General features: G+C 33.8%; 6 protein-coding genes and 2 long non-coding RNA genes across 12 annotated transcripts in view; 5 read left to right on the top strand and 3 right to left on the bottom strand.

The window, feature by feature from the left end:
• LOC135832317 (synaptosomal-associated protein 29-like) overlaps window positions 1-12,861 on the top strand; it is a 14,067-nt gene extending 1,206 nt beyond the window's left edge. Inside the window, exons 5-6 of one of the 3 annotated variants that reach the window (XR_010556294.1) lie at window positions 69-289; window positions 7,721-12,861. Coding sequence is in view for 1 of the 3 variants with exons in the window: in XM_065345488.1 (XP_065201560.1) it covers window positions 69-202 (134 nt within the window). In the remaining 2 variants the exon portion in view is untranslated. Of the gene's footprint in view, window positions 1-68; window positions 503-7,720 lie in introns of those variants that run through there. The other 2 variants (XR_010556295.1, XM_065345488.1) reach the window with 2 other exon arrangements.
• A 25,979-nt stretch (window positions 12,862-38,840) lies between these two features.
• Miox (Myo-inositol oxygenase) lies at window positions 38,841-41,161 on the top strand. Its single transcript, XM_065345487.1, has 5 exons — window positions 38,841-39,000; window positions 39,568-39,972; window positions 40,110-40,246; window positions 40,328-40,558; window positions 40,639-41,161. The coding sequence occupies exons 1-5, from the start codon at window positions 38,980-38,982 to the stop codon at window positions 40,745-40,747; spliced, it is 903 nt and encodes a 300-aa protein (XP_065201559.1). The 5' UTR covers window positions 38,841-38,979; the 3' UTR covers window positions 40,748-41,161.
• A 268-nt stretch (window positions 41,162-41,429) lies between these two features.
• On the bottom strand, window positions 41,430-42,715 carry LOC135832320 (uncharacterized). Its single transcript, XR_010556298.1, has 2 exons — window positions 42,089-42,715; window positions 41,430-41,972 (listed from the first exon to the last, which is right to left on the bottom strand). It is a non-coding gene; the product is annotated as an uncharacterized LOC135832320 (long non-coding RNA).
• Window positions 42,716-43,266: 551 nt separating this feature from the next.
• LOC135832312 (ESF1 homolog) lies at window positions 43,267-46,201 on the top strand. Its single transcript, XM_065345480.1, has 10 exons — window positions 43,267-43,854; window positions 43,924-44,105; window positions 44,182-44,295; window positions 44,366-44,566; window positions 44,659-44,872; window positions 44,943-45,310; window positions 45,390-45,482; window positions 45,578-45,727; window positions 45,811-45,963; window positions 46,040-46,201. Exons 1-10 carry the CDS (start codon window positions 43,395-43,397, stop codon window positions 46,175-46,177), a joined length of 2,073 nt encoding a protein of 690 aa, XP_065201552.1. The 5' UTR covers window positions 43,267-43,394; the 3' UTR covers window positions 46,178-46,201.
• A 381-nt stretch (window positions 46,202-46,582) lies between these two features.
• LOC135832315 (uncharacterized) lies at window positions 46,583-49,256 on the top strand. 3 transcript variants are annotated; one of them, XM_065345484.1, is made up of 10 exons: window positions 46,590-47,000; window positions 47,079-47,189; window positions 47,259-47,367; window positions 47,436-47,534; window positions 47,608-47,691; window positions 47,774-48,135; window positions 48,214-48,276; window positions 48,342-48,429; window positions 48,530-48,773; window positions 48,845-49,256. In XM_065345484.1, exons 1-10 carry the CDS (start codon window positions 46,752-46,754, stop codon window positions 49,020-49,022), a joined length of 1,587 nt encoding a protein of 528 aa, XP_065201556.1. In that variant the 5' UTR covers window positions 46,590-46,751; the 3' UTR covers window positions 49,023-49,256. The 3 variants fall into 3 exon arrangements, with proteins under 3 accessions (XP_065201557.1, XP_065201558.1, XP_065201556.1); XM_065345485.1 differs by lacking the exon at window positions 48,214-48,276 and having other exon boundaries at window positions 46,583-47,000; XM_065345486.1 differs by lacking the exon at window positions 47,608-47,691 and having other exon boundaries at window positions 46,586-47,000.
• A 305-nt stretch (window positions 49,257-49,561) lies between these two features.
• PIG-T (phosphatidylinositol glycan anchor biosynthesis class T) lies at window positions 49,562-52,968 on the bottom strand. The gene is made up of 2 exons (XM_065345483.1): window positions 52,616-52,968; window positions 49,562-52,523 (listed from the first exon to the last, which is right to left on the bottom strand). Exon 2 carries the CDS (start codon window positions 52,515-52,517, stop codon window positions 50,766-50,768), a length of 1,752 nt encoding a protein of 583 aa, XP_065201555.1. The 5' UTR covers window positions 52,518-52,523; window positions 52,616-52,968; the 3' UTR covers window positions 49,562-50,765.
• A 2,535-nt stretch (window positions 52,969-55,503) lies between these two features.
• LOC135832313 (longitudinals lacking protein-like) lies at window positions 55,504-64,580 on the bottom strand. The gene is made up of 4 exons (XM_065345482.1): window positions 63,528-64,580; window positions 60,387-60,476; window positions 59,694-59,754; window positions 55,504-58,527 (listed from the first exon to the last, which is right to left on the bottom strand). The coding sequence occupies exons 1-4, from the start codon at window positions 64,578-64,580 to the stop codon at window positions 57,710-57,712; spliced, it is 2,022 nt and encodes a 673-aa protein (XP_065201554.1). The 3' UTR covers window positions 55,504-57,709.
• Window positions 57,426-65,847, top strand: LOC135832319 (uncharacterized). The gene is made up of 3 exons (XR_010556297.1): window positions 57,426-57,555; window positions 57,738-57,873; window positions 58,076-65,847. It is a non-coding gene; the product is annotated as an uncharacterized LOC135832319 (long non-coding RNA).
• Window positions 65,848-71,481: the final 5,634 nt, after the last annotated feature.

The following is a 71,481-nucleotide window of genomic DNA, read 5'->3' as shown; positions in this document are numbered from 1 at the left end:
ATGATTTTTTGTAAAATTATAGTTTACTCTGATATGCGATATTGATTTCATAATTTGTTTTGGCAAAGGTCTCGCCGAAGGCTTAGGTCAGGAATTGGATTCGCAGAATCATCTGTTGGAGGACGTTATCAGTAAAACTGAAAAGGCTGATATCAATATAGAAAGGCAAAACAAAGACATTAAACGTCTATTGAAAAAATAATACATACTTACCGGAGATTACTACTGCACACAACTTTAATTAATTTTATCGCTTTGGTGTCCCAGTCCTTTGTTATGCGCATCAAAGGTAAATTTTCATGTTTTTTACCATGTTGTTTAAGTTATTATGAAGATTCTTCCTCACATAATTCTATATTTCGTTATCTGCTGAAGTTGAAAACTTCAATATTAGCGTAGTTAATGTATTTTCTGGTTGCTTGTTTTTAAAAAACAATTAGTTTTATTACGTTTTTTGCGTTTGTGTGTAGTAAATACAAGCTTATGTGCTGTTGGTCCATCAGTTGCCTCGCTCATTACCATTTTATTTTTGTTCAAGCTTGTCAACTTGTTGAGTGTTTACTTGACAGTTGACTTGAGTATGTTACTGCAATAATAATATTTTCTAGTTAATTATTGAGTAAAAATAATTACTGGTAGTAGGTAAGTATGCTGTTGAAATGCAAAGATATCTTATTTCGATTGAATGAAACTATCGGTAATTTTATTTTATCTGATGATTTAAGCGTATTTCTCTAGAAAAATAGTAAATTCAAGTATGCCTCGTTCAGTTTATTGAATTAGTTTTTTATTTTATTTATGAGCTCTCACATCTGTTATAAAATCACTAGACTGTATTTTTTTGCTTTAATTTTTTAGATATTCATTTTTTTTTGTTACAAAAAATTAGCATAATTCATATTGTAGACTGTTAATAAAATGAATTATTCCCAAGTCGCGAGGAAAATTCCATTGAGTACATTTTTCTCTCAAAATTTCATAATTCATCGTTGAAAAAGTTGATAAATTTGCTTTGTTGGAAGGGTTAGATTTTTCTACCGGTAATTCGTCATGTTTCGAGTGCAAAACCAAATGAAAAAAATTGAAATAAAACTCCCTGCGGAGTTTGATAAACGAAAACTACAAGGATGCAATTCTTATATACTGAAACTTTCGATCGTTTGAGAAGTAGTCTAATCGCAATTTCAAGGCGAACAGAATTACTGCTACTTGTGAAAATATGTAGACATAATGAAAAAATCTCTTTAGAATTTAAAATTATTAACGAATAAAATGAGCCTCTTGTGATTCTAATTTTATTAATTTTCCATTATTTTCGGTAGTTGTTCGATTATTTTTAATTTGATTCGTACAGAAATACCTTTGTGACATTTTTCAAATGTTTCGTTGAAAAATCAATAAAGCATCGTGCACAACAAATTTATTTCCCTTATATTTCTCCTGAAACAAGTATTGACGTCTTCGCTAACTTTGCTTATACGCACGGTACCTACCTACCTATCTAATTTGTTTTCCTGTATTTCATCTCGATAAATCAAATGTTTTCGCTTTTTATAGTTTTATCATATTTTTAGAATTTCGAACCATTTCCTTTTCACCCTGGAAAAAATTTAACGCATTCTATCAGCATTTTTTTTTTTTTTTTAGTATAAAAACCCGATTATTCTTTATTAATTAATTTTTCACTTCGACGTTGTCTTTACGTAAAGAACGTGGGAATTGAAAACTTCAATCGGTGTCATTTCTAGATGAGAAAGGGAGCGCGGTAATTTGTTTGATTTCAAATTAAATTTCTAAAGCAACCTGTAATGAATTTTTCGCTGATTGAAGAAGAGTAAATACGAATAACGATTTATTTAGACGTGTACAATATTGAAGCTATGAGCTCAATTATTCACGGTGTTATGGAACAAGGTCTTCGATTTTTCCATCCAAACGAAGTTAATAAATGGAACGAGAGAAACACCAAGAAACATTTGGGAAATTTCTGTTCGAGAGTTCAATTACGTCGTTGGATTTCTTCAATTTTCATTGATTTTGCAAATATTTACACTTTATTACAAATTTATTGGTTTCTAAACGATTCATTCTGTAAAATTACCTCATCTTTTACCTCTATATAAATGTTTACATCTGCTGAACCGTTTTTTCGCGCACGTAAACATCGTACTAGTACCTTTTTTACGAGTAGTATTTATTTTTTTTCTCTCATAACACGCGATAAATTTAAAGGCATGCATAGAATGAAAAATTTAGAAAATTACCAACATCTCGATGTTTCAAATTCGCAATTTTGTTAGGTAGATAGGTAAGTGTACGCTTCGTTCTGAATGTACATAGTAAGCAATAAGCATTTAAAAAGGGATTTACGAGTAAAAAGTCTAATGGAAAAAATAAAATGTTTTCTGCAGAACCTATCAAATTGTTTCTTGCTTTTATTTTTCATTATGTCCCTCAATTTCTCGTCTTCTATTCGTCGCGGGATTATATTCAGCTCGTGTCTTGTAATATTTTATTTATCTGACCATCAAATCATACTCTATTAGTGATATGGGATTTCTTTGAACGTTTTCGAAACTATCCCGACGTTTTTTGGAATCTTCAGTAATACTTATTTCTCAATGTGTGATGTGTGATTATCACTCAGAAATATCTTTCAAAGTTATCAGGTAACAATGAACGTCGCTTTTTGACAAAAACATTAGTAGCCTATTCGTAATTAATTACATGGAAATTCCCCCAACTACATTATTAAATTTATGATTGGAACGTTAACGTATACCTTGGAACTCTTGAAAATTTGCCTGCCTTGTGGAATGCTGAACTGCTCCTTGTTCTTCGGCGTAATTGGCAACACCTATAAATCTTATTTATTTTCCTTCATGGATGATATGAAATCACGAGAGTATTTTTATTTTTAAAAAAAATCGATATCACTCATTATTATAATTGCGCAAGAATTTCGCGAGCTGTACTTTCAATATTATTTCATTTTAATAGTACGAATTACGAGTAATTGTAAAAACACTTCTAAAATTATCACTGCTGTTGAAACACACATTTACAATTCATACAGATGATAGCACTTTGCGAAAACTTTTCATTTCCTTTGTCTATACTGGCACTTCGTCGAACGATCGTCCATTTTTCATAATTGTTACCTAGGTACTTATTTATATTCGCGGATTTCCGAAACGTCTCGTATGTCTTCATCTGGAATAGATGCTTACATTTTGCAGTAAATTCAAGTCTTTTTCGTAATCAATCTAGATATTTTTCGTACGCTAATGATATTTTTCTCTGATTTCGTGGCTACCCAGAAAAATGTGGCAAGGTATATGAAATCCTACCTTGATTCTACGTTGATCACCGATTAATGAGCTCTTACAATGGAAAAATACTTGGTTGAATATTGTTTGTTTTTATCATTTATCGACGAGAGACTTGTTAAATTCCATCTTGCTTTCCACAATTAATTACATTTAATGCAATATGTTTCAAAGAACCGATTGGTGTAACTATCACGTGTCGAAAATCAAACGTGTTCGTATAAAATCATCGTAAATGCCACGAATTACATTTTGTGATCAGAAGTGGAAATGTACCTTGTGTTATGCAATAATTAGTTTTGAAAAATCGACGAGAAATAAGAGGTTAAATGGGCTTGACAAGTGAACAAAATCTAGTCTAGTAACTACGTATAATCTTTGTTCGTTAGATAAATTCAAGTTACGTATACGTTAAATAGATTATTTGCGAAGCACATTATACATAGAATTATCAAGTGAAAACGTACCTGTGCAAGGTACAGCTTGAAGTTCATGTTTAACTAGAATTTTATTTCCGTTAAATTTTATTCGCTAGACGTAGGATTTTTCTTCAGAATACCTCTTGCTTTATGAGAGAAATTATATTGAGGAAGGGAATAGGGTACTGGTATGAATGAGAAATTTCCAAAAACTTGATCTGAAAAATTAAATTTTGATTTTGGAATAGGTGGGTAATTGAAGCAAATTTGGTTAGGGCCCGGTGGTGTCACGTATTCTGATTTTTTTGGTAAGACATGAAGTCTGAACCTTTTTCAAGTTCTTCCACTCCGAAAATGAAATGTCGCATGATATTTTAGGGCACGCAGTTGTCTTTTCCCATCCTATATGAGACGAAATTGACTCTAAATGAAGGGCTAATTGTGAAAGTCGCCTTAGTCAGCAGTGATTTTTGTACAAATCAATGAAAACGTTGTTGTCCTGCTTCAGTGATAATGTAAAAACAAAAACTTCATGGTCAAGTATTAAAAAAACATCTTCAACTATCCCGGAATGCATTACAATACTCATTTTTCCCTTTAAAATTGTTTAAATATGAAAAAAAAAATGTTTAAAGTTGTGTGAACAAAAAAATGACTAAGGCGACTTTTACAATTAGCCCTTCAAATATATCCTCCACTGCATGAAAAATTGCTAGTTATCATTTATTATCATTTTCTTCATCGTTAGCTGTTTTTTCGTGATTCTTCAAATAATTAAAAGCTGATTATCTCAAATCTGCTCTGTACTTACTCGTATTAAACGATTGCGATTCCTTGCGGTAAGAGTAAGAGCTGCATCAAGAATCATTTCATCCTTTATTTATTACATTTTTTGTGGATATTTCTGAATGTTTTTTTTTCTGTTGAATTTTTTACTTTCGTGTACCAAAAAAATATCTCAAAACACTCCCCTCCCCCTCCTCACCGCATTGATACCTAATGACCAGTTTCGCCTTTTCTCCCTCTTTCATCGATTTCTTTTGTGATCGATTTTTTTTTTGTTAATTTATCTTTTATCGAGCAAAGTCGAGGGAAAAAATCCATCATTTCATCCTTGTTTTTGAATTTCGGAGAAATCGTTTTTTTTTTTTAAGAAAAAAAAATCTTGCGAGTCCAAAAAAATGGTCACCATTTCACCCTTGTTTTAAAGTTAGGAGAAATTGCTCTTTTTAAAAAGATCTCTGAATCACACTCATGTCAAACAATGTAAAGGAATTTCTCCATTATATGCTGTCTATTTACTTTTTTTGCGAATGATTTGCGGAGTTTTTGCCTTTCTTCAATGAATAAAGGAATAGGCACGATTTTAGATCTTTTTCTGTCATACCTAGAATCTTTTATGTTCGCTTGGTTTATAAACTAACCTAAATACCACGCAATGCCTAATGGTAATCATGTATAACCCCTCGCTATATCATTGTTAATTTATACCCTTAACTTACTGTATCCACTACATACAAAGCACAACCGACTTAAAAAAAAAAAAAAAAAAAAAAAAAAAAAAAAAAAGCGTTTTTGCGAATGAAACGCTATGATACAAAAGATACTATAATCAGCCCAGACCGTGTGCGATGGTGAGCCGTATGTTTAAACGTTTATAGGTAGGTAAAGGTATTGGTATTAGGTAAGGTACTTAGATAGTAGGTATGCACAAGTGGAAAAAATACCACAAAACAAACGTCAACTTTTTTCAGACCAGTAAAATCGCACCGCCGTTATAAATTTTTGTTAACACATTTCAAAGATTTCCTCGTTTTTTGTTGAAATTAACCATGGACCTATAAAAAAACACTTCCGTTTTATTCCACATTTACCTACCTTCACGTTTTATACGTTATCCAATACCCAACTGTGCCTTCATTTTGGCAAATGGTATGCAACATTTTCGCTTTATTTGTGTATAACGGATTTCAAAACGGATAGAATTTTTTGCTTGATTGAATCACCTATACATATACTCGTAGTACATATATATGTGTTCGCTTAAATCGCCCGTTTTTCAGTTCCTTTTGATTTTTTCATTATTTTTTACCGCGTATTTTTATGAGTTTTCCCTGCTGCTCGAATTTCAAATAGCGAAATAACCCATACATAATTATGTTGAATGAATTTATAGCTACCTACCTTTCTACCTACCCACGTTCGTTGTCAGGTTTAAAAAAAACTTCCTTTATTATAAACTCGCGATTGTTTTTTTGTTATTTCCATATTTCGTTCATTTCGAATCATGAAAACGTGAATAGGTCACCTGCATGAAAATAACGATTAAAGGCTGTCCTTTCACCTAAATATCAAGAATAATACCTGCTTGTCTGGTTTCCAATTTTTAATAGGTAGACATTTTTGAGTAATGTTTTTTGATAACATTAACCGGCTTTTTGATTAGCGGATTCTACTGCACATACATAGGCACTTTCATTAAAAGTAAGCTCTAAAAAATGTTCATAATTTACATTTACTTTACTTACATAGATTTTTCATATTTTGGAGAAATCCTCTTTCGCGTGTTTTTCCATTTTAATTAAATTTTTCATAAAAATTCTTTAATTTTATTAGGTATAACTGTTGAAAGTTCAATTATTTTTCTCCAATTTCTCAAAAAAAAAAAGAGGAGAGAGAGAGAGAGAGAAGTTAGTATTATGCTCAAAAATCGAAGCAGTAGGTATATTTTGGTTTGGTAGGGAGGTATTGCACAATGTACATATAAGCAAACCTTTTTTCCTGAGCTTTGAAATTTCTGGAAAAAAAATAAAAATTGAATTCTTTCTTGTTCTTAAAGAAAAAAATTGATGTTAAAAAAAATTGAAAAAGAACCTTAACATTTGGCAAAATAATAATAATCTTTTAATAGGTAGGTATTCATTAAAATGCCAAAAAATTGAATTATTTTTTCATTTGAAAAAAATAAAAAAAATAATCATAATTGAAAATAAAAGTAAACAGATAAGCTCTAAAGTACCTACCTATATTTTTCTCAGTTTTGAAATTTCAACAAAAAAATCCCAACTATTCATGCCTATTTTAAAAGAAAAAATGAATTTTCTAGAATATTGAAAAAGTAATCATTTGACAAACTACTCGTCACTAATTATCTTTTGATTTTTCACTGAAATACCAAAGAATTAAATCATTTTTCTATTTTGAAAAAGAAATTAAAAAATTAAAAACAAAAAATTTGTAAATTTGAGACAATTTTAGTTACAATGTAATCCACTTAAGAATGAAAATAAGTATTTTGATTATGTTGTCAAAATGACAGGAAATAGCTCGTACGTAGCCGGTAGGTACCTTTTTCTCTGATACCTATTAAAAAATAAAATATTAATCATTTTTTTCAACACCGAAAAACTAACAAAAAATTGAAACATTGAGAAAAAGGCCCTAAAACAACAAGTTGTTTGACGAATGCAGTTATGTTAAAAATTAGTTGGTAGGTAGAGGTACTCAATTTTAATTGTCATTATGAATGCAATGACGAATTGAAACAACATGTTTTCGTTTTTGGCAGAAAAAAATGCTTCACCTCTCGCTTTATCAAGCATAACATCTGCATCGGATCTAGCTGAAAGGTCTCGCAACAATAATTTTTCAAGTGAAATTAAATTCCCGAATTTTAATTTCCGCTTAATCTTCATCTGCTACCCAAAGCTTTCATTTAATTTTGGAAGTAGGTAAATCTTGATTGATTTAATAGTTTTCGCAGAATCCTAATAATTGTTCGCGTTAATGAAAAACAATAAATATCAATATCCATCTTTAATTTGATGGAAAATTGTGAAGGGAAGGGAATTTTATGAAGAACCCTGCGTTCGTCATGTAGGCAGTATCCTGATATCTGATTTATTCTAAAGTAGTTACCTACCCATTCAACGAAGAAATTGTAGAAATTACTTTTATTTATTTTTTTTACAGGTGTGTATTTTTGCTTCGTATCACGCGTATTTGTAGTAAAATTTAGATATGTATGTATGTTTCCGGTGGTCTTCAGAAGCAGATGTACCTACCTACCTACATAATCGTAAGTAGAATTCCTATTAGTCCATGTCAAAGTTAGCGATTGTCATGAGAATAACCAACATTTCTTGCTATATGTGTTTGATAATTTTATGTAATTACGAGTAGATATCCTTCTTTCTTCTGCTAGGTAGTAAGATATTTATAAAAATTGATTGTGAGAACAATAACTGAAAAGAATTCCTTTATTGTGCATTTTATCACAGATATTTGTATGAATTATGTCTTCCGATATAGGTAATATTATTACTATATATACTTAGTTTTAATACATTTAGGATATAAGCTTGATATCATTCGAGAATATCGTAGTTAATTGAAACAAGGTAGCTAGTACACCAAACTTCGAAAAAAAATCACAAAAACATAAAAAATTATTAAAGATACCTACACATACTGTGCATTAATTACAAACGCGTCTCGTCTAGAGCGATTATTTATACATCATTTACATAGGGTTGTTATCTTATTGATCCCGATGAAGACTTCAAATTTTCACAAAATGACTGGTAACTGATTAGAAATAACTAGGTAGCATAACAAATGAATCCAGCTTTGAAATTTTATAGCTGCTGATAAGCTCACGACTTGTTTTGATGAATTATACAGTAGACTTCCAATTAATCGAGGTTATCGACACAGGGAACTCGGATAGGTACCCCGCAAAATATAAAATCAAGCGTGTATTTTTACACGAAAAAAACTGGAAAAAGTGCGTCATGTAGAAAACGAGCAGTAATTTTGGCAGAGAAAAATAAGAATGATCAATGATTTCAGCTATAAAAATGTATTTTTTTCAAAATAAGAAATGTTTTCAACTAGAAGTTGATTGAAAGATTACTGTAAACCTGCATCTTTTACAAATTGATGCTCACTAGCTTTTCAAAAGTAGGTACCTATGTATTTTTTTAAAAATATTTTGTAGAAAGTGAAGTCGAAATTTTGGTTCCTATAATAATTTTTAAATGAACTTTGCTTTCCAAGACTCAAATTTGATTACCACGCGTAATTTTTGTAATTTTTCCAAAAAAATTGCACAGAGAATAGAAATTTACTGAGCAAGTGACAATAAAATAATTCGATGTTACCGATTTTTGTTTTTATTGTATTATTTTTGAGAGATTGAATAAATTTGATTAATATAATTAGAAGTACCTACATTCATAGACACATTTCCTAATTATTTATAATTGTTTGTTCAATATTAATCGCCTAAGTTTTGTGTGTATTTCTTCTTTTTTTTTTGGAAAAAAAAATCTCGTGACTTGACAGTTGGATTGAGTAGATATCTCTACCTAATAAATATTGAGACAGAATCATTCGGAAAATTTTCACACTAATTTTCAGTCAGCCATTTCGACTTATTTTTCTGTACCTTCCAATCCAACACATGCGGCTAAAATGCCAACTTGACAATAATTGAACTCAAAACAATGTTAGAGTAAACCTTACTTATAATCGACTCTCTTTCCATTCATTATAACCTGTCACGGCTGTCACTGGGCTATCGATATCGATACGCAGTAGGTATTGTTGTTTCATTTGGAATGAAAATACTTGTACAAGTATGTCTAACGTAGGTAGGTCTCTGTGTATAATCTTGAAAAAATACTCTAAACATTACTAAATTTCAAACTCACGTTTGCAATTGTTCTTCTGCGTTGAAGAGCTCTTCACAAAGATTTCTTTTGAAACTAACTATAGGTATCGATTTCGTTTGGCAACAAATTCACTGAAAATACATACGATGAAGATTGGTAGATATTAGATATTTTGTACATCTCCAACAGTCAAGTTCGAGGAATTATTATCATAATTAAGTGTGCCTATTTACCTTTTTGCCTTTATGTTTTCTAGCTTATCGGAATGTCAATTTTTACCGGTCCTTCCGTAATTCTATTTGTCTTGCGTTTACTCGTATTTTTCACTGGTCTAACGTTATTATTATATCGCAGAGCATTGGTAGTTGGTTGTACTGTACTGATTTCACCGGTGTCTTCTTGAATATCTTTTTTATTGCGTACGAAGATTTCTTCATCTTCGTTGATTGAATTAGTCTTCAAATTTAGTCTTGCTAGGATGAAATCGTATTGGTTATTTAGGCTGATACGAATAATTTGCAGACATCTTCTGTCATAGTTCATCAAGTAACCAGGTGGGCACCCGAATGTAGGCGCGATAAAAACTGATTTGGGTACCATTTTGCGAGACGTTGGGTCGTCTTCGAAGTCGGTTGCGATTCTAGATTTACGAATGCTGGCAGTGTGCCTTGGTTGCCATAATGTTGAGAATATCATTAAACTTATTGTGAGGTAGACGATGCAAGAATCCATGAGTGTGCTGAAAAAGAAAAAAATTGAATTGATTAAAATTCAAAATCCTGTTTCACAAAACTAAAAAATAATAATAATAAAAAAAAAACAAGAACTTTTTTTTTGAAAAGTAGCCACGTAAACATATTGAATATTCTATACCTTTCAAAAATATTTTTACATTTTTTAACCAACAGAAATTCATTTTTTAAAATAAAGTCTTCCGATCATCACTTCAGTAGGCTTTAAAATCAAAACATTCAATTAGGTACAAGTGTCTAAGTAAGTATGTACTTGAAAAAACAAAGAAACTGAAGTTGACTTTTTGCTCTATTTTTTCAGAAACTGAAACGTATAACAACGCTGAATCCTATTCATTATCATTAACGACGTGTTTAAAATAACTTAACTCATCTCCTCGCATAAAATTTTAGTAGCTAGATATTTATTTTTTTTTTAATGGATAGGAACGTTTCAAAATGGACATACCTACTTTGCCTTTTTTTGGATAACTGAGTAAGTACAAATTATCTCTCAGGTAGTGCTATTTTTTCATTTTTACCATTTTATAAACTGGGTCTTGTTATGGTGAAAAAATTAAGAAACAAATTTACGAGTACCTACCTATGCTAGCAGTGTGTTCGATTTGGCTTGATTCAGTCACCTACATATGTATTTTAAACGGGCAAGTTCGCTACCTGATCACCCCTTTAGTAATGCTCAAGAAACGACATTATGTAGGGACTATTAATTTTCAGCAAAGTAAAGATACTTTAAGAAACCTTAACAGGGTATCTGTAGTGGTGAAAAATCACCTTCATTAAAAACTCAAATGTTTAGAATACTTGGTTTCATTTTTTCCGTTGAATTTCCAATCAATTTTTGACCCTACCTCAAACACAAAACATAATGAATGGAGAAATTGTTTTTATATTATTTAAAATACCAAAAGAGACCTACAAGTATTTGATTTATTACGCTCATTCTCTAGAGAAAAAAAAAATCAAAATTTGTTTAGAATATTTTGAGCTTAGATAAGTATAGTAAGTACCTATTTCATTAAAGTGCTTAAGAAAAAAGTGAAATGACTCATTGATGTACCAAGAAAATAAATTTCATTACCTTTGAGGAGATTTCTAAGAATTTTTGTAGTTGATTTTAAATTTTATCTTTTTTTAAAATTTTGCCGTAATAAAAAATAAAAATAATTTCCGAAGCTACATAAGTAGGTACAATAAAAAAGTCAGAAACAAAAATTAGGTATAATTTTAAACAAAATTTGGGTACCTTGGTAATGATTAATGAAAAATGAATTTTGAAGAAACTTGTTATCTTTTGAATATCCTTTGCATCTCAGGGACTCAGGGTCATCATTTCACTTTGGAACTCCCATCAAAATTCCTCTTATCACATCAACTTCATCAATTTTTATTTAGAAATTCAACTGATTTTTTTATTCGTTAATTCGTCATCGCACGTATTAATTTGGGAATCATTTTATCGACACGATCACACTGTACAGAAAAATTTACCTGTATCAAATCGATATTCCACAAAAAGTAATGAGTACAACTTAGGTATTTCAATCTTTTCATGAAAGATTCACTACAACTCGCGTTAGGTATCTTATTTTTAAAACACTTGAAAAAAAAAATCGCCGCGATTTCGAGGTGTTCACATTTTCAATACTTGTTGACAACTGAGCTGAAAAACTAGTTTAACCTTGTCGCCGTCTATCATAGTGTTAAGGGGTGGGTTTACTTTGCAGTTACCTAGGAGTAACATATTTTGTAACAGCACAAAGGTTGAGTCATAATAGAACCTGTTCAAATGAAGGGAGGGTTAGAAACGAAAGAATTAAGTAAACAATTATCTACTGATAGTTTGTCGCTAAAGCAAACTAAGACGAGTATAATGATAGGTCATTTGAAAATTTAACTTGATGTAAACTCTCGAGGCATTTCGATTTTATCGCTGTCAAATTACACATACTGTATATTTCGATGATTTCCAATCAATTACATGGGAGATGAATGAAAATTAGTCAGCAATAATGTACCTATGATTTGTGTTTAAATTCAAAAATACCTGAAGACGGGGAGGGTATAAATTGTTTGATTAAATAGGTACGTTCTTAATTTGTACGCTTTGAACCGTGCAGAAATGGATAACTGGTAAGGGCACGTGGTTTAGTGCTATTTTTACAGACTCACGTGCCATCGATTCTGAATAATCTCAGCGTAGTTATATAATTTGTTATCTTTTGAATTGAGAATTTATGGTATTTTATCGTTGACTTTTCTAAATAGGTACGTTGATAAAAAAGCACCTCCACCTATTTAGACGGTTCATTTCTATTCAATACGATTTTCACCAGTATACCTACACCTATACCTACTTATTTACTGCTATACCGAAGTACGTAGGTACAAAAATAAGGTATATAATTATACCATCGCTGTATGAATATCATAGACCAATTTTTTTCTCGCTTTTTCTCGCTTCTGTGATTTTATTTATTTTTTTCTTTTTATACTATTTTCTTCTATTTTATGTAGGTAATGAAACCCTTTCCTTTCAATGGTCAATTCTTCATTCCATGTCAATTCTATTTTATGTTTATCTGTGTGACTGTTTTAAAACATTTATTTGCTGATTAATTAATTTTAAGCTGTGTTTTTCTGTACAATCATTTTTATGTTACCTTCAATAAATGTGTGTCAATTATCACGTTTTTGGTTCTTTAGACTGATGATATCTCCTATGATTTAGTCCTAGAAAATTTTCCGTATTTCATTCAAAAGTATCGTGAACCCCTAAAAAAATTTTCTGCCAAATATTTTGGTTGGTCACAGTGAATGATAATAATGATAGCATATGATTGGTTGTCGTTGTTGGACTGAGATGATCACTTTCCATCAAGCATATGAGGAGCGGTATTCCAAACACTTCATCCACCAGATACCGCTAAAAAAAAATTCAATAAAAATGGACAAAATGCGTTTTGGAAGACTTTTTTTTTTAAACGCAATTCGAAAAAAATGGATCAAGGGCATTTTGGAATATCGCTCCTCATATGCATCTATTTTACGTTGGCAACTCGTATTTTTAATGAAAAACATTCTCTGGGGTTCACGATATTTCTGTCCACCCGGTACATCAGTACCTACCTAAGCAAATTATTCGGAAGTACTAGGTACCTGTAATATATTCTATCAAAGGAAGAAATGAATTCAACTAGGTGGTGATCGAGGCTATGATTTCGCATGAGTTTAAAGTTCAATAGGAAGCTAAAAGGTGGAAATTATTTGAACTTTGGTGTTAACAGAGGAACGATAACGTAGGTCAATTTTTTATTATCAACCATCTCTTATTTAGCTGTGTGGTCTGACTCTGTGAACAAAAATGTAACGTGTGTGTATTGAAAATGATAGAATACTTACCTACCTATGTGTCGGTTATCAAATTTCATGAACCACGAAGAAACATTTATATAATCTACGTTTTATTCCAATGATAATGATTTCGAAGTAATCGATTCCTCGAATTATCGAATAAACAATAAATTTTTTAATGGAATTTCCCGAAATATACCTAATTGTGAGAAAATGAAGTATCGGAGGTTATTTTTTTTTTGATAATATTTCGTTCAAATACTGGCGCCGAGCTTTATACAAATTTTTAAGTAGGTAGGTAGATAGGTAGGTATTTCAAAAATGAAGGTACATATTTGCGGAGATGTTTCACTTATTATAAAGAGAAAATGTAGGTTACGTTTCGATTATAAATTTAGATCGCTTATGCAATTGTATCAGAAATTGACGTGATAGATAGGTACGTATTACGCAATAAAAGCGAAAGAAATAAAATCACATGTACCTATTTTTCATAATTTGTTTACGCACTACATGTACATTGGCTTAGATTCTGCTGCTTATTGTTCTACGTTAGGTAGGTGTACCTAAATAATCCAAAATAGTACAAAAAAATTAATCGAGAGTTCATCGAACCTATCTTTTGAATGTTCTATCTTCGATTTAATTGGTATAGGTAATCTAATTACAGAAAATAGGAAGGGAAGGAAACATCAGCCAAAATTAAAGGTTTAAAAAAGGCTGTAAGTAGGAAAAGTAGCTAACCTAGTTTGTTTCAGCCAACCTGCAAAAATAGCCACTGTTGTGTCGCCACTGCGCCTAGACCTATACTTGTGGTTGTACAATCAGATCTTGTTGAAACGTGAAAATTTAAACAGCAGGTTTAGCCAAAAATCAAAAACCTACAACGATCAACAGAGGAGGATAGAATAATACTTAGGTACTTCTGAATTGCTTTATGCATGGCTGTTCGTTTCGTGGCGTGCGAGACATTTGAAATTAATGGATACGAGTCTGTATATTTGTGGTTTACTGATAGGTATATGTAGGTACCTAACCTTACTACCTGCTAGTGCATTGCTAAAAAAAAAAAAAATTGAAAATGAACAGTTTCTATTTGCGTTGGTATCCTTTTTTTATAATGCCGTAGCTAACGTAATAAGTAAATAGGTAGATATTTCCGTGTATCATGATACGAGTACTTAGCAATCTAGCTATGAATGAGTGTGAAGAACTTCTCCAAATTTCATAACTCATCACTTCAAGTTCATTAATTTACTTAGGTAATTAATAGTATGATCCGAGTCCGACGTTCTTGATGAGAATGCCTGTGAAAGTGACATTTCTGACCAACTTTCTTGATTTTTGAATACATAATTGAACAAAATTTTATCTCAGCGCCACATTGGGTTGAAATTGAAAATTGCTCGTCAAAAGAAAAAAAGTTCATACATTGTAAAGACTGTTTTGAACTTTTACTTGCACCTGCGGTGCTAATGTCTTACATGGTCTAACTTCACCCTTACGACCTAATTAGACCTATACCTAGTGCCAAGCACAGGTAGGCACTGGCGATTTACCGCCTCGTATACCTACTCTTCGGAAATGATATGAAATATAAAATTATGCATATAGAGAAATATGAATATAATGAATACTCGGTCGACTATAACGTTACATTAGCTTTATTGTTAATTAAGCACTGTATTGTACATAGTCTGATTATATTACGTAAATAGAATTACGATTTGAATAAAGGAAGCGAGTACAAGTAGTCGCAAATGTGTGTTGAAAACACCACCCAGGGGAGAAGGGCATTTATGCCGGATAGGGCAGGTCTGACATAAATGACTCTAAGAAGAGAATTTAGAGATGCTGCAGTTCATCTCTTGAGTAACCACGATCCGATCCGATGGTCCATTACGTAAAAGATATTCCATATCCCAGTAATTATAAGGTGGAAAGTACGTGCTCCATACGTCGAACGTACTGATAGGGCTCCGCACCTCGACCTATCTATCGAATGGAAACTAAGCTCTCGCTTAGTGAGTCCGTGATTGACTGAAGTTGTGATCGGATAACGTGAAACACTTCACTGACGCGAACTAAACCGCTAGATAGCGTGGTTACGTAAGAGAGCTGAGCGAAAGGTAGAAGGAGAACAATTTTCCCTCACCTAAGCGACGGAAAATGGCGCAATTCCTCCCTTTACATTGCCCCGAGTGATTACTTATAGAAATATGTAACCACTCTATCAACTAAAAAGGGAGAATGACCTAAGTGCCCTATCCTTTGCCCCGGGTGTTTACATGTTGCTATTGAAATAAATAAAATAAACAAAATAATAAAATAAACATCTTCTTATCAACTAGTGATACAGTAAAAAGCAGTAATAATAAAAAAAATGTAGAAGAAGAAGTGAAAAAAAAATGTATCCAACTTCTGGAAAAATTAAAGATTATAAATGTAAAATAAAGTGAAGTAATATCTAAACAGTATATCTGTATAAAATAAAGAAAAGTCACATTATATCGTATGAATCAAAGTACCGAAGGAAAATCAAAAGTGCTTAATGGACATACATTAGTGATGAAAACTATTGACTATTACAGTATGTATAAATTTTGTACGTTATTACGTTATTCTATTCTATGGTTAACATGAATTTATTTATTGTTTCAGGTTCCATGTGATGAGCTGTAGTTCGAGTTCATGTTGCAATGTCTGTTTCATTTCGGGAAGTATGAATTACGTAAGATTGGTAAGGTTCTAGATTTTCGATACTTTGTAACGTGATTTCGTATTTACAGATGTTTACTCAGCAAGAAGAGGTAGTAAACCCAAGACAGCCTCCAGAATGATGCGGTGATCAAGGAAAGGACATTTATCGACTATCTTTTCCGGTAACGTTCGGTCTAGTATGCTTTCAAGCTGTTTTATATAGTTTGTATTATGTGTGTCTTTCTTCGAAATGCTGATAGCTTCTAGCCAATTTCTAAATTTCTTCGTCTTGTCACTATGTACCGTGTGTTTTATAGGTGGTATGACATAGATTTTCTTTACGCCCGAAGTACTCAACGTCTTGATCAGCGCATTAAAATCGTCTCTCAATTTTTCTTCGTTGGCGTTTTCATGAAGATCTTTATGACCTATCGATATCAGCACCTTTTTAGGTAATTTTGTTACGTTTTTTGAAATTGATCTATTTAGATCTGTTGTTGATATAAAACCATTTACGTAATCGTTATATTCTAATTTTTCGGTATAAGCTTGATCACCGTCTATCGCAAAATGGACCATTTGATGTATCAGGCCATCGCCCAGCATCCAGTACTGTTGCAAAAAGAAGATAGTCTCCGTTCCTTTATTTCGTAACGTAAGTGTAGCTCCGGTTGTGTACAGGTTATATCGGAACTTCCTACACGTCGAACCGAATTCATCAGGTATGGATGTTTTTAGTGTCATCCTTCTGATTTCCTCTTGGAAAATCTTTCTGGTTACCGGTAAATGAACGACTTGTTCTTTTTTGTCATAGGTCGAGATTGTTAGTCGATTTCGGTAATTTTTTACGTCACGAATCGCTCCAAAATGTCCTGGCTTGAGAGGGCTACGAGTTTGGTTGTTATCTATAATGGACTCGAACTTATTTTGTTCATATTTCGTTCTATATCGATTGATAGCATTTCGTCGGTGAGTATTACGTAAAGGCGTTCTTGGTACATATCGTGAACCTGATGGCTTAAGTATTACTTTTAGATTTTTTGTATTAATCGGTTTTCTTTCAGGAGACTTGCGGCGTATTTGAATCATAGTTTTGCTGGTTTTGGTTGGCGATGATAGTTTTTTCGGTGGTGGTTTCTTCGGTGAAGATTTAGCAGGTAATGTTGCTGTTTTCGTAATAGTTGATTTAACCAGCGGAATTTTGAATTCACCTGTTTTTTCTTTTTGTAGGTGTTCGTGTTTCCAATTCGTATCCTCGTCCGATGTGTCTTCGTATTTCGGTTCGAATTGCGATTCATCGATTTCTTTTTCGTTAGATGTTGATTCTGCCGGGTTCTGTTCTTCATCGCTTAAAGGTTGTATAAATTCATCGATCGGATTGTCATACTTGTGTTCCGGTGTTACGTTATCGATTGGTTCACATTTTTTCAGGTATATGATTTTTTCTACTGATGCTTTTACTCGATCATTTAGATGTTCTACGTCAGAGTTTAATTTAGCGACTTCGTTCATATAATCGTTATTTTCTATTTTCAGCTCTTGGTTCTCTTTGCGTAACTTCCATAGTTGTTCTACTAAAGTCGCCGGTGACGTTGAATCATCTTTTACGGTCGTAATTTGGATGTTATTTGCTTGTATCTCGACGTCAGATGCAAGAATCAGTGATGTATTGCAGTTAGAGAATACGCATTTTTCAGTCCCGGGTGCGTAAGCCATATACAGATTGGTTAGACATTTTTCGTGATAGATATGTCTACACGAAGTTAGCTTTAATTTCGTATTTGTCCGGTCTTGGTCTGGGCCTTGCCCAAGTGATTTGTTGCAGCTTGAACAAGTAATGATGTTTACTCGTATTGCTTCCATTTTCTTCCTAGTTGGTTCAGAATACGGCTTTTCTTCCATGAATTACGTTACGAAAATGAAATCTGGAGCCCAGGATTGAACGGAACTGGATACGCTTGGAAATAATCGAATTCGGATTACGTAAGATGAAGGTTTTTCTTTGGCCAAGCACGACGATTTGCCACATGTGTCAGAGAATCTGTTGGACGTTTTATATTGTAATCCATTGTACTTTATACGTATTATGCTTGTGTATTATTTTGTACTTACGTGTAACTGCTATCTGGTTGGATAATTTTCAATGTAATTGTTTTTAACACTTCTTGACAACGTTAAGTTTTTTAATCTTACCACAATGTTATATCTTTACGCAATGAGATATGATTTCCTGCTTTAAATGTCGAATGTAAAACCATTACCTGTGATTTTGTTTTTCACGTTATTTCTTGTTTAACGACTGTATCTTTACTCGAATACTTTGTACCTTTTCTCTGTGTGTTGCTTGAATTGTACTAACGGATGAGATTGCTCTTTTTTAATAAATGAAATCTGCTCTTACGGTGATAGAATTTATTTTATTCCTTATGAAATAGGTAACGAGTAAAAATAAAAAAAAAATCATTCGATATATACTTAGGACATTAGTAAGGAACATCGTTAAAACTTCCACGACTGCTGGAGTTATTAGATGCGTTACGTTATTTTGATAATTACTATATTAGTAGTACACATACCAAATATTTAATATGAAACATCGCATAGTTTTCTCCACAACTGCTAGAAATGCTTAGCTGTTACGTTATTTGATACGTCGATCATGAACACATTATCGTATGGGTTTACACGATATATTCTCATTTTGGATATAATTTATTACGTTAGTTATGCATTACGTAATGTCTCGATACCGATGCGTTCTTCGTATTCTCTGTATCTTTCTTCTGTTATCGTATCAGGTTGTTCGGGTACTTGAGTCAGGAATAATTCGCTTTCATCGTGTATATCTGTTGCTATCAAAGAAACCATTTCATAGTTCGCCGTGTATGTTGGGAAGATATTTTCTTGACGATCTATAAAATATGGGATCGGGTGCTTCTGGTATAATTCTTCGAACTGCTCCATATAAATAAGATCTGCGCCTTTTATCTTCACCGCCTCTTCCTTTAACCATTTATTAAACTGCTCTGCTTTTAGCGCATATTTCTCCATGGCCGCATAGGAATAGATCATGGGTATCAGTAGAATCCTCTTGGCACCTTTGCTGATCATTAGGTGTAGTAGTTGCTTCGTGTTTTTTATTACGTTACGATAAATTTCTTTTCTGACGTCGTGGTTTCCGATGGAGACTGCTAACATGGGAGGCAATTGTCTAATAGCATGTATGAGATGGTTTTTTAGTTTCTTCGGGGATAGCGTGCCTGTCAGTAATAACGAATTCATCATAGTTGTGCGTAGAGGCTTGTTTTCGTATAGGCCTTCCCAAGCCATGGCACAGAGTGCCCCGTCGCCGACCATCATATAATTTCCCATGAAATAGCATTTAACGTTATATCCGCGAGGGTGTTTGTACGTATATTGGGTGATAAAATCGGTTTGAATTTTATCGGTAAATCGCTCAGAATATCGTGTTGTTACGTCACTGTTGAAATAAAATCCTTTCTTGAAGCATTCTCTTCGTAATTCGTTGATGTTATATTCGATCGGTATGTCGTAGGTTTTTCTGTTGTGCATTACCATCGGTCTTATTTCAATCGGATCTTTGAACGTTACGTAATAAAAATTGTTGTTGTTCTTTAGGTTTTTCCAATGTTGATATGGTTCGATAGAGATGGGTTCGATGTCGTTTTCAATTGTTATTACGTTATTTGGGTGCAAAATAGGCTGATGCAAGCGTTCCGAAGTTGATTGCGTTACGTTATTTAATCCTGACGCTGATGGTTGAGGGTTTTCCAATGTTGTAGTCATAATTTCGGTTTTCATCACGTCTCGTAGGTGAGGATTTTGTCCGAATTGATTTTCTTCGAATTTCAACTCATCTCCTAGCTTGACTCCATCTTCTTTTTTCATTTCTTCGTAAACGCGTTTCATTTCCTTATCGAACAAAAGCTTTCTAAATCCTTCTAAATCTTCTTCCATGTTTCGTATCCGAAAATCTCTCTGGTCTAAATCATTGCCTTGGGTGTTAATCGTCTGCTGTAGGTCCTCAACTGTTTGTTCTAATTCATTAAGTTGGAGTTTCAGGTTACGATTGTAATTTACATATCGAGCAATGACGCTTGCCATATCGTTGGTTGCTATCCTAATTGCACGAGTTTTCTCCACTTCGAAGATTTCTTTGCATTTAGGGATCTGGCATCTCCCTGGATTTTCTTTTTCCTCACAGCTGATGATTACACAGGTCATCAGGTTAACGCATCGTTGATGTGCAATGTGTCGACACCGATCGAGGACTGTTATGCCTTTTGAATATTCATCGTCCAGTATCAGTAGTAAGCATATTGCACATATCGGCATTTTGACGCTCGCTTCATATTCGGTTAGGTCTAACGAATCGTCTATCATTTTGCTCGCCATTCTAATCAACAAATATATATATCGTTGTAAATACTTGATTGGTTTATCATATGTATTGTCATATTGAATTGAGTTACCTTATTCCGTAGATTGGAAAATTATGTCGTGTTTGTATCGAATTAAATTCTTGGATTATCAGCTCTTTTCTTCGGTCACACTTCTGTCGTTCTTCTTTGTTGTTGTTGTTAGATAGCATTAAAATTTCACGTTAAATTAATTAAATATCATCACAAAGCACATTATGTCTTACTTATTTTCTTTACGGTTGATTACACAATGTGTTTCAATATTTTGTTTATTATCTATTTCATCTAGAGAGGTGATGTTGTGGCGAGTATCTCATTTGCCTATGTTTGGTGGGTGAGGTGCCGATGAAATAATTTGAATTTTGTTGATCTTCTTGATTATTTTATGTTTGGTAAATAAATGGCTAAATGATTCACAAACAAAATAAATTCTAACGTAATGACAATAATACATCTCCGGTTTGACAAGAAATGAACGACTGTGGTAACAAATTCTTATAACTAAATCATATGTAGCAAACATTACATGAAATGCCTCTTCTTTGGCTAAAAAATATTTATTTTACAATCGACTTCTGTAAGTAGAATATCTGAATTTCTTCGAGTAATGATTTTTCTTGATGAAGTGATTTTTTGTAACGTAAAATTTGATTCTCCCATTAGTACAAAGATAACCTAACGTAATTGGACGTCCGATTGAGCGATTGATAAACTTAGGTCGTATGTTGAATTTTGGTTTAACGAACCATTTGGATGTATTCATCGTATAGTAAACTTCGACCCTTTTTATTACGTTAGTTACATATGAATCTTTGGTGCGAGGTATTTTACAGCTTCGAAATACGCCTGCGGCATAATAAACACGTTTCGGCGAGAGTCTATGAAAGTCGGTCTTGGATATTTGATGTTAAGTTCTTCTACTATTTCAAGATATTCAATTTTTACATCCGGATATTCTTTTCCAATATTTCTCCACCAGTCTTTGAACCACGTAATTTTTTGCTGCATTTCTTCATCTTGAAATGGTTCGATTGGCGGGAATGCAATGATTTCTTTCGCTCCCATTTTGATAATTAGGTCCAATGTTTGTCGAGTGTTATTCAATGCATTTTGGTAAATTTCAGTGTCGATGTCGTGTAGGCCGAATGATATCATCACCTTGCTTGTAATATAACGTAAGTTTTCTGCTAATTGTCTTTTAATTTGTCCTGGAGACAAAGTTCCTCCTCCTAGTTCGCTCCCGACGTAAATTGATTGCATAACTTTGTTCTTGTGTAAACCTTGACGTACTGTGGCATACAAAAAACTGTCGCCAATTGTGAGGTAGTTGTTGATGTAAAATAAACGTATGATGTTTCCTTTTGGACCTTTGTGAAGATACGTAGATACGTAATCCCATTGACATTCGAAATGGAAGTCTTTTACTTCGTTACGTAATAATGACTGATTAAACTGGAAACCTCGCTTTTTGCAGTCCTTCATTAAAGAAAATACGTCGATTTCGATAGGCATCTGCGTCTTCACTTTACTGCCATGGAAAAGTATTCCTTCGTAGTACATCACTGGGTTGTAGTTAATATAACGTAATCGTGGCTTTTCTCGATTTTCTTCGCTTTTGCGTTTATGGTTTTCACGGCTTGATTCTTCGTCGCTATGTGTCTTTCTTTTCCTACTGAATTCATGATGCTGTTTCGATGATGACGTGATTTCTTGTGAGTACTTTTCTCGATTTGCATTACGTGATTTTGTATGCTCATCGTTGAATTTTTGTCTTAATTGATTACATTCGCGTTCGGTTTCTTCCAACTTTGATTCTAGGTATGCAATTCGGTTTTCCAGTTTGATTTTTTCCCCTTCTTCATAACGTAAACGTTCATCTTTGTCTTTTAGCTTCTTCTCCAATTGTTGACGGTAGTTCTCTTGGAATATTTTTTCTTTTCGGAAATCATCAGTTAAAATCTTGTACCTTTTTTCTGTATTACGTAGCTCTTGATCGTTTAGATGGAATCGTTTTTCCATGCGGGTTAGGTCTTTTTCCAATGTCGCGATTTTATCATTCTTCATTGCAATTGATTTCTCTAGTTCGATATTTCTTCTACCATATTCGGTCATTAGGTTTTGAATTGGTTCGGCTGCTGACATTAATTCGCGGTATACTTTCGGCTTTACGTCTGTTGAACATTTTCACATGTTTAATGTTGGTTTATTGATCATTTGTTTTGGTATCTTAGTGATTGTTGAAGCTTACCTTCTCGATCCATTTCTTTGTCTCTGTTCATTTCGACACGATATTAAAATCGCCACTAAAAACGATGTTACCGGTTAGAATACTCCAGCTATGGTTTAACACAGTGTTTTAATAATTTTTTTAATTTACTTTGGTGAAACAGCAATTACTCAAATTCGGACAAAACACATTCAACTAGTTGTTTACTTTTGAAATGTGTTAGAAGACATTTCTGATTGGTTTACGGAAAAGATCCCCACCACTGCCTTTCATGTGTTTTGGAAAATGGTTTCTCAGCTGATAACTACTTTGAATATTTTTGTATGTTGCAATTTTTGTTTTACGAGTGATTGTTGAAATTTGCAGTGATGAATTAAAATTTACTTCTCCTTAATTTGAGTATGATATTCGACTTTTGTCATCTTTACTCAGGTTATAAGTTGAACACGTATGTTATCAGAATAATTCGACACAGGTAAGGAAAATGATAATTTTATTCTTCTTCTTGATATAGATTATAACTAATAACTAAAATTGATATATTTCTTCTTATTACAGATTTATCTTACGTAATGTGAATCGATAGTTTTCTGGTGTCTTCTTATCATCCATTTTACAAAGTAAATAAAACGTAGAGTAAACAGTTGGTAATTATAACGTAATGAATAATGATATTTCTATTTCTAGATCGATTATTGAACTAAATTTATTACGTAAAAGTGATGGGAGTTTTCTTTAGTCTGCGTGTGCAACAAATCGTTCGATTAAGAATAAAGCTATCTGTAGATGTGTCTCTGGTGACAATACTAGAGATTGGGAACCGATAACGTAATCTGGAACTTGCTCGTCAATGATTTCTTCTAGCCCTCGTAGGTAGTGTACGATAACACCATCTGCTTGATTTTGTAGAAATGCCCTGTAGCAATTTCTTGCACGGTGATTAATTGATCCAACTCTTCTGTTCGGTATAGGTGCTAGGAATATTTGATTAACGCCGCGGTAGATAAGATGTTTTATTATCGCCTTGATGTCGTCGTATGTTTCATGCTTTCTTGCCGCATCGTCGATCTGCGCTTCACCGAAAGAAATTAGAATCGATCGCGGTATTCTGATCAGATATTTGTCGATGTTTTCGATTAATGTTTTTCTTGTGATTCCGGCTCTGGATAATGAGTTAGTCCTCCATCTTTTTCTTCTTTCTTGATTATTGGTAATCGCTAAATCCACTAAGTCGTGTACTAGACCATCGCCCATACACATGACGCCGTTTAGGAAGTAAGTCGTAGTGCTGCCAGATGGCGAATTTGCTAAGTATCTCGTAACGTAAGCGTAATCGTGATCTCGTTCGAATGAGTTGGAATCCAATAACGTCTGAGGTATTTTTGTACAGATATGTAAATCTAGTTCCCGGATTACTTCCATTACATTACGTAAAGTTCTTGGTAAGAAATGATGGCATTCGGCAAGTACGTTACAATTGTCACAGGGTCTGTTTTCGTTACGTTGTGTTCTTGGTGCTTCTATTGATAATTGCTCAATCTGTAGTCGCAATTCGTTAATCGTATCAGCTTCTCTACGTTCAGTAAGTAAGTTTCGATGATTAGCTTCGTGAAGCTCTATCATTAGTTGACTTCTCTCTCTGCGGATGTTTGTATGCTCAACATGTAGTTCAGACAGCTGTCGCTCGAGATCTATCATCCTTTCTAGGTATTCCGATTCGTCGATCAATAGAGGAAACCGTTGCACCGTAAAAGTCACTGGATAAATGGTTCGATCATCCAACTGCCCAGTGCACATAGGCACCATACAAGGCGTAGGAATGCGGAATTCAGGTCCGAAATCATAGATTATTTCCTTACGGCAACGTTCATGAAGCACATGAGAACATGATGAAGTCCTCACGAGTGCTTGAGTTGGCAGGAGGGCAAACTTACAAATGCCACATGTTGGAAGCGAGATGGAATAATCATTCGTCGAGTTGTCAGCCATCTGTGGATTTACACATGCGGTCAAACTTCCATAACGTAATTGTGACGATGATAATTATATGTATATGAGATTACGTTACCTTGATATTGCTGGAACAATTTACGCAAATAATAACGAACTGGAAACTGGAAGAATTTTACGCAAGCGAAATTCAACACGTTCAATCGGTATCACGTAAGTGAACACCAAAACAAAATCAATCTTGAAAAATTCACTCAGGTTTTCGCACAGATGAATATAACTTGATGAAATTAGTACGTTGAGTGTCAGAGAGGATTTTCACAATGAGATAATTGATAGCTAGAAACCGCTTTCTGTATTGTTTGGTTGAAACATGCGCAATACTCTCATCATAATTTAGTTTTTTATTCCGTTTTCGTAGGTTGTATCTTTGGTTAGCAGTGGACTTGATCAAGTTTCGTTCTGTGTCGTTTTTGACAACTTCTTTCAGGATTGAGTCAAATTCAGATTGCTTATCAGTCGACAGATTATTACGTAAGCTTCGTTTTATCATTTTGAATTCATCGTTGTTATCTTTGGCTTGTTTGGTTGAAGATTTAGCAACAAATTCTTCTAGTAATTCCTTTTGGTTCGTGAATTCCAGCATTTTTTGCTCCAGCGTTCTGTTGTTGAACTTCGAACGGAGTTTAGGCTCTTTACGCAGCATTTCCTGTTGGTGTAATGTCAGGTATGATATAATTTGTCTAACGCTTATCAGTTTTTTATCTTCACTAAATTTGATATGCACTAATTCATAACAATTCTTTCCAGCTCGTACGACTATAAGGTATGGACCGGAACGTTTCGTGTATAACTTTTCAGTTGTTCCTTTATCCGAAGAAGATTGCTTGTGATTCGTGATCATTACAAGTTCACCAGGTTGGTGTAATCGTAAATCTCCTCGTTTATCATTGAACTTTTGTTCTTCTTGTTGTCGTTTTAATTTACGTTTTTCTGCGTTTAGATTGATTAGTGCTTGATGATCTGTCATCTCATCAATCCTTGAATCGTCAAAATCATCTGTATATACAGCTTTACGAGCCAACTGATCAGCTATGCAATTTCCGTAGTCGGTTTGTCTTGCATACGTGTGGTGGAGTTGGAAATGTTCAAATTGTATCTTTAATGCTACGATTTCTTCAAATAATTCTTTATGATACACAGGTTTGTTTGACGAATTTTTCCATTGATTAGCTTTCCATTTATTGTATTCTGTGTTGATTGCAGTAGTAAGGTATTGCGAATCCGAAAATATCAATAATTTGGTGACTTTATTACGTAACATTATTTCCATAGCATTTTTCAGTGCTATTAATTCGGCTAAGTTATTCGTATTGATGTATTTTTCGTGATTGATTCTTTCAGATACGTTTTTAGTACCTTCTGGATGCCAGCAGATTCCGATGCCGGCTACTGCGTCTTCGCTTCCGTTATCAGCGCAGGCTCCATCTACAAAAATCCACACATATCCATCGCTGGCAGTGTATACATCATTTAGCATATCTAATGGTGTTTCCATAAGCTCAGCACTGGTTACCGAAGGTAAAATCTTTTCCTTAATTTTACGTCTGGTAGCTTTTAATTCAAATTTGGCATTGATAGGTACATAATTTACAGGTAGACCGGTTTCAAATCCTGGTAATTGCCACAATTCATCTGGGATTATTTCAACTTCATTTGGACGATGATTAATTTCGTTTTCGATGGTTTTGATATGCTGATGCCAACCATGGTGAGTGTAAGCTCCATCACTATCAAGGTTGATTTTTACTCGAAGATGTTCTCCAATTAACCTCATCGTTCTTTCTACAATATTCGATTGAGGATTGTATGGGGTTGATTTTCCATTTTGTATACGATGACGCTTTAATAATTTCTTCCAGATGTTGTTTTTGAACTGTACTGCATTATCAGTATTTACTTTTCGTATCTTATGTCCTAACGTTGCTATTTCTTTAATGACTTCTTCCATTGTATCTGCTACCGCTTTTTGTTTGATACTAATTAGTAAACGTAACCATATTTTTCCAGAGAAAACATCTTTAGCTACAAATACGTATTTTGGTTCGTCAGACTCGTTCGCAATAGGACCCAATAAATCAACTGATAAGACGTCAGCTAGTCGATATGCGTTAACGTAAGCAAATTCAATTGGTTTCTTCATACCATAATTTTTATTCGCTTTACAATATAAGCATGCACTAGTGAGATAACGTACGTAATGTTTTGAATTCGCAGAATAATACATCCGTCGGAAAAGAGTATCCAGTTTGTTCGCACCTACGTGTCCAAATACCTCATGTAAGTGGGTCATCGTATCAGTAAAAAGTTCATCTGGTAAGACTGGAACCACCGTTTCATCTTTATTATTAAACATCAAGATTTCTTTACCATTTTGAGTATGTATTGAGAATCGCAGAGCTAATCTCTTCTTAGCTTCTAAATCGCGCTGGTTTAATCTTTCATTAGGGACTTTTAATCGATATGTTATTCCTTTGCAGGTTTTATCTTTCTTTTGGAATTGATCAATTTTACGTAAACTTGATATGAGACGTTCTCTGATTTTGTCTCCAACATTCTGTTCGATGGATACCAAATTGGCGAAGTTACAGTAATTTAACGTAATCTCAGGAGCTTGAATTCCAAACCAGCGCTTGTGTTTCTTACGTAAGTCATAGATTAAGTTGTAACAATTCAGTTGCGTAATCCAGATGGCTGCTTTTCGGTGTATTTCGGCTATTACTTCGAAGTTAGCTACAATTGATTTTAGGTCGCTTCTTACGTGGATTGTTCTTCCGTGAAGCCACAATTGGAGTTTGCGGATTGTTTTCGTCAAGTTATACATCTCACGTTCGATTAACGTATACGATTTTTGGTGTTCCTTAAAGCTAAAGCTAGTAAACATAACTATTTCATCTTGACCTTCGACAGTTTGGTATAAGACGGCGTTCATGGCATCAGATGACGTGTAAGTGTCCAAATATAAATCGTATCCTTTTCTTGGTGAAATTAGTACAAAGTCTTTGATGTATTCGGCTCTTAATCTTTCAAAAGCTTCTTCTTGATCAGATCCCCATACGAAAACTTCTCCTTTTTCAGTTAGTTTATATAGGTTACGTAAGATCTGTTGATAACAGGGAATAAAACGTCTGTACAATCCCGTTAAACCAATCAATTCCAGTACTTCGTTGGCATTTTTCAGCTCAAATTTACCGGTCTTCTTATTAGTATGTTTTTCAACATACTCTAAAAATTTCTGTATTTTCTTGGATTGTTTCTTGATAATGCCGGGCTCCAAATCAAATCCTAAATGATCCGTAGTTCTTCTGAAAAATCTGGATTTGGTGGCGTTCAATTTGAGTCCATTCTTACGTAAGATTTCAAATACCTCTACCAGTAATTCTAGCATTTCTTCAAAAGTATCTGCACGAAGCAAGATATCGTCGACATACTTGGTTATACCCTTTCTGTCTGGAATGATGTCATTTACGAGATTTACGAACAATGCTGAAGATATCTTTAGCCCGTATGGGAGTCTTATAAATTGATATACTCTACCATCGATTTGGAATGCGCAGTATTTACGAAAACGTTCCTCAAGTACGATTTGCCAAAATCCAGCGACAAAATCCAATGTGCTGAAAAATTTGGCTTCGGCGTATTCTGTTATAATACGATCCAAAAGACCTGCTTCATTATAATTTTCGTTTAAGATTGGATTAAGATCCACTGGATTCAAACAAATTCTCATTTCACCGTTCTTTTTTATATTGATTACAATAGGATTGATATATCTTGAATTGGAGGGTTCTATTACGTCAATTGCTAGCATAATTTGTATCTCACGCTTAACAGCTTCCATCATTTTTTTAGAAGGGTTGTATTTTCCACACTTGTAAATGATTTCTTTTTCAGGTATGTTGAATTCCAATTTCTCCTTTTTTCCTTTGAAACGGCCTGGAAATTTGCTGAAAATGTCTTTAAATGGAGCCAAAATATTGTACGCATGATCCGCTTGTTGAGGAGTAATTCTATTCTCAGATACAGCTTCATCTAAGTCAGCTCGTAATCGATTAAGATAAATTTCTGGACCTGTATCAGTAACACCCTCAGGCAGTTTGTAATATTTTCGTAACGTATTGGCTCGATTCAATAGCATGTAAGTATCTGGAAGATATGACTGTTGGATTGATACATGATTTAATTTCAATTTCGTAACATATTCTTCTGGTTTTAGAAAAGGTATTGAATCAATATCGTGTTTTGGTGTAGGCTGGCAATAAGCTACTCCTTCGTGTATTCTAGGATCAATCCCGAGTTGAATCATCGTTTGCATTCCAATCAAGAATACTTGGTTACAATTTTTCATCACGTAAAAGGGAATTTTCAAGGTGTGTTTGCCAAATCGTAAGGTTGGTACCAATGCGTAATGAGCAGTTTCTACGATTTGTTCATTAGCTAATACGCAACTCACTGGTTCAGATAATGGAATGTAATCCATATCTTCGGAGTGATTTTCCATCAAATACTTAGCTGTTTCTTCAGATATTACGTTAGGGGTTGCCCCAGTGTCGAGTTGTGCGGGATAACTACCTTTTCCAATGCCTACACTGACTACTGTTGTTTTGATCTCTACTTCAGTTCAGTCCAGTTGAGATAACACGGATTGATCATTTTGAGCACCTTTTTGGGTAATGTTTAGAATATAATTGATGTTCGAAGTGCGGTAATCTAACGTGTGTTCATTATGATTTTTCCATGGAATTTCCCCATCACCTTTTCTAACGCTGCGATAGTCGTGAATTGTAAAGTTACTTGTTCGTTGAATAAATGATGATAACAGATCTTTAGAATCAACGGTATGATAATCCAATTTTTTACGATGTCTGCTTAGCGCTACTATTACGTGGGATAAACTTTCATAAACGGGATTGCGTTGTTTATTGAGGCGTACGATAATAACGTGATCATTTTGTTTACCTTGATACTCATGTATCGTGTTGACTTTGAACTTTCTGTTCTCCAGGATAGCTTTCTCAAGTTGCGTAAAAACAAGATATTGTGCCCCAGAGATCCGTGGAATAGTATCAATTGAATAATAATCGAATATTTCCATCTCAGAGTGAACTATGGAAGTTGAGAACATGCCATCTTCGTATAAATCGTTGAGTAATTTAGCCGTGGTAAGCGTACATCGATAGGAGGTTGATAAATGTTCTTTTTCATCAATTAATTGATCAGGTATTAATTGGTATTGTGTTTTTCTTAAAGGTGAACGGTTGATATATTTAATTTGACGATCATCTCCAATTAACACCGCGCGTTTAGCTCGTGACTTCATCATAGCGAATAAAACTGCACCGTAGTGAACTAATAAAGCTTCATCAATGAATATACGTTCGTAGTGGTAATCGTTTCCGTGCATTAGATATGAATCAATCGTTCGATAGTTACGTAAAAGTTCAATATCATCACTTGACATTCCTAATTTCTTAGCTAAACGTGTACGGAAGTCGATAGCCGCTTCTTTTGTTGGAAAGAGTACTAAATCTGATCCATTGTGCCGAATATTGTTTAAGATGTACGTTGTTTTGCCACAACCTGCTACTCCTTGAACCAGTTTAGTGTAAGGTAATTCAAAATCGTTGATATTGATGTTTTTACACTTAAGATACAGGTCAAAATCACTTAAAACTCTTGATTCCTTCGTTATGATTAATGTTTCAGAAGCTGGTATTCGTTTGTTATCTTCAAGATCTTTCGATTTAATTAAACGCTTCCCGTCGTGCTTGTATTTGTGGTCAATTACGTTAGACGATGGTACGTGTTTGAAGAAACCGTCGGAGTTATCGTAGATACCAATTTCCAGATCGTCAATGTCGACTAATTTTTCGATATTATCTTCATCAGTGTTTATGATCTTGTTATGGATGCGTTTTGCGTTAAGATGTGCTGCTTTATATGTATGGTACCAAATTGCTAATTGTTCCCGTGTTGCGTTTGTGATGTAATCGAATTCATACTCTGGTTCTGGTATAGGTGGTTGGAAGTCAATAGTGAAAGCGTTTACTGGTAAATCATACGTTGGATCGTAATGATCAGGTTTTGGGTAATCGTATTCCTTGAGTCTATTGGCTTCAAATAACTCATCGTAAATAGTTCTGTCTTTTTCAGAGGTACTTGTGGATTTGGGACGAATGATCACCGGACTGGAATCAGAAGCTACATCTGAAAAAACTTTTTTCAACTTCTCGTTCAGTTGCTGTATTGGATAGAATATACCGGCATTGTTTTTGAAGAATTTCGTTATATCAGGCTTTACGTTACCATGCATATCTTCATCGACGATATAACTACCATCAATGGAAGGATGTGGATTAACTGATGTGAAAATTAAAGAAGTTTCGAAAATGACCCGTACATTACGTAACTTTGATAAAGCAGAAAATAATTTCTGAAACGCATGCCATCGTGTGGTTTGTACATGATGCAAATTGTTCTTTGGTGGTAAAACTAATGGAAATAGAACAATAATATCTTGGAATTTCTTATCGATGAGAGTAGCCATTAATTGATCTGAGAGTTTAGCAAATTGACTGAAATCCACGAATTTGCTATTTAATTCGCGTTGACCAAATGAAATAATAGCGTGTTTTTTATTATATTTGTTGTTCTTGATTTGATGTAGTAAATCGCGAAGTGCAATGTCATTACGTAAAATTGAAGAAGACGTAACATCGCATTCGGCTATTTCAGACAATTTTTGAGCTAAAGAATCCCCGAAAAACTCGTATTCTGAAAATGGGAATTCTTTTTTCTTACGTAATGTATTATTTATTCTTGATCGTTGTTCCCCGTCCCCTCCTCTGCGTCGGAGGAGTCGGAGTCTTCCCCGTTTTTTGAACTTTCATCATTGTGTTGTTGAAAATCGTCTCCGTCATTTTGTGTTTGAGAGGATGATGGCTGGGAGATATCCGTGTGATTAACTTGTGTTAGAAACGGTTGAGCACCAGAATTTCCTGCCGCTGGCTGATTGGATGCCCCAGTGGTGTTCTGATTAGGTTTGGAGTTGGATTGCAAACCTTTGCCGAATTTATTGAATTTCTTGTTTTTCTTAACAGGTAGAATCGGGGTAGATTGATATAGTAACGAATTAGGTTGTCGTAACGATGTAGGTAACTGTCGAATAGTTAGATCTCGGATGCGTTTTTCGAATGCCACTCTATTACATGTAATTTCAAGACCGAAATGATGTTGCATATTGTTAGGTACAACTGAGTGTAAGGTGGAAATAAGGTCGTCATCGGTCATATTAGTATCTCCCAGGATAGTGTACCATTTTAAGAAATCTAGAGCCCAGCTCTTAGTTGAATCGGTAGCTAAATTGATTGTACGGAAGTGTGCTTTTGCACATTCGTGTTGTTGTTGATTCCACATAGTTAAAATGAATGACGTACGATGATTATAATAAAAAGCAAATGATCTTTTGAGTGAATCTTTCCAGTTGATGGCAGCCTCACTGATTAAGAGTTCGTTGAAAAATTCAATATATTGAGAGTTGGATGCACCTTTATTACACATTTGTTGTTCAAATTTGAGGACAAAGGAAATTACTTCAAATAAGTTGGTGTTGGTCAACCTGTGTCTGTTGTCGAAAATATTCTTTGATTTCAATTTGTAATTGTTTTTCTCTGCAATGTCTAAGTCATAACTTAATTGCCGTTGCCTGGGATTAGCATCAGGTGTCTTCATGAGATGATTCGTTCCAAGTTGGAATTCCACAATTTGTTCTTCTCCATTCGATTTTTTATAAATTAATCCCGAATTATTAATCATACTTTCCATAACTTCCTTGGTCTGAGCTAACCTTCCACTTTCCTTAAGAATTTCAATACCTGGTGGAGTTTGATCTTGAGTTAAATCAACCACATTGTTGACGGTGTTAACGTTATTAGGAGTTGATACATTCGTAGCAGTTGGTATAACATTTGACGTAACGTTAGATGTTGTAGCGTTTGATGGAATCGTATTATTGTATACTGGTGGCGGTTGTGGGTACATAATTGCTGGAATCGTGGGATTGGTAATTTGAGGTTGTGGAGTAGTTGGCGGTGGATTAGGTATACCATTTGATGTAAATAATGGGACTGGACTAATCTCATTGAAACGTCTAATCATGGGTTGTAGGACCTCATAAGTGTCAGCTGCAGCATCCAACAAATCTTCGCACATAGGTCTGATTTCTGCCATCTCGTCCGTAGCAGCAAGGCCCAATCTCATACCACTTAATGCTACATGGTTAATGTGTTGTGTTTGTTTATATGATTCGTGAAATAAATTCTTTATTGTACGGGTATCTTTGATCATGGCTTCGCGGAAGTATAGAAATCCTCTTTCGATTTGGGTAGATAGTCTCTTATATACATCTTTAATATCCTCTCTAGTATCTGACAATTCCTTTTCAAGAGAACGTATCCGTAATTGCATATCCTCAGTAGATTTGATACGATCATCGTTGCATTCTAGTGACCATTTGATATGATCTTGTAGCTCAGTATTCTCGGTTGGAGTCGGAACCGTTATTTCAACGCCATCAAATCCCATTGAATGATCGAGAGCATCAAAATTATAAACTCGACGTACTGCCTGGCCTTCTCTCCTAGGAGGATCTAGAATAGCGGCTATTGATAAATTTTTGTTGGAGACATCCTTGCCTATGTTTTCACACGCAGCCCTATTGTCAAAATCACACCACTGCAGAGTTTGCTCAAGTGTAAAAGCACTTTCTTCTCTTTCCTCATGATCGGAAATATTAGGTGGTGTAGCAGTGTGTTGCTGCTGAGGAGGTTGGTATTGAGGAGGTTGACTCTGTGGGCGTCTATTCATAGATTCGTGTAACTCTTCTAGTAAACTATTATGTGCACGACTGGTACGAGATTGTTCTTCATTATTATGTAAGTTTAGAACTTTAGAAACGTTTTTTCCTATTTTATACCCTCGAGCTGATACAAACCTCGCACAAGCTTTTGTAACTGGAAGATCTTTAGTTTGATTGACTGCTTTCAGATCTTCTCGATACTTTGTAAAGTTACGTGATTTAGGATGAAAACGATGGCCCTGACCATCCACTATACGTTGAGGGGTTGGTTGAGGTTGAGTGGCTTGGTCGGTACTTGTATTCTGCCCCTGAGTACTCGAACTCGTTTGTATATTTTGAGTTGAGGTACCAGGTTGAGAAACAACTGGGTTCGGAATCACAGTAGTATTGCCAGTTTGGTTGCTATTTGAGTGAATCGAATTATTGGTTTGACTCGGAGTTTGGCTTGGAGGAATAGATTGAACAGTGCCTCGAGCTGGCTGGACCGACTGAGGATTACCTTGAGGAGGAGCCATGTATTGGATCGGTTGAGGTGGACCATAAACCATAGATTGATTCGGAAAGTAGAAACCGGGAGTTCCATATGGTATCGGAGGTTGACCATTCGGAGGCATAATCTGAGTGGAACTCGCAAAGTATTGAGGATGAGGCCACTGAGTCACGTTTGGATTGTATACCTGAGGTTGAACATAATAGCCAGACTGATTTGGATTGGCTGGAACCATACCTTGGCTTTGACCATTGGATTGTCCGTTGACATTTCCCACGTTATTAGATTGGTTGGAATCCATTTCAATAAATTGAACCGTTTGACAGGGACTGGAATTGAACTGGAACGCAATTAATTACGCAAGAGACACAATGTATCTGTAACAAAACTAACGAAAAACGTAAGTTTGGAAGTATAACGAAAGCAAATGCTAAGTTACGCAAAGTGAAACGATATTGAGAACTTCTTCATACGAGAGAAATAGACATAATGATTCGAATATTGTATCGATTGCTCGGAGCTCCGTTGAAAGTGAGAGATAAATTATCTCGGAGGTGGGGATTATAGGCCAGAGTACAATGCCTGTAGAGTTAGTATTTTCCCATAAAAACTTGAACACAATTTCTATTGTATTAAATTCAGCAAAAATCACGTTCCTCCGTTATCATGGTAACATGTTTGAACGTAATTCCGTTGTAACAATGCTGAATGCTCGAATGTAATCGCCGACTCGTAGGTAAGTACCTACTTCGCGTTGTTGAACACATTGAAATAATGTAATGTCAAAATCCCCATCTATTTATAGGTCGAAAATGTTCGTGCAGTAAAGTGCAAATATGAAACTTGTATTTTACTGCCATATCACTGCTTGATAAATAGGTAATGAACTCGCATTCCTATCTTCTCGAAACATGAACTTTTCTCGAACTGATGAAATAACTGGTTCATTTTCCATTACGTAAAAATACATATGAAATAAATGCGAACCATAAATGATACCATATTTCCATCCATTGACTGCTGGATCAAATCCTTACGTAAATGACTTCTTTATGGTGATTTATGGTCCAAGAATCTTATTGAATAACATCTTATGAACTAAACACACACATGTGAAAAGTAGGTATGGGTGTTGAAGTTGACCTTGGTTGATGGTATTTGGTCCTTGGATCTTGGTGATTTCTATGGAAATTTTATGGCATTTATAGCACTCGCGCCCCACGTTGGGCGCCAAATGTAAAGACTGTTTTGAACTTTTACTTGCACCTGCGGTGCTAATGTCTTACATGGTCTAACTTCACCCTTACGACCTAATTAGACCTATACCTAGTGCCAAGCACAGGTAGGCACTGGCGATTTACCGCCTCGTATACCTACTCTTCGGAAATGATATGAAATATAAAATTATGCATATAGAGAAATATGAATATAATGAATACTCGGTCGACTATAACGTTACATTAGCTTTATTGTTAATTAAGCACTGTATTGTACATAGTCTGATTATATTACGTAAATAGAATTACGATTTGAATAAAGGAAGCGAGTACAAGTAGTCGCAAATGTGTGTTGAAAACACCACCCAGGGGAGAAGGGCATTTATGCCGGATAGGGCAGGTCTGACATAAATGACTCTAAGAAGAGAATTTAGAGATGCTGCAGTTCATCTCTTGAGTAACCACGATCCGATCCGATGGTCCATTACGTAAAAGATATTCCATATCCCAGTAATTATAAGGTGGAAAGTACGTGCTCCATACGTCGAACGTACTGATAGGGCTCCGCACCTCGACCTATCTATCGAATGGAAACTAAGCTCTCGCTTAGTGAGTCCGTGATTGACTGAAGTTGTGATCGGATAACGTGAAACACTTCACTGACGCGAACTAAACCGCTAGATAGCGTGGTTACGTAAGAGAGCTGAGCGAAAGGTAGAAGGAGAACAATTTTCCCTCACCTAAGCGACGGAAAATGGCGCAATTCCTCCCTTTACAACATCGGTATGTAATGTACCTACTCGTATACCTGGAGCGGTGACTTAATGAACTGACATCACTGAGGAAACCTCCGGGTGCTGACATGGACCCGGAGGTTTTCTCAGTTATGTCAGCTCTCAAAGGATGTAGGAGAAACTTTTTGTACGTCACGTTCTGAACTATAAGGATAGACGTTAGAATTGCCCCTTTGAAAATCCAGTTTATTGTCATCTTAAATAGGTAAGGTTAGCGATAAGTAAACTGTAAACTCTATTTCAAGTTTGAATCGTATCAATTTCGCATTAGTCATTAATCCATTTCTGAATCGGAGATTATAAAATTATTCAGAATAATTCATTCAAAACTCTTGGATATAGATTAGGTACAGGTATATTTTTAAAAAAGGGAGTATATACTACACACCTTCTATTTTTAACCAATTAAAACATTTTAAAATTAGCGGCAATAGCAGATTAACCTAGATTTATCAATAGCTATTCACCATTGACGCAAATAATCTCCTGTTATCTATTTATTTTTTGATTCTTTGTATTCAGTGACGTTAATTTGAGGTGTATTTTTCTAATTTTTTTTCTTCAATGAATTGACGTACCTATGTACGAGTTTTTTAACGGCCTATTTAGAGGTTTTATGGTGGTCACCGAACTGGCAGGAACCTTCGCTACTTACCTATGCGTAATATCCTACATACTAGTACATTACATACCTTTAGAAAAAGGATACTACATAATAAGCTTAAGAAATTGTAAGCATCCTACCTGGCCACCTTATGCCAAGTCACAATTTAAATTCCAAAAGGAAACGAAAGAATACTTGAGTTTTTTTTGACTTTTTTTGAAAAAATAGGTAAACTGAAATTTGCACGTTATTCTCCTACATACAATGTACATCCGAGTAAGCAGAGGCACCATAGGTAATACCGGCTATTCTAATTTTCTTACATGACAACTCTCAATTCTCTCATGTTTCGTCATATGAGTTAAGTATTGTAGTAAGGTATACTTACAGATACGTCGGGTCAGCTTTTTCAACGAATGGCAGTCATATTTGATACCAATTACAACACAGGTAAGAATACGCGGCTGCATAAATATAAAATAGGTATATTCATGTAGATATACTTACGTTTGAAAAAAAGGTAGGTACCTACCTTAAAAGTGTTTTCTTGGAAAACTAGTATATTCACTCGAATACATACTCTTATTGACCATCCTCACAGCAGCAGGCTAATTGTTTTGTACTTTGATCACTAACCTCGTTAACTCAACTTGAATAAAAGACGCATAGACGCATTTTCAAAAGTGGAGTCAATCTACGACAAATTATATTTACTCCGTATCTATTTACAATAACAGTAGCTCATTGTTGTTGTTGTTATTTTATTATTTTTTTTTAATAAATTAGTCGGATTTCCGTGATGAGCCCTTTTCAACCACGCACAGCTAAAAATTTTATACGGGAAGATTTCCAAGTATACCTGCGGATTTTTGTCTAAACTTCACGGAAGTTTACCTACTTACTTATATGCATGTGCAAAAAACATACGTCATAAAAAAATCCGAAATTCCGCTTCAGATACTTTGCTCATGACGTGTAAAATTTCTGAATGACGTTTTTATCTGCGTTTCATCACTATACACACACACATTTAAAAAAAAACAGCTATCAACATTCTCACGTGAGAATACCTCTTATCATTGCAGTTGGATTAGCATGAAGATCTTTAGAATAAAGTACATACATAGGTATACATGCGTTCATGCAGTACCTGCCTACAGAATAAAGTACAAAAATTGAATAGTTTTAAATCAATGTCTCGTCGTAGGACCGTAGGAGTATTTTTAATAGATGATTAACTGCATTGAGGTCATTTATTATCGTTTGCTTTATTGACCTAATTATCGCGATTATTTTTCAAATTAGTTTTCCTATATTTATACCTCGCGAATATTCGTAGGCTATAAAAATATAGCCTTCAACGACATATCATTTTTTTTCTGTTTAGCAAAAATGGATAAATAAAACGTGGATGAAGAGTCAATGACGGTGATTTCCAAATGTAGGTACTTATTTACGATATACTTACCTTCGTAAATTTATCTTCTCGAAAAATATTCGATTGTAAATAATTGAAGAAAGTTTAAGATCTTTAATGATATCGGTAGTACCTATCTAATAAGTATGTAGTATGACGGAAAATTATCAAAATGTAAGGGCATCAAAGAACCCTCTATTTGCATCCACGTGATTTTAAAGTTCCTAATTAGCTTATTTTAAATAGGTAGGTAGGTAGGTAGGTGTAGGTAGGTACATAATTCCCACATACCACATTCAATAATTCAGCAAATTTTAACGAAGTGGTTTCAGTTCAAAAAAATTTTAATCATTCAAAAGCATATGAATAAACTCTTTTGCGATGTGATTAACCAAGCGTCACAGAAATCATGATAATCCCCTCCGCAGCTTGAAATCATTGGTAGGTGTGAAATCTTGCTTTTGATTGGAGAATCGAGAAATGAGGTATTTATCTCATCAATGGTCAATTAAAAATACTAATAGATAAAGGATTTCGGTGTTTACATTTTTATCTGCGTATAAAAAGCTGTACAAGGGACTTTTACCTCAATAGTTTGAAAAACAAGTGTTCGTAGTTTTCTTTAATTTGTGAGTGCATGCGTTGTTTTGTCATCCTTTAATACTGCCAAATTGTTCTACATTGAAAAAAAAATGAGATTTATGGGACTTTCGGTAGGTGTAAAAAACTAAATTAATTTTAATTTTCTTTTTGTTAATTTTTTTCTTCCATACCTGTTTGTCGATTAGGCCAATAGGTATTGAATTTCTACTTGGTTTATTCGCTTGGGCAATTTTTTTTTTCAAATTTTAAACTTTGCATTTTTCCTGAAAATATTCGGAATTTGATAGTCTTTCGAAATTCCTACTGTATTATTGGAAATGTTTTTCAATTGCCTGTAAGTAAGTAGGTACCTACCTACATTAAAAATACGAGTCCTAATCCTTACCCAGAAAATTGAAAAATGTGTAATTCATCCATTACCTCGTCTTTTTAGTCATAAATTTTCAATACTTCAAAAATTTAAATTTTTTTGCAGCAGTATTGCAATTTTCAATTTTTGGTTGAATGCAATATAATAATCAACGTTTTGAAAAAACAAATTTAATAGTTATAACTCAACGTCGACAATCCAAAATGACAGTTTTTTCATTTCTGAATGATTAAATGCAAAACTTAGGTAGGTAAGTACATAGTATACCTATGTCAATATTACATGAACTTCTATCTTTTATTTTCAGTGTTCGCACGATGTGTGTAACGGAAGGGTTTGCATGATTGATCCTTCCGAATTACTACGTCCTGAAAATCAGTTTGCGGCTAAACCAGTTGGAAATTATAGAGATTTCTCGATAGACGTAAATGATCCGTTAAAAGAGCGTGTTCGAAAAACCTATTTGGACATGCATACTAATCAATGTGTGGATTTTGTTAATGAAAAAATAAAAGAATGGACTAAACATGACAAATTTGAAGCCACTATGATGGAAGCTATAGTAAAAATGAATGACTTGGTAGATGAAAGTGACCCCGACGCAGATATCCCAAATATAGTTCATGCTTTTCAAACTGCTGAAAGAATTCGTGCCGAACACCCAGATGAAGACTGGTTTCATCTAACAGGGCTCATTCATGATGTTGGAAAAGTTCGTATATGTTTTCATAAATTTAGTGTACCTACTACCTAGGTATTTATCGTGTAGGCTGTACAGTGAACGTGCACATGAAGGCCTAACAATAAGTCACAGCCCTTCTAAAACTGAATTCTTTTTTTTTTGAACAGATTACGGCATTTTATGGTGAGCCTCAATGGGCAGTTGTTGGAGATACATTCCCGGTTGGGTGTGCTTGGGCTAATTCTATCGTTTACCGAGATACATCTTTTAATCGGAACCCAGATACATGGAATCCCCGATACAAGTAGGTTTCACGAGAAATAAACCAAAATAATATCTAATAATAAAATAATAATAAAAATCCAATTCACTCTATTATTTTCAGCACAAAATTTGGAATGTATTCTCCTAACTGTGGTTTAGAAAAGGTATTGATGTCTTGGGGTCACGATGAATACATGTACCGAGTTTTAACGCACAATAATTGTAAATTGCCGGAAGAAGCGTTGTATATGATTAGATTCCATTCATTTTACCCTTGGCACACCTCAGAAGACTACGACCACCTTTGTTCTTTGAAAGATTTTAGAATGAAGCCATGGGTATTAGAATTTAAGTAAGCAAATGAAATGATTTTTAATACTGAACTAGGTGTTCGACCACTTGAAATTACCTATTTATTTTTTATATTTTTAGTAAATTCGATCTTTACACAAAGGGAGGAGAGCTTCCAAACGTCGAAGAACTTATGCCTTATTATCAATCCCTAATTGATAAATACATTCCCGGAGTTTTGAAGTGGTAGTTGTTTTTGCAGTGGTGGGTGGAGGTACTTACCACTTGAATTCTGTTACATGGTATAGATATCAGTATTTATTTTTAATTTCTCATCCAGTAATATTCGGATCAAATGTAAAATATTTATTTATTATTCAAGTTTAATTGAATATGACGAAAGATTTTTGCCTCGTGCATTTTTGTCTCGAAAGTTTTGTATTGTTCTCACTTACCTACTCGCTTGGAAAAAATACTTTTTTAAGCCAACACTCAAATGAATTTGGAACAGTTATTATAAGACACACGCATAGTAAACTTAATCTAGGTAATTCATATCTTTAATTTTCATGTAGGTATAGTTTCATTAATCGCGATTATTTTTCATTTTATTGGTAACATATTGTATTATTATACTTTAAATAAATCGTTACCATTAAGGCCACGAGAATAGTTCATTTTTTCGTTCTAAAAAGAGTTAGGTATGATTATTTGAAAATCGACGAGCCCTCAGTTCTACGAACTACGAAATAAATAATATGCCCCTACTTATTACTTACATCCTGTCTACAGCATAGAATGGGCTTGCATGTGTAAATCTGTTATTCAAAATTCAAGGAATTATTATTACATGCTCATACCGGCTTAATTTGTTGAAAGATGGAAAACGATCAATGCATAAAATTAATACAAAATAAATTTATACCAATAAATTCATGAGTACCTAGGTATATATTTCGTTGACATAAAATATGAACCAGGTAGTTAGGTACAGAATTTGAAAATATGTAGGTAGACTTATAAAATGAAATAAGCAGTACCTACCTATTTTTCTCACTTTTTAAATGGTTGTTTGGGCATATGGTTTTATTTTCCTGACTTCGAAAATATTTTTGTTCGCACAACGATGCCTTGCTCGAGAAGTTTTATTTTCAAATCCTTTTTTTGATGTCCTGCAATGTGCTTATCAAGATAATCTTTGCGAGAAAATAATTTTTCACAAATATCACATTTGAAGTTTTTGCTCTGCGTGTGCGCCACCGTAAAATGTCTTCTTAAATGCAAATTTCTCTTGAAAGTTTTCTGACATTTCAAACAAACATACGGGCGTTCTGCTGATGACTGTGGATATGCAATTGCTTGATCTTGATCTTTAATTTCTTGTGTTTCTTTTTTTGATTTTTTTAAAAACTCTGGATGTTCTATACTAATTTGTTGCGGAGTGGAGAAGTCGTTTTGCATCGCTTCATCTATGCCTGAATAAAAAGTAAAAAAGTGATTCAGATTTTTAAAAAATTAGAAAACCAGTACCTACCTAGGTATCTATATGCCTATGAAGCAGAATATTAATCAAATGTTCGTTACTTCTCACCATCTTGCAGTAAAACAATTCTTTTGTCGGTAGTTTGAAGATGGTTATCATTGTCCATGGTTAAAAAGTCGTCAACAGTTATGTCGCAGTTAGTTGGACCTTTTCGAAGATTTAAAGACAACTCGGTAAATTTTTCTTCAGTAAAGGAAGAATTTATTACAGTCGTTTGGATCCAATTCTTCTCGAAACTCGCAATATCGTCACTCGCAGTGTTAGATGTTTCAAGTCCATTGTTTTTCTTTATTTGAGTTAAGTCCTTCAATCCTTTTATTTCTTGACATATTTTCAACAGTTTTTCGTCTTTAATTCTTGCCATTTCTGACATTTTTTCAGCATAATCATTCAAAGCTTGAGACACTTTAGATGGATTAGTAATTTCACATTTACAATCACTAGCTGTCTTACATTGAGTAAAATTACTTGTGTTTCTTAGTGCGGCGTAATTTTTTGATAAATCTGAGCAATTTCTTATAATCAATGAAGTCTTGTCATCCAAATTCAGCATTTCATTTTTCATCATAATGAAAGATTTAAATTTTATCCGAAAAGTTTTACTTTTTAATTAGTAACCGTAAAATAATCTTTCATTGAATATTCTGGAGGCTGGAATCAAAATAGAAATATTGATTTTTTGCATGGACATGAAAAATGAAGTTTAGACGTACAGACGTACATATGAGACTCGAATATGTTAGGATTGCGCATGACCTTCGCATAACGCTTATGTTTCTTCAATTTTAATTCACGTGATTTCAAAACTGAAAATTTTCACTAGGCTATAAACGTTAACTTTCTACAATAATCCAACCTTCAACCATCAAATCAAAAATGTTCAGCTTCAGGCTTCAGCAATAATTCAGATTTTTAAAAATTTAGATTTACGTTTGACACCGACCCTCACCTCAACAAAGTTTTGTTTCGTCTTTGTCTAAGCGGAAAGAAGAATAAGCCAAACAAAACTAAAAACTCATTAACGATGTGAAAAACACAATCAATAATTCTACATCGCTAAAAAAAATTAAGAACTTGAAAAGTTGAAAATTTAATTTTTTGATGAAAAAAAATTAAAAATTTTAAAAAATGAAATTCACAAATTACAGTAGTTTCTATTTTACGCGTCAGGATTGCTAGTTGCCTTGCCTCAACTCAACTATTGATAATTTTTTCCTTATCATTTGTAAATTTTTTCTTGTAAACATTTCCGCAGACATGTGTTTCATTTCAATTCAAAGTGAAAATATAATATTTTTTGCCGTTTTCGGCGAGTAATTTTCGTTATAATTAGTTTTAAAACTGAGTGATAAAAATGAATGAAGAAGACCTTATCGACGATCGATTTCGTACCTTGCTTGCGGATCCAAAATATAAAGACCCTCGTAGAAATGATCGAAAAATTAAAATCGACAAAAGATTTCAGTCCATGTTCAAAAGTGATTCATTTAAAGTCAAGTATTCAGTTGATAAAAGAGGACGTCCAGAGAGTAAATCTACATCCGAAGATCTCAAGAAGTTCTATGATATTTCTTCCGATGAAGATAGAAAAGCTCCTACTTCCGAAGAGTCATCTGACGAATTGTCTTCTGAAAGTGAAGAAGCATCAGAAATCGATCAAAAAGCTAATGATTTCCCAAAATTGTTTAAAGATGAAAAAAAGAAAGCGATTACTTCTGATATTAGAGATAAATTGAAAGATATGAAAGTTGATTACGCGAGAGGTGAAGGTAGACTTTTTTCAGAAAGTTCATCTGATGAATCTGAATCTGAAGGTACGAATGTGAGTTTTATTTTATTTTTTGCTACTATGATCAGTGTAATTGATAGCTTTTTATTTGTAGAATCAGAAGATGAAGATCTGTACCACGAATGGAACGAATTAGACAAAGATGCAGCAGTTACGAATCAAGTTAGTAATCGACTAGCAATTTGTAACATGGATTGGGACCGTATACGAGCCGTAGATTTGATGATGTTGCTCAACTCTTTTCTGCCTACTGGAGCTGTTGTAAATTCTGTTGTAGTAAGTATTTCTTACCGCAATAATTTATCAAATTATTTCTTAGTTTCTATTTTTTATTTTCGCTTCTGCATCTTAGATTTATCCTTCCGACTATGGTTTGAAAAGAATGCGAGAAGAAGAAACCAGAGGACCTGCAGAGTTGCTTGTCGATACCAATGATGGTGATTCCGAATATGACAGCGATGAAAATGTAATTTTTTGTTCGCAACGATTTAATGTTCTATTACAGCATTAACATTCTAGTTATTTATTAATCCCAGGCCGAAGAAGGCGACCGTTTTCATATGGAACGTATGAGAAAGTATCAATTGAATAGGTTAAAATATTACTATGCTATTGCCACATTTGATAGTCCCGAAACAGCGGATTATGTGTACACGAATTGCAATGGAGTTGAATACGAGAGCAGCGGAGTACGCTTAGACCTTCGTTTTGTAGACGACGATACTACGTTTGACCAGGTGGTTTATCATTGCCATTCTATGTATTACGCTCATTTCATTTGGTAAAGGTAATGCTTGACTATATGTACATACATATATTTACTTTAAAGGAGCCAAAAGATATTTGCAAAAGCACAGACAACTATGAAAACTATCAGCCCCGGTTTTTCACCAACACTGCTTTGCAACAAGCCAAAGTAGAGCTCACATGGGATGAGACAGATCCAAAAAGGGTAGAATTTACTCAGAAAATTAATGAAGCTGCCAAAAATGGCGAAATTAATGATTCCGACTTGGAAGATTATGTCGCTCTTTCTAGTTCAGGTGAGTCTATGCTCCTTGTTACGTTCATTCAATAGAATATATTTGAAACTGAAACTTTTTCGTATTAAAGGGGAGGACAATGATGATGATGATGATGATGATGAATCCAATGGAGAAGAGAGAACATTTGAGGCTATTATGAGTAGTGGAAGTTCAGAAAATGAGTCCGAAAATTCTGATAATGAAGATCCGATTTCAAGCTACAGGAAATTATTAAAAGAAATCGAAGATAATGAGAAAGGAGATTCAGAAAGCGAAGAGCTTGAAATTACCTGGGGTTCAGGAGATGCGAAGAAAACCTCCGTATCAAAATCCAAGAAATCATCGGGAAGTAAAGATGACCTAACTCCTTTTGAACGTTTAATTGAGAAGAAAAAAGAAAAATCAAAGTTGAAGAAAAGTAAATCGAGTAAACAAAACAGTGATGAAGCTTCAGATGTGAGTGATTTTTGAAAACATGTGTTTATTCATGATTATCCCCTTTTTTACAAGTATATTTTATTGTTAACTTTTGCAGGAGTCGGAAAATTTAGCCAAAAAGAAAGAGGTTAAGCGAAAGAAAAAAAAGAGGAGTAAACATGAAATGCCCGAAATTGATGAAAAACAAAAGGCAAGCTACTGATATTGCTGAATGAATTTCACTGTGTATTTGGTAAATGTAATTAATATGATTGAGTAGAATATCTATTTTAATTCATTTTTCAGCAAGAATTAGAGTTGCTTCTATTGGATGAAAATAATGAGGACAATAAACACCATTTTAGTCTGAAGAAAATTCAAAAAAATGAGTCTAAAAAAAAGAAAAAATTCAAAAAGAAAGACAAGTCGAATAATTCAAAGACAGATGATTTTCAAGTATGTACTTCATTGTTTTCTTTTTTTTCTCAAGTTCCGTACGCTTTCATAGACGTCCATTATTTCATTTAATTCTTCCCAAGGTTGATGTCAATGATGATAGATTTTCTGCCGTTTATTCTTCGCATTTGTTCAATATTGATCCAACCAATCCGAAATTCCATAAAACGAAAGGAATGGAAGCATTTATTACAGAGAAACAGAAAAGAATCGCTCAAAATAGTAATAAAATTGAGGTAGGTTATAAATTATTTCATTTAGCTCAGTTATCAACTTTTCATTACAACATTCCACTTACATGTTATTTTTCAGGATTTATCCAACGAGCCTGCTGTTAAAATTCCTCGTACTACGTGTGATGAAAAGTTGTCTCGCGAATTGTCGTCTCTAGTTAAATCTATTAAAAATAAATCTAAACATATGTTACCTAATAAATTTGGGAAAAAATGAGATAATTGTATGTTTCATGTTTCATCATGTTTCTGTGTTTATCAATAATTTATTTTTTTTTGGTTTCAATTTTAGCATGACCCTTAGTCAAAGGCATGACCATGACCATTTGAGCCGGTTAACGTAGACGAAAATGAGAATTTCAAAATCAAAACTGTAAAACGCTTGTGTCGTTACTCGTTACTCGTTAGTGAAATGTGAATTGAATTTATTTTTGATTTTTGAAAATAAAATTATGAAATCTAGTGCGCTAGCGGCTAGCCTAACCAACGCTAGCGCTAGCCGATCTACGATTTCGTAATGACGGTAACTTACCGGTTTTTTCGGTATCGCTGACGGGGGCATTTCTTGTTGGAATGGAAGAAGTTGCTAAGAATTACTTAAAGAAAGTCAAAAACTAATTCAAGTTATTTCGAAAATTCTTGGATTTTCAAAACTAGTTGTAACCGTTAAACGCGGGATTGTCTGTAATCTTCATTCTTTTCTTTCTTATTTTCTGTCCAGTGAAAAATCTCATTTTAATCGACTTTTATGAATTGATAATTGTTTGAATGTTAATCATCAAGTTCGCCTGATGGCAGAATTCTATTTCAATCAGTCCAAACCCGATAGACGTGCGATGAAAAATAATTCGAATGTTACCGGAATGTCTACGAATAAAAACGGCGAATTCAAAGTGCCATTTCCTCCTCGATCAGTTACGCAAACATTGTGCAGCAATTCACGTCAACCACAACAAAATCAAGAAGGATCGGCTTTAAAATGTTTGCAACCGATCGCCGAAAAATTCGAAGTGTTCGATAAGCTTGGAATTGTTCCCCAAGTATGTACCTCTATTGCATCTTTTCGATTGCGTATACCCAATGTTATCATTACTGATTTGTATAATTTTGTGTCCTAGGATGTTGTTGAAAAAATGACATCGGAGTTTTGTCAGAAATTAAACGCTGTGTGCATGGAGAATCTTGCACAGTTGATACGGCAACCGAATCAAAATTCCGCTCCTTCTGTAGTGCGTGAAAATTTTTCAATGGATAAACTTTCTCGTAACGTTCGATTTAAAGTTATGTTTATTATTTAGATCAATGATAACGGCAGTGTCCTTCACTCCATCATCTCTCAAGCGCATGTAGGTCAACCATCAGTACGTTCTTGCATTTGTCAAGGATCAACTTGTGGAAGTGAAATAGGTGAGTTGAAATGATTTTCTTCGTTGATTATACGCAATATTGAATGCGTGTTTTTCTCTTTCTTGTAGGATACTCTGTTCCAAAAGGAATTATTGTCAAAGAACCTCCACCTGCCTTGGGACCAATACCAGAACGTCCTGAACGCAGCAAGCAAAAAGCAGCGCCAGGTAATTACATTGAAACTAATTTTACTACGAAATGTCGGTAAAAGTTATGAATACATATCTCTCACTTCCGTAGTGTTACCTCCTAATGATGAAAATAATGATTCGATTGTATCGTTTTTCAAGAAGAATCAAAGTCAAAATACTAAAGTTGGAAGGAGTACGTTGCATTTCGCTTATTGAAAATTATAACAAATTCTATAGGTATTGTATATCTTGACTGTGCGTATTTTTTTTCTTAGAAAAATTCGCGCCTTCTGTTGTAACCACAAATGCCGTGGAAAAAACAGCTTCCAACGCTAGAACATCTCGTATCAACACTTTGCCCCGTTCACAGTCTGCTACTCGTCCAAAAGGAAATGCTGCACGTTCAACTGAACAACGAACGCGATCCGTTGTTCCAAATTATTCCGAAGCTACTACTGATGATAGTGAACTCATGAATTCCGCTTTGAAAAGCAAGGTAGCCGTGGTTATTAATCACGTATCGGAGGCTAAATTGACCAAAAATAATGTTAGAAATAAAAGGCAGGCTGACTCGTCTGTTGAACCTAAGAAGAACAAACGCGTGAAAAATTCTTCGAAACAGGATGACGATATCAATGTGCGTATAATTTTAGATACGAATCGCTTTTCTTTCTGAAAACTTTTTTTTACGTTCAGATTTTTTAAAAATACACAGATAACCAAGAATTCTCTACGAAACTTCCCATTAGTAACGCTGAAAAAGAATAGGAAAAAACCAGTATGTATATAGTGGATGATTTTTCTAAAATTGAATTTTTTTTTGACTCATTAATACTTCTACAGGCCAATGACAACTCTAAAACGAAGCGTGTGTCTAAAAAGCAATCAGAAACAAAGGAAAATCAACCTGTTGCATCTGTTCAAGCAGAAGGTAATGAAACGAACAGCTTCGATATCTTTTATTAGCACCGAGACTTGCCTTCTTCAACTAAATATTTTTACATGTTAATACTCGACTTGACCTTGCCTAGCTAATGAAGACCGAAACATTTGTGGATATGATCAAACCGATCAAGAAATGTTTGGCGATTTTTCCACCATTATAAACGATACGATTCATATGAGAGATTCTCCTAATAATGTTTTGAAAAATGTAACCAAGGTTTCCACCAATAAGAACGATCAACCGTCGCATATCTTTTCTCCTTTTTCGAATATACGTTCAACTAGCGGCGTCAGTGCGATCTCCACGCCCCTGTCTAAAACATTGCCGAAGTAATTATTCGTATTTCTGTTTTAAAGCGTTTGTACACTCAAATTTATTATAATTAATTGTTTCGTTACAGAACTTTGATTAATAAACGACTGAAAAAACCAGACGTAGCTTCGGAATTCAAAAGTGCCAAACCTCGGCCAGTTAAGCGCATTGTGCAAAATGATGTTGTCCGTCTTGATGCTTCGCAAGAATCAGAATATGGCACTTCTGATTTCAGTGATGCTGAGGATGTTTCCGATGAGTCGTAATCGTGTTTTAACTTGTGATTGTGCTTATGTTTGTCAGTTTTTGTAATTATCTATTTTTATAATTCATTTACACGTGAACGAGTACATATTATTGTTTATTCTAATATACATTTTTATCGTTCGAGTTTTTGTAATTTAAATTAAGTATTTTAATTTTATATTCCTATCTTGTTGTAATTTTTGAACTCATAGAGTTATTTTAAATACAATTTTCTCGAATTTTTTTCGAACGAATTCAATAATCTGTTCTTCCTTAAAGTATGCGATTGATAGAATTTTTCTAAAAATTTTCAGTAAAAATTGGAAATTGAATCAGTTTAAAAAATGATGAATATTTTTTTCAACTACTAAACTTCACTTTTAAAAACATGGAACATTGAAAACACGTTCTATTTCATACTTCGATACATGAATGTAAAACCTTAGAATATTATGGAAACAAACCGCTCGTAAAATCGAAGAGAGAATCATGAATAAAATAAAAGCGAAAAAAAACCTATAATACTTTGTCCTCAATAAATTTATTTAACAAAAAAAAGTAAGTACGCAAATTTTTTTATTTTTTCGAAAAACCATCGCAGTATTTTTAAAAAATAAGCGTATTAACAGATGTAAGTATTTTATAATAAAAATACTATTCTAATTGAGGAGCTTGGAATCAAAACTCACTTTTGCCACCTAAAATCGATATGCGTTTTTTTGCGGATTCTGATACTTCTTCAATTTCTCTATCACCCTACAGAATCCATTTTTCCGAATTCGGCCCCAGTTCTTCACAATTTCGTGTTAAAAAGTGCTCTTGGAGTCAAAACTCACTTTTGTCAGTGGCAAAAGTGAGTTTTGACTCCAAGCTATAAAAAAAACTGTATTTTGAAGGTCGCATGGAAGTCTACAAAGCCAAAATAATTCAGTTGCAACTTCGGAAGCATTTTCTGATAGTGAAAATACCGAAAATGGTAGTTTTGAATTTGGAAGTGATGCAACTGAGGAGGTAAAAAATTGGATGTATTGAGCGCTCAAAACTTTTAAAGCTCTCTGGAGGCGGAACAAAATACTCTACAGAAAAATGAGGTCGAAGAAAATTGTAGAAAATTAAATTTCCAATCGACATAATGTCGTTATTTTTTTTCTAGAGTGCTTAGTTTTCGATATATTTGCAAAAGAAAGTATAATTTTTGGAAAAATTCAGCGCTCAAAACTTTTAAAGCTGTCTGGAGACTGAACGAAGCATTCTACGGAAAAATCAGATCCAGGAGAATTGTAGAGAATTAAATTTCCAATCGACATAATGTCGTTAGTTTTTTTCTAGGAGGCTTATTTTTCGATATATTCGCAAAAGAAAGTAAAATTACCCCACCTTGGAATCAAAACTCACTTTTGCCAAACTTGATAGCCATACTGCAACGATATGGCAACTTGAAAAAAAAAATTTTCTCATGGAATCCTATTTAGTAGTCTTACTCAAGAGTTTGACACACTTTGCGGCGTTTTTTTCATCAACGCACTAGGCGAAATCAGTTATTGTCGATTTTCTCAAAACTTTGTCCGATGGCAAAAGTGAGTTTTGATTCCAAGCTCCTCAATTATATGTACAACAAAATAGTACGCACATGAAATACTTACACAAAATGCAAAAATCTATAATAAATAATAATCCTGTACAGTTACAATCATTAGGACTAGATTTTTACAATGTTCGTAAAAAAATTACAACAGGTAAAAATAAAAATCGCTGTTCATGTTTTAACGATTAGATTCTTCCTGTTGCTCAGAAGTTTTGGAACGCAATCGTAAGAATGAGAAAAATTTCAAATCTAGAAGCATTTTCAACTTACTTTTGTTTACTTTTTTCGATAATCTAAGTCTTTTAGTAGTAATATTATGTATAGGACCGAAAGCTAAGGCCACAACTGTACAAGATAAACAGATTACATTATAAGGCATACTAAAATCAGGAGTCGGTAAACTCAGTATAAATGATTCAGTTCGCAATTGTACAATATATCCGTCGGAATCAGTAACATTGAAACAGTTTTTGATTAAACTGACAGTTCGAGGAAGCGAATAATAATTTCTAGCATACGGCAGTGAAGCAGTGATTACTGCTGATCCGACATAAAATCCGTGATTAGCATCCGGAGGGTATTCTTGCCATTTTAAAAACATGTAATCAAAATCGATAGAAATTTCGGTAACCGAACGGGGAGGTAATGTAAATGCTACCTCTAAATAATATGGTCTTGTTCGAATTTTTCCTGGTATGTAATGAGTTTGTTTAGGTTTTATTACATTGTTTCCATTGACGATCTTCAAAGTGTGATAGTAAACTGGTACGAACCAAGGTATGTTTTCAAAATAAATGATATCTATAGGTTCTCGATGATTATTGTAAATTTTCGTCACAATCCCGCCAACTTCTTTGCCATAATCTCTTATGTAACGATTAGCGTGTAATATGGGTGATTTAGATTGGTAATTATTTCGTATGTTTTTCACAGATAGATTATTGATATTTTTGAAATCGTACACAGCATATTTGGTTATCTGACCACCTCTTACATTGGTTAAAATATTGTCCGGTGGTTGTACCAATTCAAAATTATTATCCGAGATATCCACGTAGATATTTGAATCTTGAGCAACCGGACATGAACCGAACAAGCCGATACCGAATAGTTTCCGAATAGACCATTCCTTAATACTGCTAGTGAGAATAACTAAATCATAAACCAACGATACAGTCTGTTGTAATTCAATTTTGGTCTTCGAACATCCGTCATTCGCACATATTTGACGGTAATGAACCCCAACTGAATGGTAATTCGTATTATGAATATATCGGGCGTTCAACAATGTCGATAATCCTTTATTTGAATCACACGGTAGTAGTTTTTTCCAAGGAGTCAGATTCTCCGTACACACAATTTCTCGAGGCAAAGTGGCGTAACGAAGACGTTCGGAATTTAAAGGCATTTCACTCTCGATGCCTTTCGGTCTGAAACTCAACCTGGGACTAACGCTATTCACACTATCTATAAAATTGAACGAAGCGCAGAGTAATCCAGATAGAGCAGCTGTGAGACCTTTCCATTTTTCATCGATGTTTCTGGTGTTTGGCTTGAACCACACCCATAATTCGGCGCCTGGAGGAGCTTCCACAATCGCATATCCCCAGTATCTGTGTTTCCACTGTCCTTCGGTCAAACTGATGTGAAGTTCTTGGACTTCGTATGTTTGAATTATTTCCATAAGAGCATGGGGAAACAGGTGACAATGACCGTATTGATCAGTTTCCAAGCTTTTATTCCATAATGTGGTGAATTGAAAATAACTGTACACTTTACCATTGTCTAATGGCTTTAAAAGTAACTCCTCGTGAAATGAGTCACTTTCTGAAAGAGCCACATCGAAGATGATACTCAGAATGATGCATTTCAGTATCATAGTAAATTTACTGGATTGCTTCAAAACGAATTTATTCTTACGTAACTCCATCAGTTTCTGGAACATATGATATTTCAAAAAAGTATCGTGAATTATGGAGATATTATAATGCAATGCTAAAAATTGAATAAATTTCAACAGAAGCTTACTTCTTGAAGTGGTATCAGTGATTACTATTATCATGAACATGAAACCGGCAACACTCACACCACTATAGGACACCACTAATCAAGACTCGCATTAAAAAATTGATTAGATGATTCAAACACAAGCAGTCGTTTACTGCGCAACACAATACTTCCAAAAATTAAAATATGAAAATTTTTTAATTCTACCTATTCTACCTACAGTTTTTTCATCCATCGGCAGAGATTTCAATGTTTTCATTTTTCGATCATAACAAAAACTCATCGCGCATTTTTCTTGCGCACGTTATCATTTTATCAAGAATCAGAATCGCCTTTGCTTTGCTTAATTTTCCCTTTTCACTTTTCAGAAAGTCGAAACTGTCGAAAGGGTTTGATTTTCGTTACAGAAGACAGAAACAGAACATGAAAACATGATAATTAAAAGATGAATCAAAATTTATATTTAATATTTCACAGAAAAGTTGCGAAGTTCAAATTATTGAAATTACTCGAAATTTTCAGTAAGCATAATATCATCAGTATTTTAGAACACCAAAATGTTTAGAATTTTATGCTCATTATTTTATAGTTTGGTTTTTTATTTGAAGCGTTACCTACCTTTCAATTTTCAAGTATCGTTCAAAAGTAATGAAAGTTCAAAGTTGTAAAAAAAAACATACCGTGGAGCGTGGGGAGTAAAAATTCAACTTGGATGAATTAAATTCTCGCGAAATTTTCAGTGAATACGCAGGTATTTCAAAAACAGAAATGTTCAACGTTTTCTTTTTCTTATGGTTTTTTTTATCCAAAGCGCTAGGCATTTATCGTTCAAAATTTATCAAAGTTTAAAGTTGTAAAAACATGCCGTGTGCAGTAAAAATTCAATTCAACTTGAAATTGAAATTCAACACGATTTTTAGGGACTAGGGAGTAAGTACCTACACCTACGCGTATGTACATATGTAATTATGTATGGGTGTTTTCAGTTTTGAATCCCTAAAATGCTGAAAATTGTGTCTTCTTTTAATTTGGTTTTTTACTTGAAGAGCTAGCTTTTATCATTCAAAAGTTATCAAAATTCAAAGCTGTCAAAACATGTTGCGCGCAATAAAGATTTCACTTCGAATTAGAACTAGGTAGGTACTCGAAATTTACAGCTTTTATCGTTCAAAAGCTATTCAAGTTCAAAGTTACAAAAGGTGAGCGCGTGAAAGATCTACTTACCTGTAACTGCATAACTTTTTGCGCGACGCTTTTCCAAATAGGTAATTTGAACGTAAAAAAATTGAACGTTCCTTAGAGACGTTAGGATGTTAGAAATGGATTCCATAACATAACACGTACCTACGACTTACGAGTACCTATCTGTATAGTTTCTAAGAAGAGAGAACAACAATTAGAACAATTGATCCTGAAATTTTTTTCCTGCCGAATTTTCAGCTATGGTAGGCACTTCGCGTAAGAATTCGGAAATTGAAAAGCGGTCAAACTGTTTGCCAGAGAAAGTCCAAACAGCTAGAAAAATTCGTTAATTTTTATAACCAAAAATGGTATTATACTGATTCGAATTCTAAAACTTGGCCATATAAGAAATGAAATACCTACGTTTCAAATTATTTTGAAACTTCTATGCAATAATGAACTTGTGGCCGGAGATTTCTAAAATGAATATTAAAACTTTGGTAGGTAGCTCTCATCTTGTTAGTTTGATCAAATATGACCAATGCAAAATGGCTTGGATGCACTTCAATCAGGTTTCTAGGTACGTAGATAGGTACTTCATTTTTTCTCGAGAAAATTAATGAAACAACGATTGCACAGATACTAACTTGTAATGTACAAAAATATCATAAATGTGAATGAAAACAAAAAAATACATTACAAATAAATTATTTAATAATTTTCAGTCTTATAGAAAAGTACTAGTATGTGATGAAACATGTGGGACTGATATTGCTTGTTTCATCAAAAGAAAAAAAAAAGAGAAAATAACAAAAAATGTAACATCTGTTAAAAAATTTTCATCATATATAATATATACACATAAATCTATGCAATGACTATTTTATGTTTGCCTATCCTAAAATCGCGCGATAAAATTTATACTATAAAAACAACTTAAAAACAAGGAAAAAAATTATGACAAACATCAGTCATATTTTATCTCAAATTTTTACAATTTTAAAGCACCTTTTCTCAGTTTAAATTTAATATTATTAAAATATATTTTAGGCACTTCATAAATTTATGTCCCATTTGAATCAAGTTACAAGAATTTTCAAAACTGAGCTGAGCAATAAAACAATAGTGCATGAATTATCACCAGTAGTTTTTTATGCCTCCGAGTTTACATTAAGTTCTACTTTTGGCTTCTATTAGAAATAATTTATTGCTCAACTCCCAACAAAAAATTTGTGCAGTATTGAATACATACACGGATTTTTTTCCTAAATAAGATACTTAACATTAACACAACATTACAACTTAAAAAATTTCCTAAATATTCTGCAAAAAAAAGAAGGAAAAAACAAGAAAAAACAAAAAAAATATTGAGCAGGCATCCACACCTGCACACAACTTTCGTCATTTTTATTTTACGGATAAAACTAATTAATCAAGTTAGATGGTTTCGATTCAAATGAATTTCTATGGAATGCTGCAACAACTGTATAGTTTGCCTTGTTTAATTTCTATACGTTTTTTGAAACAAATATGATACATATCTAAACAACTTCCCTTAAAATAATGAGGTAAATAACATATAGGTAGTTCAAAAACATAAATTAAAGCTGTAACGAACACAATCATTATTAACTGAAAAAATTGGTAATAATAAAAGTAACTGCAAAATATCAGCACCATAAGTTTATGCACTACTTAAAATACAATATTATCACACCTTTCGTGCATAAGCTACATGGCTCTATAGTAGAATTATTAATAAAATAAAATGCATTTGACCATAGTTTCAGTACATGATTGTTTTTTTTTTTGTCAGTGAAAGTTAATTACAAGAGATCATCATCTGATATGATTATAGATAAATTGAGCTCTTTTTTGAAAATTAAATTACCAACATACCAGATATAAACCACTTTTAGTTTCTAAAGAACGCTACATGCTTTGCAGAATTTTGCATCATCCCAATAAAAAATACAATTTTATAATCAAATCATATATAGACATAAGATATTATAATTAAGAAAAAAAAACAACTTAGGTATTAGCTAAAAAAAAAAAAAATCAAATTATATCATCATAGATAATGATTGAGAACACATGGGAATTAAGTAGAAAATCTGTTTAAAACCTCTAAATTTGTGAAAAAGTTGTGTTATCAAAGATAAGGCCACATGAAGAACTATTATAATTTCAACTTCTAGCAGCAGCATTAGAAAAACAATGAAAATTCATCACATTGAGAGGAAGGTTGTAAATGCCTACTTCTTCAATGATGAGCAAAAATATCAAAATTTTAAAATCATACATAACTAAATTTGAAGGTTTCTTGCAAAGAATCTCAAATTTCAAAAAATACATTATTTTTCCTTGCATTAGTATATATGTACCTACATTGCATCCTGTATTTTTGGCTATCAAGCCTCTGCCAAAGAGAGGAAAGACTAGGAAATATTGAGAAATTTCAGATTTTTTCATCACAAATTTAGGTAGGTATCATTATTATCAATATAAGTTGTAAGTATTGTAAAAGTTGGTGGTTTAATATTGTTATTTAAGAAAAAAATGTAGGTATTTGTTTACTTTACTTTCCATTCCAAGTCAAAAAAACAAAATTGAATTTGATTATGCTTAATCAAAATGGAACCAAAATGAGATTTTCTAATACATGCCATGCATTTTCAATTTATCATCAAGTCACCTACTTTGGTTACACTAGTAATGTTTCTAAGATGGTAAAATTTACCTTATTGAGGTAGTTTGTCAATTCTAAAACCTTAATGAACACATAAATGAGATTTTCAAAACACATATTTACAATATGCTTTCTTCAGGCAACTTAAACAAATTATTTACATTTTTAAGGCTTCCTAAAATGTATTTTGCTGTAGATTAACATAAGTTGAACTTGTTCAATTCAACAAGTTACCCACACCTATGATCACATAACTGAACACTGATACAATATTATATCATTAGTTTTGAAAATTTTAAAAATAATTGCTATGTTTTGAATAAACTTTTTTTTTTTTGAAAAACTGGTAGGTACATAAAGAAAGAAAATCAAAAATGTGAAGAAAGAAATAGACATAGAAAATAAAGAACCAATGAAAGAAAAAATAAAACAAATCGCAACAAACAAATAAAAATTGAAACTACAATAAATAAAACAACCATAATAAATAATTGAAATGATTAACAACATTATTACCTTAATATAATTGCGTTATTGCATATTGAGACAGTCTTCATGTTTGTAAAATAATCTTAATCTAGCAGTCTTGTAAAATTTGAGATACCAATTAATCTTAAAAGTTATTTATGTACATTTATTCCCTCTAAAAGTTGACCATTATGCATAGGTGGTTCATTATTACTACATCAGCTCTCTATGTAAGTAAGATGATTACCTAAAAGGAACAATTCTATTGAGCATAAAATGAATTATTAAAAAACATTTTTCATTTGTTAAATACAATAGGTATCTTTAAGTAGCTGAATTCAAATCAAATATTGCATATTTTGATTGTTTTCATACATTTATTGCAAACTGTAACAAAAAAAATTTTGATTGGCATTCAGTCTCAATGTTGCAATGTAAAATAACTTTTCATGTTAATTGGTACTAAATTGGTAAGTTATCAGAATTTTACACTGTTCACAGCTGAACTAAGAAATTCTACTCCCCACCAAATGATGAAAGTACATAATCCAATGGCAATGATATGCTTGTGGAATGTATTACAAATATATTCCGAATGTAACCAGCCTTCGAGTATGTAGTAAGTACATTCTTAAATTTTCATTTTGCACTTGGCAACTTATTTTTTTGGTAACATAATTTATTTGCTTTGTAATTTGTTTTTCGCAAGTGAATATAAGATCATAGCATGCTGAAATTTTTTCTATATCTGTAATCTGTAAGTATACTATTTATTAATCTCTACCACTATCTCCACTACAGGTAGCTAAGACAGTAGCAGCTGTTGCTTGATTCATTGGTGGCATTATAACCCTCGACTGCTGTTCTGGTTTCCTAGACATAGACAAGTCTTCAACCTGATCTTCATAATCATCATCTGGAGGAGGTATTGGAGGAGGTAAGGGCGGAGATGGTGTTAAACTGTTGCTACGTTGAGCATATTTGATAAGATTAGGACTTGGACTTCTATCATTGGGTGTAGGTGATGATGATCCACCACTAGTATTTCCTTGTACCATAGACAAAGCTTCTCTTTCATTCATTTCAGCTTTCATACACTCTTCTACATTCAAGGTTTTCATTCTTTCTTCAATTTCCAGATTACGTTGCATAAACGCATGCTGCAGAGGTATTGGTGTTGAGGACATGGCTTCACGATCAGAACTCTCCATTTTTAATTTTCCACCTTCCAAAGCATGCTGTAAAAATCCATGCTCTAGCATACCACTCTGAGGGCTATTTTCTTCTTCACCTGGCATACCAATCAACATACTGCCTCCAGCGCCACTGATGCCAAATGGAAAAGCTGTACCAGTACTGCCATTCGATCTTCTGAATGGCCGATTTGTGATCCTGGTGACACCAAGTTTCTTTACTTTATCATATAGGGTCCGGGATGGCACTCCAAATTTTCTTGCCGCTTGAAGAGCACTCATACCATTGCGCACAGCTTCAATAGCTGACATTATATCATGTCTTGTGTATTGCTTGTAGCGTTTCCATTCTGGTTTCTGTGTTGGTACGTAGTTTGCTATAGCTGATGATACACTCACTGTAACAGTAACATTCGTTTATTTGTATTAGTTACAACATAAGCTTCATATTGTTGATTCTAAATTTTAATATGTATAATTTTACTGACTTTACATTCTAATACTTAGACAGAGCTTTTAGAAATCAGGGATATAAAAATCAAATTTTCAGTTCAATTCTTCATATCTGGTCAATAGATAGGCCATTCTTACAAAAAATTCTAAATTTTGAATCATTGTATGTAATGTAGGAAGGTATTATGTGATGTCTCATCCAGAATTCTCATTATCTAGAACTAAAATCTAGTTATTTTGGATGTTCTTTATACACATCAATGGATAGAGAGAGAGGCAATTTATCACAAATATGCTGTTTCTAATATTTTTCTTATAATCTTGAAAAGAGAAAATTTAATAGTTGATTACATTTCATTATTTTCTATTGAATGAGAATTTTGCTAATAATGATACTTTGGTCAAGTCTGGTGTAATCTCTCACAAAGAAATAGATAAGAAATTACCTCTCACCTATAAATAGGTAATTAGGGATTACATAGCTCCATTATCGCTTATTTTTTCTGCTCAACAAATTGACGTAATATCAATACATTGAATTTAAAATAACTATATCAGTATAACTTGAAATTTACGTATCTATGTTGACTTATGGTAAAAGGGGCCTAATGTGTTGTTACCTATATAGGAGCCATAAGTTAATTTTAAATTTTAAAATCAAAACTGAAGGGGTGAAAATCATAAGATTAGACAATTGTAAACGACTAAGCCTGAAAGAGGCTGGTCTTTGACTTTAAATCACAGAATCAATGGGAAAAAATTGAAAAATCCACACAGCTTCCCAGTGTACATCCGACATTTGAGTTCCCTTTACATTTTCATAAAAACACGTAAGGTCCTGTATTTCTACATGAGTCTTGTACATTGATAGGTACTTAGGCGAAAACAGTACTATGTACATGACCATAATTTCACCTACCTAGTAGTGAGTTACAAAAATATGAAACTGGTGGTTTATATCATCAATCAGTGGGGGACCCATATTGTGTCATGTATCACGGGTATTGCAATGTGTGTAATGAGAATGACTAATCCTCTATCTCATTTTTTTTCAGTCACATTATTACAGATATGCACTTAAGAAAAGAAAACTGATATTCATAACTTTTACCTTTTGAATCCAAGTAAAATGACTGTGGTGATGAAGATGATGAATGCATAGCTTTACTGCCCTGAAAGAGTGAATAAGTTGATAAAAAAACACAAGTAAACAAATTAATACATAGTTATACGATTATAAGTGCCTAAAATGATAGACATAGACAAACAGATAGATGGGTAGGTACTAGGTAGGTAGGAACTGGGTGTGCAGAAATATCAAGTACTGCCCAAGAAATTTTTCATAATGATAGCTTGTGATTAGTTGTTGGACTGAGGTGATGCGCATTCCACTAATCATTATGCATCTATTTCACATCAATAACCTATACTTTTAACAAAAAAAACTTTCTTTGGGGCTCTTGATATTTCTGCACACCCCATAGGTAGGTGCATTTATAGGTAGATACCTATTTGCAAACATTTCTGTGAATTTTACTATAAAAAAACAATTAAGTATAAGACTTGCTATTTTAAAAGATTATCCTACAAAACTGGATAAATGAACCAATTTCTCAATACATAAATATCAGTAATATCACACATCACACTTTAAGGTAGTTTTCATTTACTAATGATTTTAATGGTTTTGGGCCAGTTTCAGATATTTCTTTTGGTTATAGATAATTCATTTTAAAGAAAGCATTGCAATAGGTGTTAGGTAATTCATGAAAATTGAAACAAAAAAAAAATGAAAAATACTTACTCTATCTTGACTAAAGTCTTCATCCATGAAAGATGATGTTTCCATGTATGGCGAATGAGCATCTTCAGACATTGTTTCCATTTTCATACTCTGTAAAATACACTTGCAATTAGTTAAATGTATTTTTTTTTTTTAGGTAGGACATGACATAATAGGTGAATAATAGTTCATATGCTATTGTAGGAGAGAGCACCTCTCCTTTTTCATCATGAGTTTTCTATTTACAATTCAATTCTGAGGAAAAATTACCCATCTCAGATATTTTAATTAGGTACTTCAAATTAAAACTATATGAAAAACACACACACACATAAATGACTAAAAACTGAATCAAACGAGTAATTTCTAATTTTACTTGCATCGTATACTAAAATTGAAAAAAAAGGCTATAGGTGGATAAGTATGGTGAATTTGCCCCCGAGAGCTTCGGGGTTGATATTTGCTTGGAAGGTGGGTACCCTTGAGCACCTTCCGTCAGGAAAGTTTCAAACCCCCAGACGCCCCCCCCCCCGTTTTTGAGAAACCCCCACTTTTCTGAAATTACAATAAATAATTTTTTCCCAGCTCCATGTGAACAAAAATGCGAATATAATTTTTTAAGTGTGTTTTTGACCCCTAACAGGCATGAAACTTACTATTTTATTTTTTTTGGTGACTTAAGTGACTGAAAAATAGCAAAAAAGTGACCAAAAATTTGAAAAAAGTGACCTAAATTTCAAGAAATGTGAGTAAAGTATAATTATATTATATAGCGATCATCGGAGAATTTTTTTAGTAAACCCCCCCCCCCCTACATGAGCGTAGCAAAGTGTTGATGTATACCCGGGAGGATTTGGCGCCGGTGCTAATGCGACGCCAGTTTTTTTGGGGCGATGATTGGGGGGAGGGGGTGTGTGACGAAGGAATAAAATCATGTGTACTTTTTTTTGAATTTTTTTACTTTGCATATTTTAGCCAATGTTGTCATTTTGAGGGGGGGGGGGGGTTAAAATTTCAAATTCGTCAACTTTTGAGGGGAAAAAACGCAAAAAGTTGCTGATTTTTTTTATTGAAATGAGCGTATTAGATTTGTTTACTGCACTAAATTAGAATTTGTATGCTGAATTAAGTCAACCTATTCGTAAAAGAATAAACAAAATTTTGAAAAATTTACAGTTTTATGGCTAAAAAATAATCTACTTGCACCTACACTAAATTGAGCCAAATAAGTTGAATAAAATAGGTATGAAATGGTGAACATTTTGCCAGAGCGGAGCGTGGGCGAAAATTTTGGAAAATCCAAACTTGAAAGGTGTAAAAAAAATGTTATTTTCGTTACTGAACGTGAAAACTTTGGAGCAGATATCATTTTGGGTCCTATGTACGAAAGAAAAACAAATTAGCCCGAGCGAAGCGAGGGCGAAAGCTTTTGAAGATTTTCATTTCGAGATGCCTAAAAAACGAGGTTTTTTAAATGCAAGGAGTTTATTATTTTTTTAATTTTAGAATTAGAATCATAAAATGGTGACTGAAGGAGGATTTTCATGAAAAATATTGATCATTTCCTAAAATTTTGCACTTTTTCTTTTTTACACGACAAATCGTTAAAAAGTGACAAGTGACCAAAGTCACTTTTTTTGGCCATTTTTGCTGAAATAGTGACAAAAAGTGACTCGCACGTGAAATAGTGACAAAGTCACTTTTTAAGTGACCTTGTTTCATGCCTGCCCTAAAAAGCATATATTTTTTTCAAAAAAATTTGAGGTAGGCCGTGGTCAAAAATTGAAAAAACTTGCAGAGGGGGTTAAAATGGATTCTGGTGTAAATTATTGTTTCTGGTAAACGAGGTGTCGTTTCCATATGAATCGAACCCCCCAAACACGAATATGACGTCCAATTTTATATTACCCTCGTCCACACCCCTCCAGTGCCTCTGCCTCCACCTCAATTTTTACTATTTTAAAAGTTGAACTATTTTCATAATGTTGGTGTCGTTTCCATATGACTCGAACACCCCGAACACGCCATACTTATCCACCTACAGCCTTTGAACAGTTGAATAATTAATGAATTCAAAATAAAGCAATTGCTCCCAGAAAACTTTTGATAATTTGCACCATTTTTAGCTGATTGTGGCTTAGATGGGTATACAGATTACAATATGGACAGCTGGAATGCTGGATCAATTTGTGGTTATTGGTTATGGATCACAATTTGGTTGAGAAATATATGGTTATGGTTTGTTTTGATCATGAAATTCATAGTAATTACTAATTAGTTTTTTTTGGTCATGGTTTTTCCTCTGCATGATTTGTTTTTGGCTTTTTCATTTTTTCTAACCATTTTATATGTAAAATATTGTTATTTTCACGATTTTTTTTCCTTTTTCCAAAAATAATTGAAATGGAAGTGAAAAAAATGAAATATTGATCTATATGAAAAAATTATAGGTAACTCATTTCAAAATTGAAAAATTCACATCCGAGTTCAAATTCAATTATTTCAATTTTTGAATGAAAAAAATAAGAGAAAAAACAGAAAGTGGACAAAAAATTGGATGATATGGTTATTTGCTGGGTATTGGTAAAATATGGTTCTTGGTTTCAATTATTACACTTACACCTCCAAAATTTACTCCGCAAACCAGTTTCAATATGATTTGAAGTCAACTACAGGTGGTTTAAAGTCATTTTGAAACTTCCAGCTACATTTAAGACCATCATGAGGTATCCATCAACTTTTTTTCCAAGTTAGTGTTTTCCAGTTTTAAAACACATTTTCCCCCATCAATTTTATGCTTTGTTGAAAATTTTAAAAATCATCCTTTCACCTGTGTTTGAGGTAGAAAGATGAAAATTCAAAGGTATTTGAGGCGAATGTGTATTGTGTAGGTATATCTTACTATTTATTTTTTCCAAGTGGAAAGTAGAAAAGGGCATTGGGCTAGTGAGCGTCACTCATCCTCACTCTGACTTTGCTGACAATGGTTTATCTAGGAAATGCTCAAATTCTAATTTCATGTTTAAAAAAAAGTTGCTCATTTAGCTAAAATGATACTTCCAGTTTTAATTCTTAAAACTAGATCCCTTCATTCATTTCTAAAAGAAATGTAGATACATTCTAACATATTTGAAGTAAAAACTTTTAAAAAACAAAACTCACCTTATTCATGTAAGAAAGGTCTTGAGGCATTGTAGGTCCATTGGACTGTGGCTCTTGTTCTTGCCCATCATGACAGACTAGTGACATAGGCTGTGAAGAATCAGCTTGACCTTGACCAAGTACAGTTCTCAAAATTGGTGTATCTCTATCTCTGTTCATCAACAAACTTGACAACTTTTTTCTTCTCAAAGGTGGCATACTTGAATTACTGGCAGCTATGACTGCTTCATGACAGCTGTTCAACATGGCAGCAGCAGTAGCAGTGGTATGAGGTGTAGGAAAAGTCGCCATAGGTAAACCAGTCATGGGCCAAATTGGCAATGGTGGTATTCTGTTGCCTAATCGGTCTGAATTTGATGACGATTTTCCATAGAAATGTGCACTTTTATGGAATGATTGATGTAAGCTAGTTGAATGGGGTGGTGAAGAGTCATTTCGATCATTTTTGTCATCACTGGCGTTGGATTGATTCTCATTAATTGGACTATTGTGATTGCTTTCATTATCATTGGCATTATCCTGATCCCGGTCTCGATTACTTAGGTCATTTGGCATTGATGTAGTTCTTGTAATACTTGAATGAGCTCCGCCACTGGGTTCACGATCACGACTTGAAGCATCATAAGGAGATGAGGATGTACTGATACTACTATTGTTGTATTCACTCTTATTTCTGTATTCATTCTCACCCACTAGACCTTTCACTTTCAATGCCTCGGCAACTCTCAGTAATGGTTCAACTTCTTCTTGAGTAATGCTAACCTCTCCTTTGTACATGTACTCCAATATTGCTTGTATTTCACTGTACCGTATATCCTTCAGCACCACTACTGGATGACTGCATGACAGATCCGAGAAGAGATTTTGAAAATAAGAAGAACACGCCGCCAACACCATTTTGTGGCATTTGATGACTGAGCCACCCTCACAAGCTAACGTCACATCTGTAAAATCTTCATTTCTGAATAATTCGCTGAACACCATTAGCAAATTAGTCTTGTGGTTATTCCATCGGAGGCAGTATTGTTGTTGCATTCCCGTTTCTCTTATCATGTATAGTCCACCAAATAAGATTATTATTGATTATGGTACTTTTGCAGTCGCCTTCTTTTAGTAATCCTTCTGCGTGTACAGAATCCACGAATTATCCCAACAAGATATTCGTAATAGTTTTTTCATGTTTAATCTGAAATTATAAAAAACAAAAACAAAATTATGAATAGTTTTATTAACTGAACACACGCACACACATGCACTTATTAATATAAATATAGGTACTTTAAAACACATCTAAACCTACATGATAAACAATAAACCTAATTTGATACTCATGTCAATGGTCAGCTGATCACAGGATAACCCTAACATGGAATAGTACATACAGTACAGTGAAGTCTTTTGTTTGCATATTTAATGTTGAATGGTAAAATATTTAGCTCCGTAAGTGATTGTTGATTCTATAGCATGTTCAGAAATTTTGAGCACTTTCAGAAAATATTTTAATAGGCATACCTACATGACCGTTACAGTTTACAAATCGCCATTTCTGCAATTCAGTGTAACCAACTTATACTTTCAACACTATAATTTCATTGAGGAGGAGGGGGGGGGCGCTTGGTATTTCTGAGCACACTGTAGGTATAACTGACCTAGTTACCTACATAAAGCAAAATCATCCCTCATCCTCTTGTCTTTCTTCTCTATCACTGAAGTGAGACTACTCGTATTTTGGACTATAACAATCAAATTAATACTTATTTTCTCACGTACCTACTGTCTACAAAATAGGAGTGCACAGTATGTCTAAAATTGAATTTTAAAAAAATGTTTCAATTAAGATTACTGATTATCACATATTATAGACAAATTTGTAAACAAACACAGTAGGTAAAAACAATATAAACATGATGAAAAATACCTAATTAATGTAATTATGTACTCTCTAAATTTGAAACAGTGAAATTTCACTGCTTAGCAGTCACGACATTTTGGCTTCTTAAAAGCAGTAGTTTTTTACTGCAAAACAGTGAAAAATCTACTGAATTGGTCAGTAAAAATCATTTTTACTGATCAATTCAGTAAATTTTTTACTGTTTTGCAGTAAAAAACTACTGCTTTTAAGAAGCCAAAATGTGTGAAATTTCACTATTTCAAATTTAGAGAGTAATAAGTACAACGATTTTTTAATATATTTCAACAAAACAGGTAAGTATTTAAATATTAGGATACCTTTACCTACTCATTGTGAATATTTTCGTTTCGCCGAATGGATCTCATTTTTATATCATTTAAAAATAAAAGTAAATTTCAAGACTTTCAATTTTCTTTTTTTCTATTCATAATCTATACTGGAAAAATGTTCAAATTTTTCAATAAATTTTCTAGCAGCCTGTAAAATGTTGAATAATGTTTGTTCAATTTTGAAAACAATAAATACCTACGTATTCTTATCAGAATCAACGATTAAAAATTTGCATTGCCTATTGACGGCGCATCTCTACATTGTGCGGTTGTGTTACAATAGATATCTTTTTTAATCAAAATGATATATTGGGGCTCTTTGGAATTCAGACTCTCTTTTCTTTAACCTGTCTTTCGAGTCAGGAGAGATAAAACTTCCCGTCGTCGCTGATTCATGCATTGAAGTTTGACATTGCATTGAAAAAATTCAAAAGCAGCTTCCACCAGCTCTCTGATTCAAACTCAACTTCTTCACTCCTGTAATGTTGAAAGTATTGGTAACCATACCACCCTCTGCGGCAGCTTAAAAATTCAGTACCTATACTACCTAGCTTTGTAGCTCCTACAGTTACGAAAACAGTCAACCTTTCAGACACTTTTCAATAGTCGTAGTTTGAGAATCGTATGTACCAACGTAATTTCCGAAGTACTGTATGTAATTGTATCGATCATTTTTAGGAAAATGGCAGAAGCTTCTCGTTTTGCCCTTTGCAAATTATCCAAATACATAACTATCCAATACAATATTTAAGCAGCTCGGAATCTACATACCAATATTTTTCAAGTTTTTTTTTTTCAAAAGTAAACGTTCAGGCAAAACTGTATACGCCTACGTATGCAGATGAGAATATATCAGTACCATGAGGCGAGAAGAACAAAATTTACCTTTCAATGCATCGATCGCTCCTCGCTCGCTACACCAGCATGCACATTGCACATAGGTAGGTGCACTTCACTCACGCTTCATCACCTGCAAATCGATTACACCCTCTCCCTTTTATTATTTTGCTTACTTGATTAGACAGACTTTTCGACTGCGAATAATAAAACGGTCAGTATTGTCGAACACAGCCATATCTTACCTAATTTTAAAAGAGAGGGAAACGTGATACATACGAATACGAGGTTCGCAGACGTTTGCAATATACACCCGCGAACACCTGTCTCGCATTTTTCAACAGGATACATACTTACATACTGAGAGTGAGAACAGAGCAAAACTGCACAAGTAAACCTGTAACTTGCAGAACCGCCAAATGTACCACAGACTTTCAGACGAAATATGTTTTTACAACGACTAGCCGAGTTTTTCGTACCCGTATAATGTTTTTAAATCAGCCACCGTTAAATGCGTCGGTGTGTGTCCGCATTTTCAAAAGCCAGTTTTACAATGATGAATAAAAACAGTGAGTACCTAACATATCATTTTTTACTCTTCGTTACTTCACCACGTAGGTAGGTCTGGGTAGAAGTACCATCGACCTATGTACGTACATTCACAAACGGTCGTCTATCTAAAACGGAAATTATCGCGCGATTATGTGAGACGATGCGTAACAACACAATATTCTACATATGTATGTATGGCTCAGCCATATAGATACGTCAAAACATCCGAAAATTTTCACTCAGACGCCATCTCCTCTGAACGTGTCCGCCTATTCCTGCTATTCGGATCTGTATGTCGTACGTTCAATGACGAACGTTGTCTTTCTACACAAGATAGTCACCTTGACCTCGTAACTGTACATTGCATTGTTACCCAATAATGCGTAGATTTTACGCTATCACTGTTACTTAAAAGCAAACTGATCGGAAAATACGTACTCACTTTAAGAAATCATTCAAGCTCAATATGTGCTATACACAAAGGTTGACTTCGTCGTGTACAAATCCAGGGCTAGGAGGGCACGGGGCGGGGGACGAAACACACGAAGGAGGAACTGGGTAAGCAAAAAAAGTCACTTACCCTTTTATTGCTAGCTTTGCAGGTCTCGTGACTAGAAAAAAAATATTCGATCGCGGTGTAGGTAATCAAATTAGAAAACGCAATTTGCTAATTACCCGCTCCCAAATAGCTAGGTAGGTACGTGTAGGCCTATAGTCGATTAAGTTGTTCTGTAGGTAGGTATACGTACAGGACGACGTTTTTGTTGTGTAAAAAGGACCGGCGATTTGAACACTCGGAGGGTTATTTCGCAGCGCGTTAACAGAAATAGGAAGAGGAAAGAAAGGCGAAATAATGAGAGGGAGGAAGGCAGACAGAGATGGAAAACATGACACGCACATAAACCCTTATCTGTCTGGTTATTGACTTCACCCTTGGAAGCACAAGCATATTTCCAGACACACCCTCGTAGTATTAGCAAAACACGTATTATCAACTGTTACCAGACGTAACACCTTATATATAGTATCTTGGCTCGCGAAAAAAAAACCAAACCTAAGAAATCCCTCTTTTTCTGCGTTGCTACTTTAAACCGCGCATCGCATCTAATCCTCGACATTTTGCTTTCTTTCCAAGGTTGAAAAGATCGTTTATCATTTCGTAATCATCGGCTAGAAATATGAAATACCAGACGTTCGATAGCCTCGGTATTATATACCACTTGTAAACAATGATATATTTTCATCCTTTCTGGTATAACCTTCCACAGCGAGGGTTTCGCCTTGTCAAATACACTAATACGTGCCAGTTGATAAAGATAAATATTATCGATAGGTCGTGAATTTACAGCACAAACCATAAACCACATGAAACCCAGGCTAGATTTAAAATTCAGGCATTAGAAATATTCGGACTCCAGACTGGAAAACTGGAACTCGCATTCGAGGAGGATTTACCATCGTACCAAAAAAAAATCAACTTAACCATTATTTAAATATAGGTTAATCGATTTCTCTTCTTCATACAGCGAAGGCGAGAAACGCGTTTTCAAGGCTGCAATGGCCATTTTCAATACAATATCCACATCCCGAATCGAAGTCCTTGAAAAATTACTGGAGGGAGTGTTTTTTAATAAATAGAAACTTGTATTACAATGTATCCCAAAAATCATACCAAACGCGATAGTTGACTAGCATTTATAAGTGAATTGACTTTTCACATACAGGCGAGGTAACCATTGATTTATACAGGGTGTCCTGGATTTGTCGAGTAAGCCAACGAGAAACGACAGACAGCAGATGAACAGAACTCGTTGGCGTTCGGTATGTGCGCTAAAATACGTAGGTACGAGTAATATGTAGATAGATTGGTTGTCTATATTGTATCAGAAAGGAGAAAATCTTAAACAAAATTTTAACAATTTTTTTAGTATTGGATTCCGGCACAACGTTTCAATTTGCAGTTCTGCACAATGAAACAAAAAATGAAGTAAATGATCAGCCCCTGATCGAATTCTGAAAGTAGCAATAGTGAATGTTGGTCCTATGATCTAGAAAATCGATGGTAAAATTTCTAGTTATCTACCACATCTCGCTTCAAAATGGCGCAGAAGTAATTTTTCATTCGTAATTCGCATTTTTGTTAATTTCACTGAGCAACAGCAAATTTGTGTTTAGGTTGAAAATGGGCTTACTTATTCGATAGTTAGACCCTAAAACAAAAAACAGAGTGGTTTTTTTGTGGTCAGGAGAGATGGACAAAGTTGCAAAAAAAATCAAGGCCATTTTTGGATTCTACGAATTTTTTTAAGTAAACTAAATTCCCCGATTTTTGATTTTCGAAGTTTCAAGCGCATAAGTACGACTAATTTTTCTTCTTAATGCTTGAAATACGAAAAATTCAAGTAGAACTTTAATTTCATTAATTTCAGAACATTTTTGTTTCAAACTTATTCAAATTTTTACACATTCAATTCAACGATTCTCAATATTGTACTCGTATATACTAATTGAAAGTTATGTATTTAACTAATGCCTTTCACCCTAACTGAAAAACATCATAGCAACATTAAGGAGCCACCTTCTTCTTCTTCTTTTTTTGAACGGCGTATGTAGATGTACAGTCAAGTAAGCTTCCAATGAAAAGTTTATATACGATGAATTCATATGAATCTTTCTTAATATATCTATACCTTTAATTTTGTAGGAATCTAATTTAGTTAAAAATTTTAATCACAGTCACATTTTTTTTCCAGCACAGGTAGGTGACTCCAAAAAGGAATACAGGCAATAAGTATACAATACAACCAACAATTGAGCTATCTAGCTAAACTTTCACTGAAATTTTTCGAATTTCCGTTTTGTAAAACTTTTTTCATTTTAACTGTTTGTTCATTTACATTATTAATTAGGTATTTTGTAGCCATTTTAGTATGAAACTAGATTGCATGCCTATACTGTAAAAGGGTTTTGTCATAATTCAAGAGTGATTCAATATTCCATCAGCTTGGGAGAGCCCGTACACATGGTAAGTAATTGTAGGCAAATCTTTCCTTATCCCGAAAAACTCACCAAAATATTGAAAATATTTGCTATCGTTATCAAAACACATACGCTCTCTTTAGGGTCAGATTTAAATTCTAGGAATTTCTCCCAACGCAACAAACACGATATTTGGCTTAAAATGGTCAAAAAATCACTTTTTGCTAAAAACATCGCTGAGAGTACCTAATCATTATTCCAAAACGATAATACCTAAGATAAAAAAATACATTATGTACAATCAACCAAGAGATAATATTGATAAACGATGTTGATAAATAGTCGAGTTCACAGATTTCGTAGTCTGAACACCACCCGTTGGTTCATTTCGTATTTGCTACAAAATTTTCGCTGTATGTGGAATGCTCTTAAGGGAATATAAGGAGTAGCTGATTACGACTTGGTTGCCGTTTTTACCAAAATATCTCAATTAGCAGCTCATAACGCATATAAGCGTATATTGTGGGAAGATGGGGATGGCTGATTCGTCGTATGTAGTTACCGTCATCGTCATCATCATTTCACATCTTCAGCATTTTGTGTTTCTCTCTCCCTTGGGTTGAAATAAAACGCCGGCCTGATGATATGAGAAGCCTTGAGAAGCTGTTCTCAATTCCAACATGGATTTTTGATGAATACAGTATTGAATATAGGAGAAGCAAAAAATGTCGTACAAAATGTCACGTTTGTTTTGAAAACTAGATTGGCGCGGGCGACAAAGATTTAGAAATGATCAAATGAATAGTAGATTATGCAACTAGGGAGATAATGTGATTTTCAACAAATTTTGAGGTTTATTTCCCGAGCGAAGCGAGGGAAGTAACTCAAAATGGTTGAAGATCACATTATTTCCCTTGTTTCATAATATATTTTCCGTTTTTAAGGGAGAAAATCGCTAGTTTGTCCACCGAGCGATTAGCGAGCGGGAGATAATGTAGCGGATTATCTCCCTAGAAACGTAAAATAATGTTTGATATGATGGTAGATAATAAGGTACTCTCTAAATTTGAACATGTTTCATTTGTTTCAAAAATGTTACTCCTTACGGAGGACCAGCGTCTGAGGTGCATAATTGAAGCCTATCAATTTTTGAAAAATTCAAGACCAGAATAAGAACTGTCGTAAAGCATTAGGCAAAAATTGAGCACATTTTTGTTTGGTAAATTTTTATAAATCTGAAGGTCGAAACAGCAAATACTAAATTAGCCTTAGAAAAACATATAAAATCCCGAGCAATCGATTACAGGGTGTCTACCAAAATTTAATTTTCAAAAATAGCGACTTT

The sequence above is a fragment of the Planococcus citri genome, chromosome 1 (assembly GCF_950023065.1).
Source record: "Planococcus citri chromosome 1, ihPlaCitr1.1, whole genome shotgun sequence".
NCBI classification, from domain to species: Eukaryota; Metazoa; Arthropoda; class Insecta; order Hemiptera; family Pseudococcidae; genus Planococcus; species Planococcus citri.
This window is presented reverse-complemented; position numbering and strand designations above follow the sequence as displayed.

What these genes read in the sequence shown, in the direction of transcription:
- Miox (XM_065345487.1), top strand. Translation starts at nt 38,980, where the DNA reads ATGAGATTTATGGGACTTTCG. An exon ending in ACATGGAATCCCCGATACAA is followed by an intron (nt 40,247 to 40,327) that starts GTAGGTTTCACG and finishes TATTATTTTCAG; the next exon opens with CACAAAATTTGGAATGTATT. An exon ending in CCATGGGTATTAGAATTTAA is followed by an intron (nt 40,559 to 40,638) that starts GTAAGCAAATGA and finishes TTATATTTTTAG; the next exon opens with TAAATTCGATCTTTACACAA.
- LOC135832312 (XM_065345480.1), top strand. Translation starts at nt 43,395, where the DNA reads ATGAATGAAGAAGACCTTATCGACGATCGATTTCGTACCTTGCTTGCG. An exon ending in CTGTTGTAAATTCTGTTGTA is followed by an intron (nt 44,106 to 44,181) that starts GTAAGTATTTCT and finishes TCTGCATCTTAG; the next exon opens with ATTTATCCTTCCGACTATGG. An exon ending in AATATGACAGCGATGAAAAT is followed by an intron (nt 44,296 to 44,365) that starts GTAATTTTTTGT and finishes TATTAATCCCAG; the next exon opens with GCCGAAGAAGGCGACCGTTT.
- LOC135832315 (XM_065345484.1), top strand. Translation starts at nt 46,752, where the DNA reads ATGGCAGAATTCTATTTCAATCAGTCCAAACCCGATAGACGTGCGATG. An exon ending in AAAATTCCGCTCCTTCTGTA is followed by an intron (nt 47,190 to 47,258) that starts GTGCGTGAAAAT and finishes TTTATTATTTAG; the next exon opens with ATCAATGATAACGGCAGTGT. An exon ending in CTGTCTAAAACATTGCCGAA is followed by an intron (nt 48,774 to 48,844) that starts GTAATTATTCGT and finishes GTTTCGTTACAG; the next exon opens with AACTTTGATTAATAAACGAC.
- PIG-T (XM_065345483.1), bottom strand. Translation starts at nt 52,517, where the DNA reads ATGGAGTTACGTAAGAATAAATTCGTTTTGAAGCAATCCAGTAAATTT.
- LOC135832313 (XM_065345482.1), bottom strand. Translation starts at nt 64,580, where the DNA reads ATGATAAGAGAAACGGGAATGCAACAACAATACTGCCTCCGATGGAAT. An exon ending in ACCTTTCTTACATGAATAAG is followed by an intron (nt 60,477 to 63,527) that starts GTGAGTTTTGTT and finishes TGTATTTTACAG; the next exon opens with AGTATGAAAATGGAAACAAT. An exon ending in AAGACTTTAGTCAAGATAGA is followed by an intron (nt 59,755 to 60,386) that starts GTAAGTATTTTT and finishes TCACTCTTTCAG; the next exon opens with GGCAGTAAAGCTATGCATTC.